The 72,089-nt window shown below is 43.6% G+C and overlaps 1 protein-coding gene across 1 annotated transcript; it reads left to right on the top strand.

The window, feature by feature from the left end:
• Positions 1-22,464: 22,464 nt before the first annotated feature.
• LOC136470555 (putative glycerol-3-phosphate transporter 5) lies at positions 22,465-51,987 on the top strand. The gene is made up of 4 exons (XM_066468361.1): positions 22,465-22,516; positions 47,420-48,679; positions 50,292-50,388; positions 51,826-51,987. Exons 1-3 carry the CDS (start codon positions 22,465-22,467, stop codon positions 50,303-50,305), a joined length of 1,326 nt encoding a protein of 441 aa, XP_066324458.1. The 3' UTR covers positions 50,306-50,388; positions 51,826-51,987.
• Positions 51,988-72,089: the final 20,102 nt, after the last annotated feature.

The raw sequence follows: 72,089 nt of genomic DNA, 5'->3' as shown, positions 1-72,089 counted from the left end.
ATATACTAGGTACAAAGAAATCTGTCGATTTTATTATGACTTCTAAACGCATCTAAGCAATAAACATCGGCCAACCACCAAGATTTATTAAATCGTACAAGTAGTAGGCTATAAAACCAAGCGCCTTACCCTAGCACTAGCCTCAGTCAGCGCATTATCATATCCCTACCCCCACAAGAGCACAAGGGAAGCCAAACCAACTAAGAGCCAGTACACTATAGAGCAAAGCAAGTGAACCATGGAAGCCGGAGTTTCCTTAAAAATGAGAGAGCAAAAGGTAATGTGCGAAGACTCATAAATCCAACAGCTCGCGAAGCCCGACGAAGGCCACGACGAGATTGTACACATCTTTCGCCTGGTGTCGTACAACCTCCATGGGGCGTTGTATGACCATAGTATGGCAGCAAGCAGTCAGTGTCAAAGGTTGTGGGAGGGTATCGCACGAAGGCTCGTAATATCCCCCTAGAACCAAAGACACCATCTGGTGCAACCTGGCATCAACCATGTTCGATAGGAGCGTAGCTGCTCCATCATAGCCGAAGGCAAAATCAAAACAATCTAGGCGCAAGCAGAGGTAATGTCCAAGAATTGCTTCTTCGACCTCCGTTGCTTGCTCAAATTGCACTGTGGCCTCTGGAGAAGCATCAAGAATAAAGACTAGCACCTCCGATGAATGCTCAAATTGTGCTAAAGCCTTCGTAATGCTAGCAAGATCAAATACGAGCACTTCAACTTCTACGCTGCGACATGCTAGAGCGTCACCATCAACATCAACCAGACAAAAAAGAAGCAGAGGCAAGAGAGAGAAAGTAAGCCACAGAAAATGTAACCCTTTGGCCTAGCTGTAACTCATAATAAGAATCTTTTATAAAACAAGCGCATAGCTAAACAATCCATGAAAAGTTCATTAGAAAAATAGACATGGTTACAACAACAACGCATTAGAAGCGCAATAATACAAAAGCCTGAAGGCAATAACAGAGCAATGCACAAAAGGCGTTAAGCCTTCTAAGCAGTAGCTACAAAGGCGCGAAGGCCAGTCAAATAAATCAACATGAAACTAAGGTTGAGGCCCTCACTAGGCCAGCGACCTAGTACACTCTGCTTGTTCATCATCAATATTGTACTTCACGAAAGCACACATGTCACAAACAGAATGCCGAGGAAAGGCCTCCCGCCAATATTGCCATAGTTCACCACTAACATAAATCCCATCTTGATACATAGTCACAGGGGATTCACTCCCAATCTCACAAAGATGATGAATCAATAATAGAGATGAGTGGGAGGGCTTTGGCTAAGCTCACAAGATTGCAATGTCAATGCAAATGGCTAAGAGAGTGAGCTTGAGCCGGCCATAGGGCTTAAATAGAAGCCCCCACGAAATAGAGTCGTTGGCTCCACTATCCACTAAAATTCAGGGTGACCGAACGCGCAGGTCCGACTGACTAGATGTAGCCATCCTAGCGTTCGGTCATGCGATCAACGCCATGTGCCCCTGCCTTCAAACCTCTATCACTGAACTCCAACGATCGAGTTCCCAAGCAGTTAATTACCGAACGGACGTGCCATAGTCCAAGACCGGACGCGCCGGTGCTCACAACCGCTCGCGCGCCCAAGCCTTCGCCCTACGACTGGACGCGCAGCTTACCACCACTGTGCAGCGTTAGGTCAACTCTAGTAAGCATCCAGAGCCAAGTTTTCTCGACCGGACGCATCAGGTCACGCATGACCGGATGCGTCGGTGAGTCCGGTCACCTCTGCCTCACTCTGATGCTTGCGTTAGTGAACGTCACAGCCTGACCGGACGTAGGCCCTACGTGTTTGGTCACAATCACTGTTCAGCATCCGATCGTTCAAAGAGACCAGTCCATCACTGTCCAACACTGACCGGACATAGGCACAGAGTCCGGTCACTACGAGAGCAGTGTCTGGTCACTATTTTCCAATGACAAACACCTCCTTCACTTCACCAACTTCAAATGTGCCAACCACCAAGTGTATCGCCTTGTGCATGTGTATCAGCATATTTTCACAAACATTTTCAAGGGTGTTAGCACTCCACTAGATTCTAAATGCATATGCAATGAGTTAGAGCATCTAGTGGCACTTTGATAACCGCATTTTGATATGAGTTTCACCTCTCTTAATAGTATGGCTATCGATACTAAATGTGATCACACTCGCTAAGTGTCTCGATCACCAAACCAAAAAGCTCCTATGGATATCACCTTTGCCTTGAGCTTTTTGTTTTTTTCTTTCTTCTTTTCCAAGCCAAGCACTTGACCACCATGGCCACCACACCATCATCATGATCTTCACCATTGCTCCACCACTTGGAATAGTGCTACCTATCTCATGATCACTTAGATAGACTAGGTTAGCACTTAGGGTTTCATCAATTCACCAAAACCAAACTAGAGCTTTTAATCTCCCCTTTTTGGTAATTGATGACAACCCTTTCACAAAGATATGAATTAAAATTCATTTGAATTCATGTTGCTTGCCCAAGTATATTTACCATGTGTAAAAGGATATGGACAAGTTTCATGAACCTCAAATGGTAGCATTAGCTCCCCCTATATATGTGCTAAGAGTTTGGATTGAAGCTTGCACATATGCATGGATTTGAGTTGTGGGAGAGTAATGTCTACCAAATGATGCTAAGGTATAAGAGATGGACCTTTGAAGCATGATACCAATTAGAGTGCACCAATATACTATCCTTAGCACCATTAGTAACTAGACATACACAAAAACTAGAAAACCCCATGAGATCAACATTAGAAGCAAGGGTCTAGTTTTCATCATATAGGTAAAAATCTAGTTACTCAACCTATACATGCTAGTTTTTCATTTCATGATTCAAACCTACAACTAGCATACACCACACAAGCATGGATATTGGAATTTAAAACTTGTACCATGCAGGCAACACATATAAAATGCACATTCAAATGCATCAATCAAGTTTACGAGCTTGCTCCCCATACTTATGTGCTCAAATTTTAATTGATCCCCTTCCTTGTCAAATCTCTCCCCCTATGTCAAAGTTCCCCCCTATCACTTATATCTTTGTTTCTCTCCCCTTTGTCATCAATGGCCATAAAGATTCAATTTTAAATAGGTTAAGATTATCAATGCCAATCAATGGGGTGAGGATCATTTTCCTAAATTTGGTCCAATCTAGAAGACTTGCTAAAGATAGTTAACTCGGTTTGATCCAAGGACAAGCTTCTTCATACCTCCAAATAAGGGTTATTTGTACCATGTTAAGTTAAACACTTATAGCTCATTTTCTAGATTAAACACTAGGTTCACAAGCCCACAAACATGTCATATGCTACCACTAGATTAAGTCAAGCATAGAAGCAATAGTGGTACCATACAAGCATCAAATTCATTTGATTTCCATTAATGAGCCTAAGACATGTGGGGAATGACTAGATGCACTAAACAAGTCCTTAGCAAAGGATGTATGCCATGCCAATCAACTTTTACCTTGGTTGCTCGAAGGAAAGGCATGTCATATAAGTGGGAGGGGCATCAACACATATTTGAGAAATTCAATATGTTCAACTCATTGTTTAGCTTGCAAAACCTTTTCTCATCCAATGGCTTGGTGAATATGTCAGCAAGTTGATCTTTGGTGCCCATACTCTCAATGCAAATGTCCCCTTTTTGTTGATGATCTCTTATGAAATGGTGGCGGACATCAATGTGCTTTGTTCTTGCATGTTGAACCGAATTGTTGGTGAGTTTGATTACACTCTCATTGTCACATAGCAATGACACTTTCTTGAACTTGATTCCAAAGTCATTCAAGGTGGCCTTCATCCAAAGTATTTGTGCACAACAACTACCGGCGGATATGTATTCGGCTTCGGCGGTTGATAATGTAATACTATTTTGCTTCTTTGATGACCATAAAATAAGTGATCTTCTCAGCAATTGACATATGCCTGAGGTGCTCTTCCTTTTAACCTTACATCCCGCATAATTCGAGTCGGAGTAGCCAACTAGCTCAAACTTTGCTCCTTTAGGATACCACAAACCAATATTTTGTGTATGCTTTAAGTACCTCAATATTCTCTTTGTAGCCTTAAAATAACTTTCTCTTGGTGAGGCTTAAAATCGTACACACATGCACACACTAAACATGACATCTGGTCTTGATGCGGTCACATAGAGTAGGCTTCCAATCATAGACCGATACAACTTTTGATCCACCATGTTGCCACTTGCATCACTATCCAAATTGTCATTTGTTCCCATTGGTGTACTAATTGGCTTTGCTTCATTCATGCCAAACTTCTTGAGCATGTCTTTGATGTACTTGCCTTGACTTACAAATGTGCTATTCTCCAATTGCTTGATTTGAAGACCAAGGAAGTAACTTAACTCTCCAATCATGGACATTTCAATCTCTTTTGCCATCATCTTTCCAAACTATTCACAAAAGTCTTGATTGGTTGATCCAAATATGATGTCATCAACATAGATTTATAACACAAACAATTCCTTTCCAATCTTCTTGGTGAAAAGTATAATGTCAACCTTGCCCATCATGAACCCCTTTGAGAGTAAGAAATTCCTCAACCTCTCATACCATGCTCTAGGTGCTTGTTTCAAGCCATATAATGCCTTCTTCAATTTGTACACATGGTTGAGCTTCTTGTCATCTTCAAAACCGGGAGGTTACTCAACATATACTTCTTCATTGATGTAGCCATTGAGAAATGCACTCTTGGCATCTATTTGATAGAGCTTGATGCTGTGGGCACAAGCATAGGCTAGCAAGATTCTAATTGCTTCTAATCTAGCAACCAGGGCATATATTTCTCCAAAGTCAAGACCTTCAACTTGTATATAGCCTTGTGCTACCAATCTTGCTTTGTTCCTTACTACTATCCCATCTTGATCTTGCTTGTTTCTATAGAACCATTTGGTTCTAATCACATTATGGTTCTTTGGTCTTTCAACTAACTCCCATACTTGATTTCTTGTAAAGTTGTTCAATTCTTCATGCATAGCATTCACCCAATCAATATACTTCAATGCTTCTTCTTTCTTCTTTGGTTCAATGGATGAGACAAATGAGAAGTGGTCACAAAATGATGCTAATCTTGATGTTGTTTGTACACCTCTAGAAATATCTCCAATTATGGTGTCCAATGGATGATCTCTTGCAATATTGGTTAGTTGGAGTATTAGAACTTGATTACTTGCATTTGCTTGCTCATTGGATTGAAATGATGTACTAGCCACTTGATCTTGTTCATTGTCATGAGAGCCACTTGTACTTGCTTGATTAGTATCAATTTGCATATTTGAGTTAGGGAGCACTTGCACTTGATCACCTGCATCATCATTCACTTGCCTAGGCCTCAATTCACCAACATCCATGTTGTTCATGACATTTGAAAGTTAAATGCCTATAGCATCTTCTAAGTTCTCATTCTTATCTTAGGAACCCCTGATTTCATTAAATTCAACATCATGAACTTCCTCAAGAGTACCACTTGCCAAATTCCAAACTCTATATACTTTGCTTGTAGTGGAGTATCCAAGTAAGAATCTTTCATCACACTTCTTGTCAAACTTACCCAATCTAGTGTCTTTCTTCAAGATATAGCATTTGCAACCAAAGACCCAAACAATGTTGGGCTTTCTGCCATTCAAGAGCTCATATGGTGTCTTCTCTTTCAATAGACGATAATACAAGCGATTGTTACAATAGCAAGCCATGTTGATAGCTTCGGCCCAAAAAGATTGACTCGTATTGTACTCACTCAACATTGATCTTGCCATGTCAATCAAGGTTCTATTCTTCCTCTCAACAAGACCTTTTGATTGTGGAGTGTACTTAACCGAGAATTGATGTCTAATTACAAAATCATCACACAACTCATCAATTCTTGTGTTCTTGAACTCACTACCATTGTCACTTCTAACTCTCTTAATAGTTGTTTCAAACTCATTGTGTATGCCCTTGATAAATGATTTGAATGTTACAAACACATCACTCCTGTCTACTAGAAAGAATACCCAAGTGTATCTTGTATAGTCATCCACTATCACAAAGCCATGTTTGTTTTCACCGATGCTAGTGTATTGTGTTGGCCTAAACAAATCCATGTGTAATAACTCAAATGCCTTGCTAGTACTCATTATGATCTCCTTAGGATGTGTGTTTCCAACTTGTTTGCCGGCTTGACAAGAGCTACAAAGCTTATCCTTCTCAAACACAACATCTTTCAAGCCTTTAACCAAGTAATGCTTAACCAATCTATTCAATTGTTTCATTCCAACATGACCAGGCCTTCTATGCCATAACCAACCCATACTAGACTTAGTGAACAAGCATGTTGACAATTGAGCTTCACTAGCATTGAAATTAACCAAGTTTAGATTCTCATATCTAAAGCCTTTGAAGATCAAGTTAGAGCCATCTACACTTATGATCTCTACATCATCTACCCCAAATATGCATTTGAAAACAAGATCACACAATTGAGCCACGGATAGCAAATTAAAGTCCAAGCTCTCAACTAGCAACACATTGGATATGCTCATGTCATTGGATATTACAATCTTACCAAGCCCTTTAACCTTGCCTTTTCCATTGTCACCAAATGTGATACTATCATAACCATCATTGGCATTGGTATTGATTGAGTTAAATATTCTTGCATCACCGGTCATGTGTTGAGTGCACCCACTATCAAGAACTCAATGCCTTCCTCTGACTTTGTAATTGAACTACAAAAGAAGATCAATTTTTTTATATACCCAAACTTGTTTGGGTCCTTGAAGGTTAGTTACTAAGCTCTTTGGCACCCAAATGGCTTTCTTCTTTGAGCTCATCCATGATGCACCAATGAACTTAGCCTTCACACCATTAGTACCCTTGGTAAGCACATAGAAAGAATCAAGCTTAATTGAGGATACATTGGCTTGAGACTTCTTTTTCATGCACTTTTGCTCTATATGACCAACTTGCTTGCAACTAGTATAAAACCGACCATTGTTCTTCATAAAACTAGTCTTGTGAGGAGCAAAGGCTGCCTAGCCTTTCTTAGGGGTATAGCCCAATCCCTCTTTGTAGAGAGAAGCTCTTTGGCTACCCAAGCACATAAGTAAGCGGTCCTCACTGAGGTAGAAGTAGATGTGCTACAATAAGGGTTAGTGGGAGCAACAATGATAGGCTTATAGAATGATTCATCAATTATATCACAAGTTAAGCCTTTATCACATGTTACAACATGCTCTTTCTCATTTTGCTTACTAAGTAGAGAGGAATGAGATTTCTCAAGCTTCTTGTGAGCCTTGCTAGGCTTCTCATGGGCTTCCTCTAGCCTCTCATGAGATGCATTGAGCTCATCAAAGGCTTGCTTAAGGGCTTTTAGTTCCTTTCACAAGTCTTTGCATTCCCTTCTCTTAATGTCAAAATGTTCTTTAGCATCTTCTAACATGTCAATTAGTTCATCTTTAGTTGGTTCATCATCATTGTCACTTTCACTTTCACTAACATGTTCCTCATCACATCCATCATCACAAGTTTGTACCTTAGTGGCCTTAGCCATGAAGCATGATGGAGTGTCTAAGAGAAAAGGCTTCTCATTAATAGCAATGCTTGCAAGAGCCTTCTTCTTGGCGGTCTTGTTATCATCACTATCATCATCATCACTTGAGGAAGCATCACTATTCCAAGTGACCACATATCAACCACCCTTGTTCTTCTTCTTGAAGGTTATCTTGTCCTTTTTCTCTTTCTTTTCCTTCTTGTCCTTCTTTTTGCTCTTCTTATTATCATCATCATTGTCGCTTTTGTATGGACATTGAGCAACAAGATTATCCTTGCTTCCATAATTGAAGCACCTTCTTTACTCTTCCTTGTTCTTGGATGAAAACTTCTTTTTATCTAGCACGGTAGCCCTTCTTCACCATGAACTTACCAAATCTCTTAACAAAGAGGGCCATCTTCTCATCATCTATCTCATCAAAGCTTAAGTCTTCATCTTCACTTGATGATTCTTGCCTTGCCTTGCCCTTGGATGATGTGGCCTTAAATGCCACACTCTTCTTCTTCTCATCCTTCTCATCTTTCTTCTCCTTCTTTTCTTCCTTCTCATCATCATCTCTATGTGTCATCGGTCATCACATCTCCCAACACTTGGTTTGGTGTCATGGTGTCCAAACCACTCCTCACTAGAATAGTGACCAATGTGCCAAATCTTGATGGTAAGCATCTTAGGAACTTGTGGGAGAAGTCCTTGTCCATCACCTCTTCTCCAAGTGCTTTGAGATCATTGACAATCACTTGAAGCCTATGGAACATCTCTGGCACACTCTCATCCTCCTTCATCTTGAAGCTTGCAAACTTCTCCTTGAGAATGTATGCCTTTGCACCCTGCACGGCTTGAGTGCCCTCAAATGACTCCTTCAACTTCTTCCATGCCTCATGAGCCATCTCAATATTCTTGATTTGCTCAAATGTTCTCTTATCCAATGCATCATTAATGACACTAAGAGCAATATCATTGTTTTGGAGTAGCACTTCTTCGACGGCGGTCAGAGCCTCCTCATTGGCAATCTCAATCTTGGTCTCCACCACCTTCCAAACCTTTCTATTGATTGACTTCATGTATGTTGTCATCTTCGCCTTCTAATAAGGATAGTTGGAGCCATCAAATTGGGGTGGTGAAAGCTCTAGTTTGGTTTTGGTGAATTGATGAAACCCTATGTGCTAACCAAGTCTATCAAAGTGATTATGAGATAGGTGGCACATTCCAAGTGGTGAAGCAAATGAAGATCATGACTTGATGATGGTGATGCCATGGTGATGATCAAGTGCTTGGACTTTGAAAATGAGAAAGAGAAAAACAAAAAGCTCAAGGCAAAGGTGAAATTGATAGGAGCATTTTGGCTTAGTGATCGAGACACTTAGCGAGTGTGATCACATTTAGGATCGATAGCCATACTATTAAGAGGGGTGAAACTTGTATCGAAATGCGGTTATCAAAGTGCCACTAGATGTTCTAACTCATTGCATATGCATTTAGGATCTAGTGGAGTGCTAACACCCTTAAAAACATTTGTGAAAATATGCTAACACATGTGCACAAGGTGATACACTTGGTGGTTGGCACATTTGAGCAAGGGTAAAGAAGATAGAGTTGAAAAGGAGTTGAATGCGCTGGTCACGGGGTGACTGGACATGTCCGACATGCGTACTAGACGCGTCTGATACTGTCTTAGCGGTAGTGTTCTTGACGTGACCGGATGCGTCTGATTTTGATATCGGATGCGTCCGGTATTCTAGCCAGGCTCGGGGAGTGTAACTGGTTGACTGGACTCAAAGAGGAAAAGTGACTGGACTCTGGCTGAACACTATTCAGAGTCTGGTCCTGCTGATGTGGTGGCGCACGAAAAATGGTCCAGAGAGAACCGGACATAGGGGCATGTCTGGTCGGCCATACCGGACACGTTCGGTTGTAGTTGAGTGGCCCTAGGAGCTCTCTGGACTCGATCGAACACTGCCCCTCCTGCATTCGGTGGCCACACCAGATGTGTTCGGTGTGAACCAGAAAGTCTTGGGTTTTAAGCGCAATAATTGATCGTACGCTAGGAGCGTCCGGTTCAGTGTGACCGGACATGTCTGGTCGGACCAGAGTGGCTCTAGGAGCTCTCTAGACTCGACCGGACACTATGTCTCCCGCATCCGATCTGGTGTGACCAGACACATCCAGTCAGCCCAGAGCGGCTCTGGGAGCTCTCTGGACTCAACCGGACGCTACGTCTCTCGCGTCCGGTCGTTTTCTAACAGCGCGTCTGATCATGTAGTATTAGCCATTGGGCGCGAATGGCTAAACAATTTGAATGGGACACGTGGCGAACAAGCAGTGACCAAACACAGCGATCGAACGCGTTCGGTGCACACGACTGGTGCGTCCGGTCGTCCCGTAGTCAGCCCAATAATTGAGCCAATGACTCTATTGTTTGGGGATGTCTATAAATATCGTTTGGCTGGCTCTAGCTCACTCTCTAGGCCATTTGCATTAACATAGCAATCTTGTGAGCTTAGCCAAAGCGCTCCCACTTATCTTCATCATTGATTCATCATCTTTGTGAGATTGGGAGTGAATCCAAGTGCATTGCTTGAGTGTTTGCATCTAGAGGCGCTTGGTGTTCGTGTTTCGCTGTAGGATTCTCTTGTTACTCTTGGTGGTTGCCGCCACCTAGATGTCTTGGAGCAGCAAGGATTGTTGAGCGGAGGTTGGTGATTATCTCCGACTCTGATCATGGTGATTGTGAGAGGTTCTTGACCTTTCCTCGGTGGAGAGCCAAAAGGTACTCTAGTAAATTGCTCATGGCTTGTGTGATCCTCATCTTGTGTTGGTTGTACGGCACCCTATTGAGGGTTTGACATGTGATGCCAATTAGCACGTGAACCTCTAAGTGAGTGAATCGTCACAACGAGGACTAGCTTACCGGCGAGCAAGTGAACCTTGGTAAATAATCATCGTGTCATCATTTGATTCTGAGGTGATTGGTCTTCATTGGTATTCATTCTTGTGATTGATTGGTTCATTCCTTGACTCGGCGGTATAACCATCTTGCTCTTTCTCTTTATATTACCACAAATTAGTTGTCAAGCTCTTTAGTATAGCTAGTTGTGAGAGCTTGTTAGTTTGATTAGTGTGGCTCTTTAGTTAGCCTTTGAGAGCACACTAACTTAGTGTAGTGACATAGCCATCGTGTAGATAGAGACTATAGAGACTAGAATTGTAGTAGGTGGCTTGTATTTTTAGTAGGCTAGCGCAACACTCGCTTTGCCTCATATTTGTCTAACCGGTTTGCTAAGTGTTGTTGTAGAAATTTTTAATAGGCTATTCACCCCCTTTAGCCATTGGGACCTTTTAGGTGGCTTCTTGGTGTTATTGATTTGAGCCATATTGACACCGAAGGTTGTTATGCCTCAAATCAAGGTGACCATGGCTCTGATACCATTTGAAAGGTCATAATGGCTAGAGAGGGGTGAATAGCCTATTGAAAATTTCTACAACAACCCTTAGCAAATATGTTAGATAATTAAACAGTGAAGTGAGTGTTGCACTAGCCTACTAAAAGAGCAAGCCACCTACCACAATTCTAGTGACTATGATCACTAAGCACAGAATTTGCTAAGTCACTACACTAAGTTAGTAAGCTCTCAAAGACTAACTAAAGAGCCTCACTAACCACTAGACTCAACACAAGGTAGCTCTCAAAACTAATTACCCTAAAGAGCTTAGCTACACTAAGAATGTAATACAAGCGAGGGGGTGATGTTTATACTGATGTGTCTAGGAGTGTGCCAATCACAAGATGATCACAATCAATCATAATGAATACCAAGAAATCCTCAAACAATGATGACACTTGATTTTTTTTACCAATGTTCACTTGCTTGCCGGCAAGCTAGTCCTTGTTGTGGTGATTCATTCACTTAGAGGTTCACACGCTAATTGGCATCACACGCCAAACCCTCAATAGGGTGCCACACAACCAACAAAAGATTAGGATCACACAAGCCACGAGCAATCCACCAGAGTACATTTTGACTCTCTGCCGGGGAAAGGTCAAGAACCCCTCACAATCACCACGATTAGAGCCGGAGACAATCACCAACCTCTACTCGATGATCCTCACTGCTTCAAGCCATCTAGGAGGCAGCAACCACCAAGATTAACAAGCGAATCCCATAGCAAAACACGAACACCAAGTGCCTCTAGATGCAATCACTCAAGCAATGCACTTGGATTCACTCTCAATCTCACAATGATGATGAATCAATAATGGAGATGAGTGGGAGGGCTTTGGCTAAGCTCACAAGGTTGCTATGTCAATGCAAATAGCTAAGAGAGTGAGCTTGAGCTGGCCATGGGGCTTAAATAGAAGCCCCCATGAAATAGAGTCATTGGCTCCACTGTCCACTGAAATTCGGGCAACCGGACGCATAGGTCTGACTGACCGAACGCAGCCATCCCAGCGTTCGGTCACACGATCAATGCCACATGTCCCCGCCTTCAAACCTCTCCCACTGATCTCCAATGGTCGAGTTCCCAAGCAATTAATTAACGAACGGACACACCACAATCCAAGACCGGACGCACCGACGCTCACAACCGCCCACCCGCATGCCCAAGCCTTCGCCCTATGTCTGGACACATAGCTCACCGCCATTGTGCAGCATCAGGTCAACTCTGATAAGCATCCAGAGCTGAGTTTTTTGATTGGACGCATCAGGTCATGCATGACCGGACGTGCCGGTGAGTCCGGTCACCTCTGCCTTGCTCTGATGCTTGCGTCTGCGAACGCCATAGCCTGACCGGATGTAGGCCCTACGTGTCCAGTCACAATCACTGTTCAGCGTTCGGTCGTTCACAAAGACCAGGCCATCACTGTCCAACACTGATCGTCCACAGGCACAGAGTCCACTCGCTGTGAGAGCAGCATCCAGTCACTGTTTTCCAGTGACAAACACCTCCTTCACTTCACCAACTTTTCCACCCTCACTCAAATGTGCCAACCACCAAGTGTATCACCTTGTGCACGTGTGTTAGCATATTTTCATAAATATTTTCAAGGGTGTTAGCACTCTACTAGATCCTAAATGCATATGCAATGAGTTAGAGCATCTAGTAGCACTTTGATAACCGCATTTCGATACGAGTTTCACTGTGACATCTGGCCCAGTTTGGAATTTAGCCCATAGTGGCCTATATGCAAGTTAATAAGATATTATGGTGAGTTTAGTCCCACCTTGGTTGTTAAAGGTAGGATATACCAACATATAAGGCTTCTAGAGTTCATCCCACCATCCCTAGGTTAATCCTTTTACACGAAGCGAGGACAAAAGCGTAAGTGGGATGGTGGTAGGTGTGGTTTGCTCAGCGTGCAGAGTGGATCTGGGCCATTTGGACTCTAGGGCATTACATTCACCCCACTTAATAGTACAGCTATCGATCCTAAATGTGATCTCACTCGCTAAGTGTCTCGATCACCAAACCAAAAAGCTCCTATGGATATCACCTTTGCCTTTAGCTTTTTGTTTTTCTCTTTCTTCTTTTCCAAGCCGAGCACTTAACCATCATGGTCACCACACCATCATCATGATCTTCACCATTGCTCCACCACTTGGAATAGTGCTACCTATCTCATGATCACTTAGATAAACTAGGTTGGCACTTAGGGTTTCATCAATTCACCAAAACCAAAACCAAACTAGTTTAGCACTTAGGGTCTCCTGCCTCCTCAGCAGTTATCAAATTAGCGATGGAAGCCTCAACTCTAGAAAGATCCTCCTCAAGCCCCAACGCCTCCGCGCTGACAATCATACGCTTCTCAAAGAGTGCTGACCACCCACTCGCTATAACACAGAGAAGACGGCGATATGGACCAAAGAAAGTAGCCTGGCGGGTGTCACACCCAGTTTTAAAGACAAAACTAGGTTCGCCATATGTGTGCCCAGGAAGTCCACACATACAACAACATAATGAATAATATTAGAAACAATGCTATTAAATAATGTATACATAACTATATTAACACTTACATCAGAGTATCGTGGAACGGTAACTAATCTTTAGACTCCGTTCTTCATAGGGACGACTGACTGAGGGTAACATACGCCTAGCACTCCTATCAATCTTCTAGGAACTCCTTTGTGTCCTCATCAATCTTTTGAGCAACTTTACTATAGACTGAGGTGTGGGAGAAATAGCAAGGGTGAGCACATGTTGTACTCAGCAAAAATAATATGGGGTTCATGAGGCTCAAAAGGTTGACACTGGTTTACTACGATTAGCTTTTAGTGAGTCATAATTTTAACAATTGAGTAGCATCAAATTTATCATAAGCCCATATAAACATATGATCAGATAAACATAAATAATGAATAGCATAAATAATTAATTATCCATTAATAATCATCTATTCCGTAAGAGTTCTAAGGCCCCTCGTGATCGTGAGCACGACTATTATAACTGTTTTACACACTACAGAGGTTGTACACTTTCACCATAAGCCGTGATTTACCCTTTCGCTCAAGGCGGCCAACCTCTTAACCTGCTACCAAGGAAGGTCGGCAGGGTTGAAGGGTCAAGATGGCGGACTAGAGGGGGGGTGAATAGTCTTTTCTAAAATTAATCGCGTCGGCTAACCGAAACAAGTGCGGAATTAAAACGATCGGTCTAGCCAAGACTACACCCCTCTATCTATGTTCTCTAGCACCTTGCAAAGATACTAATCAAGCAACAAAGGTGCCGGGCTAGCTAGAGCTCACCTAACCAATTCTAGGAGCAAGGTCACACAAACCTATGCCACTAGTACTTTAAGCAACAAGGGAGCTCCTACACATGCTAGTAAGCAAAAGCATAAAGCCAACTAAGCTCACTAGCAATGCTCAATAACAAGGCAACTAATGCCAAATTAGAGAGCGTAATTACTTAGCTACACAAACTAAGCAATGTGACTAATAAGGTTACACAAACCAAATTAGCCACGCAAGGGAGCTACTTCTATGCTACACAAGCAAGAAGGTAACTAGTAAGCTACACAAGCTAACTAATTACAAGAGCAACAACACAAGCTTAATGTATATGAAAATAAGCGCAAGCTTGTGTAACGGGGATGCAAACCAATGGGAAGAACAAGGTTGACATGATGATTTTTCTCCTGAGGTTCACGTGTTTGCCAACACGCTAGTCCTCATTGTGTCGACCGCTCACTTGGTGGTTCGGCGGCTAATTGGCATCACCCGCCAAGCCCGCACGTCGGGCGCCGCAAGAACCTACCCCGAAGGTGAGGGTAGCTCAATGACACGCTTTACTAAAGTTGCTCTTCGCGACTCCCGCAGGGCGGGCACAATGCCCCTCACAAGCTCTTCTCCGGAGTTCCACACAAACTTCTTGCGGGCTTCGACGGAGACCACCACCAAGCCATCTAGGAGGTGTCAACCTCCAAAAGTAACAAGCACCACTAGCTTGCAACTCGATCACCTAGTGCCACTCGATGCAACCTCACGATGTAATCGCACTAGAATCGCTCACTCACACAATCGGATGATCACTATCAAGTATATGTGAGACGGAGGGCTCCTAAGCACTCTCAAGCATGGACACAAAGTCCCCCAAGGTGCTCAGCTCTAGCCATGGCCGAGGCCACCTTCTATTTATAGCCCCACGGGTTAAACTAGCCGTTACCCCTTCACTGGGCAAAACTCGGGACGACCGGACGCTCCAGTCCGATCGACCGGACACTGGACCTTAGCGTCCGGTCATGCGAAGCACGCCACGTGTCCCCTTCTTCAAACGCTGTTCATTCGATCTCAACGGTCATCTGACGACCAGACGCTCTAGCTTGAACTGACCGAACGCAGCAACCCCAGCGTCTGGTCGTTTCTAGTAAGGTACTGGACATAACCGAACATGTCCGGTCGATCATGATCAGATGCAGCACCAGCGTCCAGTCACCTCCAACAACACTGCTCTGCCTGTGTCATCACACGTCACCTTGATCGGACACATACGACCAGCGTTCGGTTGATGACCGACGCTTGCACGCTGTCTGCCATCACTAACCGGACACTAGAACCCAGCGTCCGGTCACTGTGTGACCAGAGTCCGGTCCACTCTGTGGGACCTCTCTTTTCTATATAGGGCGCTGGTGGCACCGTCGGACTGTCCGCACTCTACGGGCGGACACTTCGCCGGTGGAGTTTTGAACCCTTCTCACCTCCGTTCCATCACCGAGTTGATCCACATCAACTCCAACTTCATCTCCTTTGTAAATATACCAACACCACCAAGTGTACACCACCATGTGTATGTGTATTAGCATTTTCACAATCATCTTCCAAAGGATTAGCCACTCAACTTGCCACGCCACTCAATCCTAGCGACGATGCAAAGTTAGATCACTCGAGTGGCACTAGATGACCGATATGCAAACAAATTTGCCCCTCTTGATAGTACGGCCATCTATCCTAAACCCGATCATAAACTTCTCTACACACCTATGACCGGTGAAATGAAATGCCCTAGGTTATACCTTTGCCTTGCGCATTCCATTCCATCTCCTCCAATGTCGATGCAACACATGCACCAACACGATCAACAATGATATGATCCACTTCATATCATCACGTGATCATATTGGTTTATCGATCTTGACTTCACTTGCTTTTCACCGTTGCCTTCATCCATCGGCGCCTAGTCTTGCTCAAGCTTCACCGTCACGCGGTCCATCGCTCCAAAGCCTTCGACTTGCCCTTCACGTTTGCAACCGGTCCATCAAGCCAAGTCTTGTCTTGATCTTCTCCACCTTTGATCACATGACTCAATGTCATGTCTCATGTGCAATGAGCTCCTTCATCTTCACATGTGTGAGCTTTGCAACATCTCCAAGCCATTTTCACCTTCATAGCATATGTTGCTCACACATATATATCTGTAGACTAATCACCTGTGTATCTCACATAAACACAATTAGTCTACCTAGGTTGTCACTCAATTACCAAAACCACACAAGGACATTTCTAGCCTGCCAGGTCATAAACAGTAAGGTGGTCGAACGCTGTGCAGCCTGTCAGGTCATGAACAGTAAGGTGGGCGATGGCGTGTCGTACCCGACGGCGTAAGCAACAAGACTATGTAGCACCCGTACACACACTCTCCCTTTTCGTCTTTGACTCGTAAAGCCATTCGCTTCATCTATAAAAGGAGATGCGCTCTCTCCTAATAGCGAGAGAGCTCGACAGCTATACAGTTTACACGCTCTCAACAGCTGATAAGCTCGGACACACAGAGCATACGCTCCAATAGTTAGCGCACATTTGAGCATCCGTCACTCTCTTCCACTCGGTTTAGAGTCCGACTGGGTCTCCAACACTTCCTTCTCATTCCTTACTCATTTGTAATCCCACAACAAACTTCGAGCACCTGGGTCCAGGAATAAAGTCATCGACCGACTAAAACTGGATGTAGGGCATGTTGCCTGAATCAATATAAATCATGTGTCATCGTGTGCTAGGTCACATCCGATCACAACGCACGGTAAAACTACAAATATTTACTTATTGATCACATTTCGCACGGACATATAATCTTCAAGATACATATTCTTTCGCCTCAGAATATTTCTTGTATTGAGCTTGTCTCTAAGAAGAAGCCAGAAGAAAAACTTGTGCTTGCCCAAGTTGCTTGAACCACAAAGCCATGAGAAAAGAGGGGATGTTGTACACCTATGTTGCAATTGCAAGCATCTGTCCTTAATGTTTCATCAGTTTTATAGACTTATGTTGTAAATGTGTTTATCTGGATGTTTCATATGTTGCACACATATGTTGCAAATGTTTTATCTGGATGTTATGTATGTTTGCAATGGATTTTCAAGTGTGTTTTTTTAAGTGCTTCAGACGCATGTTTCAAGTGTTTCATCTGCCATCTTTTGTATGTTACAAGTGTTGCATCTGGATGTTTCAAAAGTAGATCGGGATGTTGGACATATTGCAATGGTGTTTAAGTGTATGCCCCAAATATTTTATCTATTTTAAACTTATATTGCGTAAATATTTTTATCTAGATGTCGTAAAAGTAGATCTAGTGTTGCATATGTCGTAGTGGGACCTATCTGCCGCAACCACCTGCTTGCAACTATTGGGCCCATGTATGCGTGTGGAAGTGGAGGCGGCGCGTGCGACGAGCACCGGAAATGAAGCAGGCACAAATTGAGACGTGGCCCTGTGTAGGCGCACGCATGCACAGGAAATAGAGCGGCGCTGGCCTCCACGTGAAGCAGGCGCGACGCAGCAGCATGCACACGTGGGGACGCAGCAGGCGCGAGCTTCCGGACGCTCCCGGACGTCCGAACGCACGTACGGGCGCTGGCAACTCTGATCCAAAAGCCAGTAGTCGAGGAGCCAACTGGTGGACTCAATTCAATAAATAATTCACAAAAAAATAATCTAAGTTGATCTTTTCACCCAAGTAAACCTTCGGATAATCTCGTTACCCAATCCGCCTTCGGATAAGTATTCTTCGCAAGCCAAAGGTTGGACCTGGGCTCTCTATTTCCACGCATGCGGGATTTGCATCGCCAACCAGCGTCGAGCTCAAAGCCTCAAACCAGTAAAACGATGACTATTGGACTTCCGGTTTTTGCTCTACGCCAATCCAATAAACAACTCTGTAGTTGCGACACCAAACAAACGGCTAAGCTTTAATACAGTTATCTTATCTGCTATCAAAAAAAAGTTATCTTATCTGAATTTGTTCATTATCCACAAACGTGGTGAGATGTTTCTTGTGATTCTGTTCATGCATCGCGCAATTTTCTCATGGCTTTCATCACGAGCGGTCCCCAAGAAGCGATGGCCTGCTTTGATCAGCGATGGTTTTCATCACGAGCGGAATTTCAATCCGTGCTAAAACAGATAAGGACTTTTCAAAGGTTCACTATGAAGCCTTTCAAAGGTTCGTCTAACAAGTTAGGGCCGCTAGAATTCTAATTGGCAAACAAATGTAGAGCTCTCCTTCCAAATGGCACATTCCGTGCATGCTATACACATAAGGACAGAGGCCGCACTATACCCAATTTGTCAAGCCCCTCTTGTGCGATAAAGATAACCACTAATATGCTAGAAAAAGTCCTCATACTTGACTAAAGCTAGAGCCATGTGGCACTCATGGTTGTACTATAAGTCCCGGTTGACTACTTACAGATATGTCCTTAAGGAGAGAAATCTAGAGCACCATAATAACAGCCCAATGCTCTAGCCCTCTTGAGTCATGTTGCTAAAAAGCGTCTTTTAGTGTTTATTGCATATACCATTAGTCAAGTTACAAGATCATGGTTATTTAATTGAGTGCTAGCATCATACTACACAAATGCATAAACCCATGGGAAACAAGGTATAAGGTAACAAAATATTAGAAAATTCTTAGTGGTAGTCAAGGTAGACACATACAGTATGAATTAAATGATTAAAGGTGTATCGGACAACAAGGAAGATCCCATGCTATAGTTGTCTTTCACTTGCTTTACAACTAATGATTAACTCCTCGTAGAACCTTCAATCTTCTGTTCTTTCAGTCTCCAATGCTTTCGGATAGCTCTTCTTCTACTCGTAGATCGTAGCACACCAAGCACACATACAAGAAGATAACTAAGAGCATTACACCACATGAGAGAAAACAACATACTAAAAGAGAGCTAATGCTATGAGATAACAAGAAACGCCAGAACCGAAACTATCATAAAAACAAACTACTACCATGAGTTTATATTATATAAAAGAAAAAGCCTACAACTGCAAGCTTGATTTATTTTAGTTAAAAAACATGAAAGAGTCACTAATTCAGTTTAAACAAATCATATTTATACATAAAATCGAATTGAAGCTGACCATATTTTATCTTATAAATATTATCACGTAATTTATTAAGCAAGTTAAACTCTAACTTTGCAAAATAAATAAATATACGAGAACATCTAAACAAGCTGTACAGGATGCTTGTTTAAGCTAATAAAATTTATAATTGAAAATCATATTTATATTAGCAATTAATAATCATATTAATATTTGTATATAAAACAACATAGTAGAAAACCTATATTGATTTTAATTATAGAACTAGTTGCATTGACATTAAATCATTTTAATATTTAACTATATATGGAAAAACAAGTGACATAAAAAACATTAGCATTTCTGCGTAGAGCGCATCAACACGAATCTTACGCAACTTGAACAAACCGAATCAGAATTAAAACAAAGAAACGGCGGAGATAATACGAACCAATGGCAAACTCGTAATTGTAACAACCCAAAAATCCACACACCAAAAATACCAACTACAAAATTTTTCTCAAAACCTCCATGTGATGATGAGTGTCATGTAAAGTAACCCAACCAGGAGTTGCATTAGATGTAACCCAACCTAAGTCAATACATAAACATAGCATGTCATATGTTGATTATGATTATTAATTTCTATTAAACAGATGTTGCATACATGATTAACTTAAATTGTGATTTGGATTCTCATTGCTTTATGTTATGACTAAAAATTCTATAAAGTTTATTACTAAACAAAATTCCCTAAACTCCAATGAACAAGTTACCTCAGTTTTAAATTCGAAATCTAAACCAAATTTGAATTTAAACAATGGAAAGGAAATGAAAAAAAAAACAAAAGAGAAAAGAGAAAAGAAGAAAGGGAGAAGAAGGCCTCGCAGCCCAGCCGCTCGGCCCAGCCAGCCCCAGCACGCGCGCGGCCCAACTTGCATCCCAGCAACGCCCGCGCGTCTCCCTGCCTCCGCTTGCAGCCGCTGCCGCTGGACCCCACGTGTCAGCCACACGACGCCCACGCCCGCGCGTCTCCCCGCCTTTGCTCGCTGCCGTAGCCGCTGGACCCCGCAAGTCAGCCCTACTATTCCTCTTCTCCACGCCGCGCACGACCACCACGCGACAGAGCCCCGACAGCAATGGCAGGGCGGGCCAGGGGGTCACGCCTGAGCCATGGCCTTGCCCCCCCCTTGGCGCAGCGCCCACGCCAACGCCATGCAACCACCCATGCCTCGCAAGCCGCTCGATGCGCTCGGCGCGATCCTTAGCCGTCCGCCGTGGAGCCCGAAGCTCCGGCTATAAGAGCCCCAGCCCTAGAGCCCTAGCGATTGTCCATCACCCGCCGCCATTTGGCGGCCATACGCTGCGCACCGGAACCAAGAGAGAGGAGGGAGAAGGGGAAGGAAGGAGAGGAAGAAAGCGCCGAAGCCGCCGTGGAGGAGGAGGTCGTCGGAGCCGAAGACGGCGCCGGCGCTTCGTCACTGACGCGGCTCGACACGGCACTGCACGGCCACACCGGAGCTGCATGGCCTCGCATCGACACGGCATCGCCATCCAGTCTTCCACGCCATCCACGGTGAGCTTTTCCCCCTCTTCCGGTCTCTCTCTGCCGCCGGACCTCATCGTCGGCCATGGCGCTCCACGCCTGGAGCACGTAGGCCAGTGCCTTGCCTCAGCCACTTGGAACACATGCACCCACGCGCACACCGAGACCACCGTGACACCCCACCGGAGCCCGTAGTGCACCAGCGTGCGCATCGCCGTCGACACCGCGTCGCCATGGCCGCTGGAGCCCCAAACGGCCACCTAGGAGTCTGAAGCCCCGCTTGAGCCCTGGACGCCTTCGTCGTGCACCCACAGGACAACCGTAGAAGCCCTATCTGCCCAGCACTAGCCACCGGAGAGCCGGCATGCGCGACCTCGCCATCGGCGAGCCCTGCCGAGCCGTCGCTCGCCATGGCCAGCACCTTGGGGAGCTCTGGTCACCACCTTGACCCCGCAGACGCAGTCGCCGTGGCCCGAGGAAACTTTTCCCCACACCAATCAGACACCAGCCTCGCCATAGAGGCTCATCAGTGAAGATCACCGCCGGCAGGAGCACCGCCGCGGGAAAAATAGGGGAACACCCCCCCCTCTCGCCGGCCACCTACGCGTGCACCTGGGGTACCTGGACCACGCCTGGAGGCGACGGGTGGACTCGGTCCACCATAGCCCAGTCTGTGGTCCATGGACCAGCACCACTTAGTCCACCATAGACCGCAGCCATAGACCACGGCCCAGTAAGAGCCCATGGCCGTGATGTGGCCGCGTCACAGTGTGCCACGTGTTCGGCCCGGCCCGGCCCAGACCGGCCCAACCCGAAGCACAACCGGCCCAGTTCGGACCCGGCCTGTATTGACCGTTGACTGGTCAACGCTGACCATTGACCAGGCCCCACCTGTCAGTGACACAGACACCTTGGACCCACACGTCAGATGCTGACGTCATGATGACGTCACGTGGGACCCACATGTCAGAAGCCAGCACAGCCGAGGTGACGTCATGCTGACGTCACACTGACATCAGCTGCTGACGTCAGCAGACCAGGCCCACATGTCAGTGACCGTGATGGTTGACCATTGACTCGTCGTTGACTGACGTTGACTTTGATCGGACCCACCTGTCAGTGACCCAATAGCCTTTGGCCCCACCTATCGGTGTGGACGACGTTGATGACGTCATGCTGATGTCAGCTGGGACCCACCCGTCAGCTCAGAACCGTGATGCTGATGTCATGCTAACGTCAGCAAGCCACGTGGGCCAACCATAGCATGACACGTGTCAGCCTAGGATTAATTCAGCCTTTATCTAATTTCAGAAATGATTTAAACTTCGGAAATTCATAACTAATTCATACGACCTCGGAAAAATATGAAACCAGGACCAAACTTCATCTAAAATCAAGCTCTACGCAATGAACCCATGTTTGAGTGCATTTGGCTCTTTTGAATTTCCTTTGCTTCTTTGTGCTATTCTATAGACGTCGCTAACACGACTATAATGCGAACGATGCAGACTCAGAGGAGAACCTGATGGACGAGGACCGTGAGTACCGTGACGAGAATGAAGATGACTACACTGAAGGTGCCACATCCCACCCAATCTCGTAGCACCTATTACGCATGGCTAATATAGAACTGCTATTGCTTTACTTTACTGCTACAATTATATTACGCTAGGACTTGCATGGTAGTATGCTTGCTTGAAAGCCTTTACCTTGAAGCAACCTTACCCCTGCATACCCTGCTATTAGGCTAGACATATGCTTACTGCTATATATTTCATTACTTATATTTCTACTATGCTTCTACTACGTGCGTGGTGGAAACTGGTGTTACCTGGACTATGGGGAGAGTGCTGCGTGTGTGACTTGGGTGTGTGGAGGGGAGGGTTGTGTCGACCAAGTTAGAGTACACGATGAGCTTAGGGCAAGTCTTGCTATGGGATGCTACCTGGGCACCCCTGGAAATGGATACCTATGGTGGGTAAATGGTATATGAGGTGGACCTAGGTGTGAACCTGTGACGGGTGGAGCCCGGGATGGAGGTGCTGTGGTGGCACGGTAAATGGAAACCCTGATGGAGACATTCTGGCTTAATCACCCCTAAGGACTTACTAGTATTCAGATTCACCGGGAAGCCTTACGTACCACTCGCCCTATATGGTACGGGACGGCTGGACTACTTGGTAGAATACTGCCACTACTGCTAGGTTGATAGCGGACAGTGTAAGGAGGTACGGGGCGCGGAGGGTTTCCCCCCCCCCCCCCACACCCTTTCGAGACTTCATGGAGACCTTGTGGACCCGGCTCATGACTCACAGTTTTAGCCACCCCAGACTAGACTTGGGGTGAACCAGGGCTGAATGGTAGAGTGGCATTATCCTAGGCTAGCAAGCAGCCGGAATCAGCCTAGTTGACGACGGTCAGCAAGGAAGGCAGATCTTGTGGTTATGTAAAACCTCTGCAAAGTGTATGGTTGATCGATCAATACATGTGCCGACTTGTCGGCTATGGACCTTTCCTAGGTTTCGCTTAAACTAGATAGTGAGATGACGAGCTTGTCAAGGTCACCTGCACTGGGAAGCCAGCTAAGGAAGGAGGAATCGAAGGACCGATTGTCACCCCAGTGGAGTTCCCAGCTAGCACTACCTTACCTTCTGTCCCAGCTTTCACTGAGTTGACTATAGAGGACACAGTCGAGGAGGGACTGTGAGCTATCTCACACAAGGCACTTCGCAGGGTGATGAGGGACCACTACGAGCACCTGAAGACGACAGAGTTCCGTCTACTCCCCTAGGCCCTCGACCTCAGCCTTACCCCCAGTGAGCAGAGTTTTGCAGCAGGCAAAGTTATCCTTGCCAAGGAGGATAGATGCCTCCGCATCTCAGCTATTCACCTACTGGAGCAGGACAGGTACGTGACTCAGCTAGAGCAGAGGAGATGTTAGGACCAGGCCCTCCGGTGGGAGTACCAGGAGTGAGACTCACAGGGAGCACAGGAGCGAGTTAGTCTACTGGAGACAGTTGCCAAGCTACAGGACGAGCTCAACCATCGTGAGGAGGACCATAGAGCCAAGGTCGCTGACTTACAGGACAAAGCAGCCGACCTAGGCAACAGGAACTGCTACCTCGACAGCAAGGTCTTGGAGTTGTAGAGTGAGTTGGACGACAAGAAGGCTGAGTTCAACCGTAGAGGAGACAGAGAGAGATCCAAGGGGATTGATATGCTGAAGATCCAATCTCGGAACAAGACCCTGACTCAGGAGCTGGAGGAGTTCAGGAAGAAGGCTGTTCGCAACCAGGGTCACCTGATCGAGGCACTTAGGCAGACCGAGTACCTATAGGACAAGTGTGAGAGGACCTGGTAGGCTTGGCAGAAGTCTGACAGGAAGCGTCTCAAGGAGATGAAAGGTATGTGGGATCAGCTACCCAAGGAGGTTCGCAGCAAGACGAAGCCTAGGATAGAGGAGTTTGAGTTAGCCCCGACTCGCCTCAACCTAGACACCTACCCTACCCTACCTAGAGCCAAGCCTACTGAGGAGCTCGCCGAGGCCTTGAAGTATGTGTCCCGACTTCAAGATCGAGAACAGTCATATCCCAGCTACGGTGTACGAGTTAGAGTAGATGACCCTACGTGGTCATGAGATATGTCAGTAGCTTCCATGAGTTGTACCCCATGATGTACCCCTTATGAGATGTATTATGTGACGCTATGCGTAGTATGATTCTCGCACATCTTCAAGTGTAGCTACTAGAGATGATGCTATGTAATAAAATCCATGTAATAAATGTTTTGGATCTTATTGCATCTTATGGATCTTATTGCTTCTTTGTAATGAGTGTTGGATAGTTTAAATGTTTTCTTTAAATCATCGAAATCATGTAATCATATTGAATTATAAGCACTTTTGACACAAGCACTAAATTCTCTATGATCCGTGTTGCAGATGCCGAACCACTGATCAAATCGCCTAATGAACCGTGGACGTGCGCCCACCCCTGAACCAGTTGAACCAAATGGGGGATGTGGTGGCAACAACCGTGGCCATGGCCGTGGCCGTGGACGTGGAGGGATACCCTTCCACCTAGAGAATACCCCGCCGCTTGAGGAGAACATTCCACCACCACCACCACCAAACTTGGCAGAAGTGATGGCACAACAGACCCAGCTTCTTGTAGCTCTTGTTGAAGGAGCAAACCGTTGCCAGGGAGGTCAGCAGAACAACTTCCAAAGGAAGCTAGAGGGATTTCTGAAGCTAAGGCCACCTACCTATGATGGCACCGACCCTGACCCGCTTGTGGCCGATGACTGGCTCAAGGAAATGGAGAAGAAGCTTGACCTCACTGCTTTCACCGATGATGAGTGTGTTGGAGCTGCCACACACCAGCTCACGGGTGCAGCACGTGCCTGGTGGGACAGTTTCAGTGACTCCCATGAGGACCCTGCCCACATCTCGTGGGATGAGTTCGCTGAAGCATTCACTGAGTATCACATTCCCAAGGGTATCATGGAGGCCAAAGCCGAGGAGTTTCGCAACATCAAGATGGGAAAAGACAGGGTGACTGAGTACACTACTTGTTTCACCATCCTTCTATGCTATGCACCTTCTTATGTTGTGAACTATGAGAAGGAGAAGCTGTACTATTATCGCAAGGGACTTAACCCGCACATCAAGCTAAAGTTTGGCGGTATTGAGAGCAACACATTGCGTGCTCTGGTGGATCGCTGCATCCAGATTGAGAAGGACCGTGCTGAAGCTGGAGAAGAGTATAGGGATAGGAAACGTAAGCCTGAGGAGTCTCTCCGTGGTCGTGATCGCAAGAGGTTCCGCAGAGATGCACCATCTAGGGAACGCTCTCGCCAAAATAGGGATGACAACCCAGGATCGAGTAGGGGAAGTGGAGGCTACATCACCAAATACTCCCACCCTGCTCAGGACCATTACACCCGGGACCATTATGCTCGGGACCGCAACAGTCAGGACTGTTTCAACCGTCCCTGCACAGCGAATGAACGCCCAGCATAGAACCGCTCTGCACCAAGCACTGGAAACTGGAAGGCACCCGCGCCAACCCCTATAAGCGGTACACCTTTCACCTGCTTTGCTTGTGGCCAACCAGGTCACAAAGCCGCTGAGTGCCCGCAGAACTCAGCTACACAGAAGTCTCAGTTCAAGGGATCAGCTACTCGTGGACGTCTCAACCATCTGGATGCCGAGGAAGCACAAGTTGCCCCTGACGTTGTGTACTGTTTGTTTTTGGTTAATGGCAATACTGCATCAGTTCTATTTGACTCTGGAGCAACTTGTTCTTACATATCATCCAAGTTTGCACAAGAACATGACCTATCTGTAACCCCACATGAAGATCCTATCATCACCAGCTCACCTTTAGGAGACCTAGAGTGTACCCACATCTATAAGGGAGTGAGTCTTACCATTGAGGGTCTTATCTTCAAAGCCAACCTAACCCTGTTACCTTCCATGAACCTAGATGTCATCTTAGGTATGGATTGGTTAACCATTCACCGTGGTATCATATCATGTTCACCTAGATATGTCCAAGCAACCCACCCATCAGGCCAAGTCGTTAGATGTGAACCCCAGTCTGGAAAGTCCACCTCTATCCTATGTGCCCTTAAAGCAAGTTTAGAATCACGAAAAGAGGAGAAGACAGTTCATGATGTGCCAGTAGTCAGAGACTATCCCGATGTATTCCCTGAAGAATTACCGGGTATGCCACCAGACCATGATGTCAAGTTCATCATTGATCTGTTACTGGGAACGGGACCCATTGCCAAGAGACCCTATCGCATGTCAGTTGATGAACTGACTGAGCTCAAGAAACAGCTTGATGAGCTCATCTCGAAGGGATATATTAGGCCCAGTGCTTCACCCTGGGGATCCCCGTTCTGTTTGTCAAGAAGAAGGATAGCTCAATGAGAATGTGCATTGATTACCAAAACTTGAACGTAGTCACCATCAAGAACAAGTACCCCCTACCAAGGATTGATGATCTGCTTGATCAGCTTCGAGGTACCAAGTATTTCTCCAAGATAGATCTCAGATCTGGCTATCATCAGATGAAGATTCGAGAAAGTGATATCCCGAAGACCGCTTTTGTGACCAGGTATGGGCAGTTTGAGTTCACTGTGGTGTCCTTTGGACTCACGAATGCTCCCGCATACTTCATGAACATTATGAATAAGGTTTTCATGGAAGAACTGGATAAGTTCATGGTGGTATTCATCGACGACATCCTTGTCTATTCACCCACCGCTGAAGAACATGAACATCATATGAGAACTGTGCTCGAGAAATTAGCCCAACATCAGCTCTACGCAAAGTTCAGCAAATGTGAGTTTTGGCTATAGGAAGTTGCCTTCCTAGGCCATGTACTATCAGCTAAAGGTGTCGCAGTTGACCCAGCCAAGATTGAAGCTGTAAAAGAGTGGGATCAACCCCGTAATGTGACAGAAGTCAGAAGTTTCTTGGGATTGGCTGGATATTATCGCCGATTCATTGAGAACTTCTCCAAGATAGCCCGTCCAATGACCAATCTTCTGAAGAAGACCAAGGAGTTTGAATGGACGCCTGAGTGTGAACAAAGCTTCCAGGAATTGAAACAGAAGCTTACCACAACTCCTGTGCTAGTATTGCCTGATATCAGCAAAGATTTTGTGGTCTATTGTGATGCATCCCGTCAAGGACTTGGCTGTGTATTGATACAGGATGGAAAAGTAATAGCTTATGCTTCTCGACAGTTGAAAGAACACGAGAACCGATACCCTACTCATGATCTTGAGTTAGCAGCAGTGGTGCATGCCTTGAAGATCTGGAGGCACTACTTGATAGGCAACAAGTGTGATATCTACACCAACTACAAGAGCTTGAAGTACTTTTTCACTCAAGAAGATTTGAATATGAGGCAATGCCGATGGCTTGAGTTGATCAAGGACTATGACCTAGAAATTCACTATCATCCGGGAAAAGCTAATGTAGTCGCAGATGCTCTTAGTCGTAAGAATTACTGTCACACCTTGATCACTGAGTCAGTACCACCAGAGCTCAAGGGAGAGATTGATGATTTCCAACTAGAGATACTATCGCATGGCTTGTTGAATGAGCTCCGCATACAGTATGATCTCACAGATCGCATCCGTCAAGCTCAGAAAAATTGTGAAGAGATCGAATATCTCCGTGGTCTGATGAAACTAGGCTACAAGACCAACCACCATGAAGATGAACAAGGAACCATTTGGTTCAAGGACAGAATCTATGTACCTTCTGATCCAGCCTTACGAGGGGAAATTCTGTCAGAAGCTCATGATTCCAAATACTGTATTCACCCTAGAGGGTCAAAGATGTACCAAGACCTGAAGAAACACTTCTGGTGGAAAGGCATGAAGATAGACATTGCAGGACATGTGGCACGTTGTGACACCTGCAACAGAGTCAAAGCTGAACATCAAAGACCTGCAGGATTGCTAAAGCCTCTTGACGTACCCGAGTGGAAATGGGAGAACATATCCATGGATTTCATAGTTGGATTGCCTCATTCACAGAAAGGCAATGATTCCATCTGGGTGATTGTTGATCGCTTGACCAAGATTGCTCACTTTGTACCAGTAAAGACCAAGACCAACGCTGAGAAATTAGCAGATCTATACATTGAACATATTCTCAGATTGCATGGAGCTCCCTCTAGTATTGTATCCGATCATGGCCCTCAGTTTGTGTCTCAATTTTGGGAAGCCCTACACAGGTCCATTGGAACAAAACTTGACTTCAGTATCGCTTATCATCCATAGATAGATGGACAAACTGAACGAGTAAATCAGATCTTAGAAGACATGCTTCGTGCAAGTGTATTGAATTACGGCTCTGATTGGGATAAATGCCTACCCTATGCAGAGTTCTCTTACAACAACAGCTACCAAGCTAGTATCAAGATGTCGCCATTTGAAGCTCTGTATGGCAGACCTTGTAAGACACCCTTGATGTGGTACCAACCGGGAGAAAGATCATTCTTTGACTCCGCTAAGATTCAAGATGCAGAAGGAGTTGCTCAGGTAAGAGAGAATTTGAGAATTGCTCAAAGTCGATACAAGAGCTACGCTGACAAAAGGAGAAGAGAACTTGAGTTCAGTGTGGGAGACTTCGTCTATCTCAAGGTATCCCCGCTACGTGGAACGGTCAGATTCCATGTGAAAGGCAAGCTTGCCCCTAGATTTGTTGGCCCATACAAGATTTGCAAGAGAATTGGAAAGCTCGCCTACAAATTTGAGTTACCTGAGGAATTGACGTGTGTACATCCCGTATTTCATGTATCCCAGCTACGCAAATGTTTAAGAGTACCCTATGAAGCAGTCCCAACTGGTACACTTGACATTCAAGATACACTTGAGTATAGAGAACATCCTATCAGAATTCTAGGCAGAGATACCAAAGAGACCCGAAGCAAGACTATTCCTATGTGCAAGGTCCAATGGAGTAATCATACCGAGAGAGAAGCAACATGGGAGAAAGAGTGTGACCTCTGGCTATGATATCCTTACCTCTTCGAAGAGTACGTTACGCTTTAATCTCGGGGACGAGATTCTATTGAGGGGGTAGGACTGTAACAACCCAAAAATCCACACACCAAAAATACCAACTACAAATTTTTTCTCAAAACCTCCATGTGATGATGAGTGTCATGTAAAGTAACCCAACCAGGAGTTGCATTAGAAGTAACCCAACCTAAGTCAATACATAAGCATAGCATGTCATATGTTGATTATGATTATTAATTTCTATTAAATAGATGTTGCATACATGATTAACTTAAATTGTGATTTGGATTCTCATTGCTTTATGTTATGACTAAAAATTCTATAAAGTTTATTACTAAACAAAATTCCCTAAACTCCAATGAACAAGTTACCTCAGTTTTAAATTCGAAATCTAAACCAAATTTGAATTTAAACAATGGAAAGGAAATGAAAAAAAACAAAAGAGAAAAGAGAAAAGAAGAAAGGGAGAAGAAGGCCTCGCAGCCCAGCCGCTCGGCCCAGCCAGCCCCAGCGCGCGCGCGGCCTAGCTTGCGGCCCAGCAACGCCCGCACGTCTCCCTGCCTCCGCTTGCAGCCGCTGCCGCTGGACCCCGCGTGTCAGCCGCACGACGCCCACGCCCGCGTGTCTCCCTGCCTTTGCTCGCTGCCACAGCCGCTGGACCCCGCAAGTCAGTCCTACTATTCCTCTTCTCCATGCTGCGCATGACCACCGCGCGACAGAGCCCCAATAGTAATGGCAGGGCAGGCCAGGGGGCCACGCCCGAGCCATGGCCTTGCCCCCCCTTGGCGCAGCGCCCATGCCAACGCCATGCCAACCACCCACGCCCCGCAAGCCGCTCGATGCGCTCGGCGCGATCCTTAGCCATCCGCCGTGGAGCCCGAAGCTCCGGCTATAAGAGCCCCAGCCCCAGAGCCCTAGCGATCGTCCATCACCCGCCGCCATTTGGTGGCCATACACTGCGCACCGGAACCAAGAGAGAGGAGGGAGAAGGGGAAGGAAGGAGAGGAAGAAAGCGCCGAAGGCACCACGGAGGAGGAGGTCGTCGGAGCCGAAGACGGCACTGACGCTTCGTCACTGACGCGGCTCGGCACGGCACTGCACGGCCACACCGGAGCTGCACGGCCTCGCATCGACATGGCATCGCCATCCAGTCTTCCACGCCACCCACAGTGAGCTTTTTCCCCTCTTCCGATCTCTCTCTGCCGCCGGACCTCACCGTCGGCCATGGCGCTCCACGCCTGGAGCACGTAGGCCAGTGCCTTGCCTCAGCCACTTGGAACACATGCACCCACGCGCACACCGAGACCACCGTGACACCCCACCGGAGCCCGTAGCGCACCAGCGTGCGCATTGCCGTTGACACCACGTCGCCATGGCCGTTGGAGCCCCAAACGGCCACCTAGGAGTTCGAAGCCCCGCTTGAGCCCTGGACGCCTTCGTTGTGCACCCACGGGACAACCGTATAAGAACCATCTGCCCAGCACTAGCCACCGGAGAGCCGGCATGCACGACCTCACCATCGGCGAGCCCTACCGAGCCGCCGCTCACCATGGCCAGCACCTTGGGGAGCTCTGGTCGCCACCTTGACCCCGTAGACACAGTCGCCGTGGCCTAGGGAAACTTTTCCCCACACCAATCAAACACCGGCCTCGCCACAGTGGCTCATCAGTGAAGATCGCCGCCGGCAGGAGCACCGCCGCGAGAAAAACAGGGGAACACCCCCCCTCTCGCCGACCACCTGCGCGTGCACCCAGGGTACTTGGACCACGCCTAGAAGGCGACGGGTGGACTCGGTCCACCATAGCCTAGTCTGTGGTCCATGGACCAGCACCACTTAGTCCACCGTAGACCGCAGCCATGGACCACGGCCCAGTAAGAGCCCACGGCCATGACATGGCCGCGTCACAGCGTGCCACGTGTTCGGCCTGGCCCAGCCCAGACAGGCCAAACCCGAAGCCCAACTGGCCCAGTTCGGACCCGGCCCGTATTGACCGTTGGCTGGTCAACGTTGACCGTTGACTAGGCCCCACCTGTCAGTGACACAGACACCTTGGACCCACACGTCAGATGCTGACATCATGATGCTGTCACGTGGGACCCACATGTCAGAAGCCAGCACAGCCGAGGTGACGTCATGCTGACGTCACGCTGACATCAGCTGCTGATGTCAGCAAACCAGGCCCACATGTCAGTGACCGTGACGGTTGACCATTGACCTTTGACTCGTCGTTGACTGACGTTGACTTTGACCGGACCCACCTGTTAGTGACCCAATAGCCTTTGGCCCCACCTGTTGGTGTGGACGACGTTGATGACGTCATGCTGACGTCAGCTGGGACCCACCCGTCAGCTCAGAACCGTGATGCTGATGCCATGCTGACATCAGCAAGCCATGTGGGCTAACCACAGCATGACACGTGTCAGCCCAGGATTAATTCAGCCTTTATCCAATTTCAGAAATGATTTAAACTTCGGAAATTCATAACTAATTCATACGACCTCAGAAAAATATGAAACTAGGACCAAAATTCATCTAAAATCAAGCTCTACGCAATGAACCCATGTTTGAGTGTATTTGGCTCTTTTGAATTTCCCTTGCTTCTTTGTGCTATTCTATAGACGTCGCTAACGCAACTATAATGCGAACGATGCAGACTCAGAGGAGAACCTGATGGACGAGGACCGTGAGTACCATGAGGAGAACGGAGATGACTACACTGAAGGTGCCACATCCCACCCAATCTCGTAGCACCTATTACGCCTGGCTAATATAGAACTGCTATCGCTTTACTTTACTGCTACAATTATATTATGCTAGGACTTGCATGGTAGTATGCTTGCTTGAAAGCCTTTACCTTGATGCAACCTTACCCCTACATACCCTGCTATTAGGCTAGACACATGCTTACTGCTATATATTTCATTACTTATACTTCTACTACGCTTCTACTACGTGCATGGTGGAAACTGGTGTTACCTGGACTATAGGGAGAGTGCTGCGTGTGTGACTTGGGTGTATGGAGGGTGAGGGTTGTGTCGACCAAGTTGGAGTACACGACGAGCCTAGGGCAAGTCTTGCTATGGGATGCTACCTGGACACCCCTAGAAATGGATACCTGTGGTGGGTAAATGGTATATGAGGTGGACCTGGGTATGAACCTGTGACGGGTGGAGCCCGGGATGGAGGTGCTGTGGTGGCACGGTAAATGGAAACCCTGATAGAGACATTCTGGCTTGGTCACCCCTAAGGACTTACTAGTACTCAGATTCACCGGGAAGCCTTACGTACCACTCGCCCTATATGGTGCGGGACGGCTGGACTACTTGGTAGAATACTGCCACTACTGCTAGGTTGATAGCGGACAGTGTAAGGAGGTACGGGGCGCAGAGGGTTTCCCCCCCCACCCTTCTGAGACTTCATGGAGACCTTGTGGACCCGGCTCATGACTCACAGTTTTAGCCACCCCAGACTAGACTTGGGGTGAACCAGGGCTGAATGGTAGAGTGGCATTATCCTAGGCTAGCAAGCAGCCAGAATCAGCCTAGTTGATGACGGTCAGTAAGGAAGGCGGATCTTGTGGTTATGTAAAACCTCTGCAGAGTGTATGGTTGATCGATCGATACATGTGCCGACTTGTCGGCTATGGAGCTTTCCTAGGTTTCGCTTAAACTAGATAGTGAGATGAGTCCTTCTCTTCTTCCCCCGTGAGAGAGTGTCGGTCGTAGCCAGGGGCTACGAGCCTTGAGACAGTGCCGAGAGGGAGTTGGCCTATCGACTGAGCGATGGTATGGTATGGAGATGGTGGTATGTCGATCCCAGGATCGAAACCTGGCTCAGAAAAGGGGATGGAGTGGAATGTGTGTGGAAATGGTGTTAAAACTTGACAAACTATTACTATTTACTTGATATGCTATTGTATAGGAAACCCCAGCTTTATAGGTTCCTTTGACTATGTCCCACTTGCATCCAATTTTCACAAAGCAATGCTCATAGGGATGGGAGTGGCCAGTACAAATCGTACTGATAAATTTTGGCACACAGGTTCTACTGAGGAGTATAGCTCCGAGGAGTTTGACGGATGAGGGGTTCGTGCCTACGCTCGAGTTTGGCGATCTTATCTTAAAGCTGTTCTGAATGAATGCTACTTTCGATTCCGCCAATGCGGTGATGTAATAAATTATGTAATTTTGCACTATTTGTACTCTGATATTATCATTGTATGGATGTGATATTCGACTGGAATTTGGGTAATATGATCTACAACGATCTTATTACACTTCGACGCTGTGGATTTCCCTTCGCGGAAATTGGGTCGTTTCAGTAATTACCTGGTCTTCAACCTTGTGCATGACGTAATGAAACATGAGGGCCTCCATGCCATGGCCGATCAGCAGGTTAGGGCCCTGGCTGGCAGGAGGGGAACATGCCGGGAAGGCGGCGGACCGGCGGACAGCGGCAAGAGAAGGATGAGAAAAATCTAATTTACTACACGAGGGATTTTCCAAACTAGGGGCTACCTTTACGGTAGTTTTGGTGTGCTTCTAAGGGATTGGTACATATATATAGGGACGAGAACTCCCCACATCTACATCAATTAGCAGTATGGCACTAATTGATGTTGCATCCTCTCTTTAATAATAGGCCTAATTAATTATTAAAGTTCATTAGTAAATTGACATGTGCCTTTAGGATTTATTAGGATTATTGCACATGGGCTTTGGGCGTTGGGAAAATGAGAGATTTATTATCTTCAAAATTAATTAATTTCGTGGATAAAATAATTTCAGAAAAGTATAGAATTATTATTTAAGCCGCGAAAAATACTCCGAAAGCTCTGAAAATTCAGAAAAAATTCTCAAAGACATTATGGAATATGAGAAACCCCAATAAAGTATTTGAAGCTCATGATAAGATAATTTGGAGCATCTAAAAATTAAATTGTGCTCATAGACAAGTAGGAACAAATTCCAAAAAAAGCTGGAACAAATTTCGAGAAGTTTGTAGAGATTGATTGACGGACGAGAAATTGAAAGAAGTGATTTGCATTATAAAGAAAAGATTTTAAGAAGCTCCCAACAAAAACTTGAGCTGAGAAACAAAATATTTGATTGTAGAAAAGGATAAAGGTGTGTCGGAGAAGGAAAATCGACCTACTAAACGTATTTTAAAAACTTTGCTCACTCTCAACATACAAAGAAGCAACAAGCAAACATCACATCAAGCAGTAGCCCGTCTAATTAGTTTAGAAAAGTCTGAAGATTCACATTTGTGCTATAACTAATTGACGCTATCCTAAACTAAACTTGGAAAATTTTATCGAAATATCAAAACATTTATTTTAATTAGTGTTTTCTATGCACAACCCAAAATCAAAAATTTTGGGGTGTGACAGCGGGGAGGAGGACTAATAGGCGAAGCCACTTCCAGGATTTAGCAACGGCAATAGGAAGCTAAGGGAAAGCAACAGCTAAGCGAAGGTTAAGCAAAGAAGAAAAAACTTAGAAAGCGACTGTAGCGAAAGCGATGGCTCAGATGGAGATGGCGAAGCCTTCACCTACCGCCCCCTTATATAGCCCCCGCCCCGCCATTTCAACTTCCGGGTCCAACGGTCGCATCCATTCGAAAACGCATCGGTTCTAGAGCCGCCGCGACGAATCAGGTGGTGACACGTCACCAACGTAATGATCTGATCCAGGCAATCCAGGGGGAAAAGGGGGGAAGCCTCCGCATGAGCAAAAGCCTCCACGCCTCAGAACCTGAGAGCCAGATTTTGAGGACAAGACCCACCAGCATCAGACCATGCCCTCAAGGGGGAACTGTTGGGACACGGTTACGAGCCGCGGAGGCTCCAAGGATCGCAATGGCGCTAAGAACTGATGATTAACCATGACTCAGCGAGCATTGTGCAGGGAAAAGGACAGAACCTCCGCCTGGTCGGGCGCCATGAACGAAGGTCCGGGAACTGCGGTGAAGGCGCCCGAATAGGGCCGAAGGCGAAGGCTCGGGCGATACCTGTGGAGGCTACAGGAGTCGGCGCGAAGGCTCGGGCGAAGGTCATTCCGAGCGGAGGTTCCAGGAGCCGGAGGCCTTCCCGCGGGGCAGCGATGCCGGGCCGTGGGCCGCAAACGGACTCACGACAGCGGCCCATCAAGCAAAGGCGGTTCAAAAAAAGGCACCCAAAGTACCTCTAGCGGGTTGTATTAGTATATGAATATTCCGAGGATGTACGGTAATCGACGATGGGTAGAATTGTAAAGAGTAGCCTTAGCAAGCAATACTCTATTAAAGGGGGACCAAAACTCTGTAAAGGGTGTGTGTGGTTAGATAAATTTATGAAACCCTATTCAGACTTTGGCCCACCATCTGCTTCTCATACCTTCGTCTAGGGCCTTCAACTGGACGAAGGCCTTTCTTGTCCCACCTGCTGGAAATCCCTCTTATTGAGCCTGTTTAAGCTGAATATATATATATATATATATATATATATTAGCTAAACACTAAGTAACTGACTATTTACCGTGTAGCGTTTAGGATAAGCTTTTGGTGAAGGATAGATGGTACATACTTGACCAGCCAGACCCTGTCACTTTCACCTGAGACCCTGATTTTCACCGTCAAAGTTGCATGCCGCACAAGCTATTGTAGAAAGATTCAGCAACAAAGACTGGCCAACTGTCGTGAATTTCTTTCTGTGAGTACAAGTGTATAATGATATATCAAGTGTCGACTAGACTATCAGAGTCCGAGACACCTAAACATTTTGTACTGTCAATCAATCAATATTCAGTAGTGTGACTTGTCCTGTTAATTCTTGCATCATGGTTGTCAATCGTCATCGATCGATTAGAACAAAAAGAAAGGTTGAAGAAGGAGACCTGACCTGGAGTCCTGGACGAGGAGACGGACGGATGGATCCTCACGGTGCCGATGGAACCGACGCAGGCGCCGGCCGTGTCCTGTGCGTCGCGCGGCCGCGCCGGAGCTGCCGTAAATATACTAGACGACAGGGTGAATATATATGGAACATAGGCGTCTGGTACGGTTGCTTATGCCATCCCTACTTGCAAAACTCAAAACGGCAAACTCATTGGACCGTTGACTGGTACAGCTGCAACACGGTTGACCGGCACTTGCAAGTCGGAGTCAGCGGTCAACCAACCTGTATAAGAGTACTACATTGGGCTGGCAGCTGAAATTTCAGCCCAACACAAAGCCCGCTATGGTGCTTTCGTTTGGACTTTGGAGTAGCTATAGGACAGTACACTTCTAAAAAAAAAAGGAGCTTTAGGACAGCACAGATACGGCAATGCCCCCCATGCACAGAAATACTTCCTGATACTGAATCGTCGGGTGATCTACATCAATTCATTATCCGTTAAAAAAAACTAATTCATTATCGATAATGATACGTCACGGGCGTCCGTTCCGTGACTCTCGTCGGGACATGGCTCCCAGACCTGCACAGGACCGGCCCCCATCTCTCTCTAAAAAATAAATCCCCGCTCCGCGCCCCCTTCCCCCACCGCGCGACTGCCTCGCAGCGATGTTATCCACCACGTTCACCCGACCGACGGCCTCCATCCTCTATCTCCACGGAATCCGAGCGTCAGTAGCTGCCTTCCTCCATCTCCACCATATCCTCCATCTCCACTTGTAGGCGCTGGCCGCTGTGTGTGGCCAGGTGGCCAGGAGATGGGGCCGTCGATGGCTAGGCCCAAGCTAGGCGTAGGCGTGGCTGGCTGCTGCCAGGCCATGCCACCATCCTCGGCCGCCGGCTGGCCAGAATCGACCGTTCCCCGCTCTGCTTTGCGTCGTCCGGAAGAAGGGGTGAAAAATGTATGTTGCAGGAGTATGTTTTAAGTGTTTCAGATGTTTCATTGGTATGTTACAAGTGTTTTATATGGATGTTACAAAAGTAGATCGGGATGTTGCATATGTTGCAATCGTTGTACACGGATGTTGCAAGCTCTGTTCCCAATGTTTCATTTTTTTCAGACGCATGTTGCAAGTGTGTTTATCTGGATGTTACATATGCTTCACACATATGTTACAAGTGTTTTATCTGGATGTTGCATATGTTTGCAATGGTTTCAAGTGTTTTATGTGTTTTTGCAAGTGTTTTAGACGCATGTTTCAAATGTTTCATCTGTCTTCATATGTGTGTTTGCAAGTGTTGCATCCGAATGTTTCAAAAATAGATTGGGTGTTGCACATGTTGCAATGCGTGTGAGAAGCGGAGGGGGTGCGAGCAGTCCCCTCGCGCGATCTGGCGGCGCAGGCAGTGTCCGAGCGGCGTGGGCGGGGGCATGCTAGCGTGAGCGTGGGCGTGGAGTGCAGGGGCACGGGAAACTGAGTGCAGCGCGGACGTTCGAGCGCTAGCACTTCCGATTCATTATTCCATACACATATTATAGGCCAACAATTAAACAACTCAATATACATGGAAGACAACCAATATAATATTCCAAAAAATTAGATGCTTTTAGGCCTTGTTTGGATGCTCATACATTGACCTCAATCAATATGTGTTAGAGTGGTTTGTGTGAATTTTAAGCTATGTGTTGGAGTGATTTACTTAGATTGAGGTTAATATATGGGGTATCCAAACAAGCCTTCAAGGGGATGCCCTGGCGTCAAGAAACATGCATATGCTAGGGCGGCCTATGTGCAACTCATTGAGATCATTAGTTCAAGCAATTTTTTGAAGTATCCATTATCGGTACTAGTAAATAGGATAGAGAAGCTCTAGCAAAGATTTCTATGGTGTACGGTATGTATTTTTTAGTAGGGGTTTTTGTACCTAGTGCAAAGAGCTCCCGCTCTGTGTGGGGTCTGGGGAATAGTGTATTTTTTACTAAACATTACATATGACTCTTTTCCTTATTTATGATTTGTCCCGAGCAATCCTCATATAGATCTAGTGCATATTGCAAATGAGCTGCATTCCATCAACTTTCCACGAGTATGATTCTAAAAAAAAACTTTCCACGAGTAGCGGTGAGTCTCTCAATTTTTCAATGCCTCTAAATTTTTTAATAAAACTCAACCAGAGATTTGATGAGTAAATTTATTAGGAGAAAAGGGCATGGAGTGTCTAAAAACATACGAACAGGAACGACGCCACCAAACAAAAAAAAGGAACAGATGAAAAGGGGCAGCTAGCCAGCTACTAAGAATGTGTTTGTACCTGTGTAGCGCAGTCAAAGTCTGGAGGAGTAACGGTCAGTTTTCAAACAAAGAAAAAAGTTATATGTTCACAATCACAAAGACTGACTAGAGACTAGAGGACGCGTGATTGTCTCTCGTGGTTGCTCCTAATGCAAACAACAAGACCTTTTATCGAAGATTTCTGGACGTTCTGGTTTCACTGTCAGTATCTGGACATTGCTCGCTAAGTTGCAAATCACGCGTGCACACTTACCAGTTCAACTAAAAAACTTAAACTGATGAAAAAAAAACTAGATAATTTACTTTATATTTCAGTTGCTGAGCGCACTAAAAGTTCCATACAGTTACCTAATGAAGGGCAATGCTACGGTACCCTCCTCATTCACATTACAGGTCGATCAGGTAACATTGTACAACTAAAGATGACATCATGACAGAAGGACTACCACTTTATTTAGAAAATAAGTTACCACTCCGTATTATTTAAGGAGACTTATAACGACAAAGAAACCAAACAGAGAGTTATTACATTATGGTCATATCAACTATCAAGATGTGTCTCCGATCAGCTTCGATGATCATAGCGTTTAGCACCTCCATGTCAACGACCAATAGCTTCGGCGAGATGGGATCACCCTAGCGAAGCCCACAGGCATGCGCGACCCGCTTGCCCGACCTCCCATTTACAAGCACCTTAGTGCTAGCGGCAGATAGGAGGATTGAAATCCAGTTCTCGTCCAGCGCATGGAGAAACCACGTGCCAAGGAACCTCCAGGAGAAATGGCTAGGTGACGGAGTTGAATGCCTTAGTGATGTCCACTTTTAGTAGGACACTGGACATCCGCCTGCAACCATTTGCAGGCTAGCTGCACTGCCTGGAAATTATAGTGGATGCAATACCCTTTGATGAAGGCGCTTTGGTTTGCATTGACGATTTTCCTTCAGCCTTGGGGCGAGACGACGAGCCAAGAATTTGGCGAACAATTTACTGAAACTGTGCATCAAGCTAATTGGTCGATAGTTCTTGAGGCACGACGACGCCGTGGTCTTGCACGGCATACATCTCTTAGGGCGAGGAATTGGTTAGTAGCTTTAATTGTTAGTCTTATTTCACTGTCAGGTCAAGCCATGACTCGGTAGTGAACTATCACTGCTGGATGGTAAATTGAATCGAGAGTGGTATATATGCTAACTATCGCTATCGATTAAAGTTATGTCATTGCCGGTTAGTGGTTTTAACCAACAATGATGTGGCTCATCACTGTCGGCCTATAAGGATTCCAAATCATTGACTGAATTTTAGACTTATGACCTGACATTAATTGTCTATTCTAATATAGGTAAATGTCTGGCAAATTCGAGCCATAAAGGTAAATGTCTCCCAAAGAGTGTACCGGCCATAGCACACAAACAATCCTCCAAATCACACAACCGGATTTGGGGGCTGTTTGGATGCAACCCTGGCCAAAATTGCCTGGACTGGCGGCCCCTTACCTGTACGTTGCCTGAATGTCATTTGGTTGGAGCCCTGAGTTTCTTTGCCTGGTGTAAATGCCTGTGCTGGTTGCCTGTGGCCAGGCGCATGAAATTGATTGCCTGGGAGGCCGCCGAGCTGCCTGGTTTTTTAATCACCGTAAAACACTGTTGTCTTATCTCCAGGCAACCAACGAACCAAACGGTTGCCCCGTTCTTCTATCCACTTTGACAAATATTTAGGACTTCAACCAAACGGTACAACAGTTTCTTTATCTGCCTGACCAGGCATTTTTATAACCGGTGGCAGGCAGCTCACAGGCAGGTGGAATTCCCAGGCAAATAGCTCAGGGTTGCATCCAAACATGCCCCTGGAGCATGACATAATGAAATGAACATTGCCCTGCACAAACAAGCCGAATGCTGAAAGCTGAGAGCATGATACTTAATAATACGTAGACTGTGAGCACAATAAGCTAGGCATAAAGTCCAGACAAATGGCCGTGGTCAACACGCGCCTGCTTCTCCGAAGATTGGAACTTTAACTAGACAAGAAAACTAGAGAAGACAACAAGAACAGAGGTAGACGTAATTCCTCCCTCAACGCGGCGTCGAACGAGCAAGTATAATAGGTGGCTGTTAGTAGGCTGAATGTTAAGGTCGTGGGGAAAAGGGAAGAGAGAGAAGAAGGTGAGCTGTAAACATAGGAATCAACAAACTCTATGAGAGAAAGAGATAAGCTATAAGTAAACCAACTATTAAATCAAAAAAATATATAAGTAAACCAACTACTATATGAGTTTGCTAATAAGTGGACTGTAAGGATCCATACAGCCAGCTGAAGGCTATATCATTAGCCTTGCTCTTGCCGTTTAAACTCGAGTCGTGGGTAGGCCTGTAGCTTGCTTTCAGTTTTTTTGGCATCATAACATATGCACACATTATTACTCAATCTTCCAATCAATTCCTATGCAGGAGTAATTCTTCATTGCTCCTAATATTTATTATGAGTCTTGAAATGTATTTATTTTAACTAGATATATGTCCGTGCGTTGCACCAGGGTCATTTTTTGAATTGAACCTCACTAATCACATGCGGACACGTGAGCTTTGACGACTTCGTATCGGACACAGACACGTGGATCTGGTCTTCGCATCGTAGCCGGATATAGGACGCAGACGTGTGAGCTACGAGTAGAGTATGATTTGCATCGTACGTGGATGTGTGAGCAAGGATCAAGATTTGGTATATCACCGAGTAGATTATTACTTTAGAGTTGGTATATCACCGTGTAGATGATTATTTTAGAGTCTTTTTAGGTATAGAGATAGAGATTAAAAAAAGGTTAAACTAAGTCCAGTTAAATTCATAAGAGATAGTTAGCTCGTTATTATTACTGGATTGATCTAACAAGCTATGCGCCGAACGAATATGTCTACCAGTTTTAGATTAAGATTTGAACTTATTTGGTCTGGTACGGTTCATCAGTCTGTTCGCTTGGTCGTAAACGATCATAAATTTTCAGTCAGAACAGTATTTTTCTCTCACACCAAACCAGCCAACAGTAATAATCTATGATGGTAGCACCAGCTAAACAGGCTGCATATGCGCCGCACTGCTTTTAAGTGGGTGCATATGCATTTAAAAAAAGTCCGTGCACATGCAAAACGCAAAACAGCAAACTCATGGGACCATGACTGGTACATCCGCGTCATGCGTCCAACTGATGTGGACCTCTGCTACCCGCCTACTCCGTATCAGAGTTAGCGGTCACCAACTATCAGTGTATCAGTGGTGGACCCAGGATTTGAAACGAGGGCAGTCATAATCAAATTTTTTCAACACAATACAATAAAATCTAAAAAAAATCGCTGACCAGAAAAATTGCAATAAAATCTAAAAAAGTTCACTCACTAAAAAAGTTGCAATAAAATCTAAAAAAGTTCAGTGACTATAGATCCAATCAGCCCAAGCCCTTCTCTCGCTCAGTCACTGTCCAGCGGGCCTACCTGTCAGGCTCTTCCCCTACCTCTCGCTGTCGCCTCTGCCATCGTCGGCGCCCGTGCGACGAGGCCGCCCCACGCGACCAAGTCCGCGGACCGAGCACCGCGCGGAGCCAGCCCCCTCCCGCTACCGCGTCCAGCCGTCCACCGCACTACGCCCAACGCAGTCGCTCGCGCCCTGACCCACTCTCCCGCGCAACCGAATCGCGGCCGCCATTGACAGCGAGCTCCACGACCTGGCCCTTCCTCCTCCCCTCGCCTCCGCGTCCATAAATCCCGCCCCCTCAGCACCGCAACCACACGCCGCAACCGCTCCGCCCATCCCCGAACCCTCTCCTCTCCCCAGTGCCTCCATCCACTGCCGCCACCGCATGGACGAACTCCATCTCGAGCTCCTGATCTCCCAACTCCGAACCCCTCCGGCGCAGGCACAGCGGTTGCGGCCACCCCGGCTCGTCCATCGGCTCCGACTCCCTTCCCATTGCCGCGGCCGCAGCCTCGTCCCCGGCCGAAGGGGGTGGAAGGAGGTCGGCCACGGGCGGCCCTGGAGTCCTTGGCGAGCTGCCCGGCGGCGGGTAGTCCCGAGCCTACCTGGACTACCCGCTGGGTCCGCCACTACCAACTATATTCTCTTAAAACTCTTTATTAGTCAGATTTATTAAACAGCATGCCTTTTAAAATTTTAGCTCGTATGAAAGCACAGATTGATAGACTAGTTCAGTTAAGCGGAGTGCACGTTCCATGCAATGCGATCCATATTATCTCTGTTCCAAGTGAAGGGCCCAGGGGGTGTTTGATTCCCATAACTAAATTTTAGTCTATGTTCCATCGAATGTTTAGACACATGCATGAAGTATTAAATATAGATGAAAAAAATAACTAATTGCACAGATTGCGACTAATTTATGTGACGAATTTTTTAAGCCTAATTAGTCCATGATTTGACAATGTGGCGCTACAGTAAATATGTGCTAATGGTGGGTTAATTAGCCTTAATAAATTCGTCTCGTAAATTAGTCTCCATCTATGTAATTAGTTTTATAATTAACTCATATTTAGTCCTCCTAAATAACATCCAAACGTTCAATGTGACATAAACTAAAATTTAGTCCGTGGAACCAAACATCCCCTGTCCTGACAACTTCTTTGCCTTCATGCACGGTGTCAGTGGAGAAGCAATACCCGTACCGCGGCATGGATGGCTGAGCCCGACGTGACCTTGAGAATCAAGAGGGTATTTGGTTACCGGTCGCGCACGGCTAAAAAACGTTTGTAGTAATAGAATATTTTTTTTTAGAGACGGCCGATAATATGAGCCGTCTCTATAAATAGGTTGATTTGTAGGGATGGCTCACTCACCAGCCGTCTTCTGTATTGCGATTTGTAGGGGCGGCTCAATCACCAGCCGCCCCTACAAATCACGCTTGTTCATCATTGATCATCATGAATAGTTGTGATTTTTTTAATCTCTGGGTGAAATTTGTAACTAGTCTTTCTTCCTCGTACTAACTCCAAATGTGATAATTTTTTTCTAAAATTTTATAAAATCATGCCCTATCAAGTACCATGTTGATGTGGTCATTCTTTTCGTTTAACAAAGTTTGAGCAATTTAAAATTTAAAATTTAAAAAAATTATAAGTTCTAACAAGATTTTGAAACATCAAATGATTTTAGCTGAAAAAGTGATGAATACCAAAGATATATAACTCATTAAGATCTATAATTTTTATTTTGGTTATTTCTTCATCTGATAAAGTGATAGTAAACATTGTTTACAAAATCAACATGTCTCGCATATAGTTAATGAAACTATAAGTGATATGTGAATTTGTGAACAATGTTTACTAACACTTTGTCAAATGAAGAAGTGATCAAAATAAAAGTTGTATATAGTGATGAGCTCAACAACTTTTATATTTACGACTTTTGTAGTTGAAATCATTTAAGGTTTCAAAATCTTGTTTGAAGTTGCTATTTATTGAAATTCAAAATTTAAACTGTTCGAATTTTGTCAAATGAACAGATGACCAAAATAAAAGTTGTAGATAGTGATGTGTTCAACAACTTTTATATCATTACCTTTACAACTAAAATCATTTAGAGGTTGAAAATCAGGTTTGAAGTTGTCATTTTCTGAAATTTAAAATTTAAATTATTCAAAATTAGTGACAAAGATAGATGGCTAGACTAAAATAATAGAGTATGATTTTAGAAAATTTTAGAAAAAAAACCCATCATATTTGGAGTTAGTATGAGAGAAAAAAAACTAGTTATAAGTTTCAGCCACAGATTAAAAAGAGAAATCACACTTGTTCATCATTGATCATCATAAACAGTTGTGATTTTTCTTTTTAATATCTGGGTAAAATTTGTAACTAGTATTTCTCTCTCATACTAACTCTAAATATGATGATTTTTCCTAAAATTTTCTAAAATCATGCTCTATCAAGTATCATGTTGATTTGGTCATTCTTTTCGTTTGACAAAGTTTAAGCAATTCAAATTTTCAAATTTTTTTAAAAATAATAAGTTCTAATAAGATTTTGAAACACTAAATGATTTCAGCTAAAAAAGTTATGAATATCAAAGATGTATAACTCATCAAGATCTACAACTTTTATCTTGGTTATTTTTTTATCTGACAAAGTGATAGTAAACATTGTTTACAAATCAACATGTCTCGCATATAGTTCATCAAACTATGAGTGATATATCAATTTGTGAATAATATTTACTAACACTTTGTCAAATGAAGAAGAGACCAAAATAAAAGTTGTAGATAGTGATGAGTTCAACAACTTTTATGTTCACGGCGTTTGTAGTTGAAATCATTTAAGGTTTTAAAATCTTGATTGAAGTTGTCATTTATTGAAATTCAAAATTTAAACTGTTAAATTTTTGTCAAATAAAAAGATGATAAAAATAAAAGTTATAGATAGTGATGTGTTCAATAACTTTTATATTCATCACCTTTACAGCTAAAATCATTTAGTGGTTGAAAATCATATTTGAAGTTGTCATTTTCTGAAATTCAAAATTTAAATTGTCCAAAATTAGTGATAAAGATAGATGACAAGACTAAAATGATAGAGCATGATTTTAAAAAAAAAATTAGGAAAAAAACCATGACATTTGGAGTTAGTATGAGAGAGAAAAACTAGTTACATGTTTCAGCCATAGATTAAAAAGAGAAATCACACTTGTTCATTATTGATCACCATGAACCGTTGTGATTTTTCTTTTTAATCTTTGGCTAAAATTTGTAACTAGTTTTTCTTCCTCATACAAACATCAAATGTGATGATTTTTTTTCTTAAAATTTTCTAAAATCATGCCCTATCAGGTTACTATGTTGATTTGGTCATTCTTTTCGTTTGACAAAGTTTGAGAAATTTAAAATTTCAAAATTAACAAAATTACAAGTTTTAACAAGTTTTTGAAACAACAAATGATTTCAGCTGAAAAAGTGATGAATACCAAAGATGTATAACTCATTAAGATGTATAACTTTTATTTTGGTTATTTCTTTATCTGACAAAGTAATAGTAAACATGGTTCATAAATCAACATGTTTCTCATATAGCTCATGAAACTATGAGTGATATATGAATTTATGAACAATGTTTACTAATAGTTTGTTAAATGAAGAAGTAACCAAAATAAAAGTTATAGATAGTGATGAGTTCAACAACTTTTATGTTCACGACTTTTGTAGTTGAAATCATTTAAGGTTTCAAAATCTTGTTTGAAGTTGCTATTTATTGAAATTCAAAATTTGAACTGTTCAAATTTTATCAAATAAAAAGATGACTAAAATAAAATTTGTAGGTAGTGATGTGTTCAACAACTTTTATATTCATCACCTTTACAGATAAAATCATTTAGTGGTTGAAAATCAAGTTTAAAGTTGTCATTTTTCTGAAATTCAAAATTTAAATTGTCCAAAATTAATGAAAAAGATAGATGACCAGACTAAACTGATAGAGCATGATTTTAGAAAAATTTTAGGAAAAACCATCACATTTGAAGTTAGTATGAGAGAGAAAAACTAGTTACAAATTTTAGCCACAGATTAAAAAGTGAAATCACACCTGTTCATCATTGATCATCATGAACAGTATGATTTTTCTTTTTAATCCCTGGGTAAAATTTGTAACTAGTCTTTCTCCCTCATACCAACTACAAATATGATGATTTTTTTCTTAATTTTTTTTAAAATCATGCCCTATCAAGTTACTGTTTTGATTTAGTCATTCTTTTCGTTTGACAAAGTTTGAGCAATTCAAATTTTCAAATTTAAAAAAATTACAAGTTCTAACAAGATTTTAAAACACCAAATGATTTCAGCTGAAAAGTGATGAATACTAAATATTTATAACTCATTAAGATCTATAACTTTTATTTTGGTTATTTCTTCATTTGATAAAGTGATAATAAACATTGTTCACAAATCAACATGTCTCTCATATAGTTCATGATATGTGAATTTATAAATAATGTTTACTAACATTTTATCAAATGAAGAAGTAACCAAAATAAACGTTGTAGATAATGATGAGTTCAACAACTTTTATGTTCATGACTTTTGTAGTTGAAATTATTTAAGGTTTTAAAATCTTGTTTGAAGTTGTCATTTATTGAAATTTAAAATTTAAACTACTTAAATTTTGTCAAATGAAAAGATGACTCAAATAAAAGTTGTAGATAGTGATGTGTTCAACAACTTTTATGTTCATGACTTTCTTATTTGAAATCATTTAGGGTTTCAAAATCTTGTTTGAAGTTGCTATTTATTGAATTTCAAAATTTAAAATGTTCAAATTTTGTAAAATGAAAAGATGATTAAAATAAAAGTTGTAGATAATGATGTGTTCAACAACTTTTATGTTCATGACTTTCTTATTTGAAATCATTAAGTTTTCAAAATCTTATTTGAAGTTGCCATATATTGAAATTCAAAATTTTAACTTTTCAAAATTTGTCAAATAAAAAGATAACCAAAATATAAGTTGTACATCTTGATAAGTTCTACACTTTTCATTTTAAATTATATTTTGTCTTAAAATTCAATTAAAAGTTTATAAATTCAAATTTTAAAATTTTTAAATATTTTTTCTTTTAAATCTATATATATAAGCAAGTAATTTTTTATATGTACAGAAAAATATAGCAAATTATTTTTATTACATTTATACATTTATATATACATTTACATATTTTAAAAAATATGTAGAAATAATATTTAAAAATATAAAAAAATATTTGTGGACTCTGAATATAGCACAGTCGGCCCACTCATCCCCTCCTCTCTCTCTTGCGCTCCCGAGTCACGACGCGAGAGAGGCCACGGCTCAGGGCGACCTCGGCGGTGGCCGGCCCTCCGCGTGGCGGCAGCCACCCTTGTCCTCCTCCTCTTCCTTCTCCTCCTCCTGGTCCTCCACCACTCCCCTTCCTCCTCGCGACGCAAGGCAGCGGGTCGCAGCGGCGCAAACGGTAGCCTAGGGTTTGGCCCCTCCGTCGCCGGTCGTCCCCACAGACGTGCACCACCACGGCGACATCGCAGGTCGTTCCCACGGATTGTCCCCAGCGGTGGTGCCCCAGGGACGGCCGATCCCGGCGCAGCGGCCCTTGGCGGCGGCGGCCTGCCATCGGAGCCGCGCGGTGTCCTCCTCGCCGGTCGCCGCCCTCCACCTCCGCCTGGCGCGCCGTACACCTCCTCGCTCACCTTCGCATCCTACGCGTCGTTCCACGCCTCCCGCAAGCCGCCGAGCATCGTCAAGGCCGTGCTCTCCGCGGACTGGCCCCCCTTCTCGGGCGCCTGGGGCCCGCACAGCCTCGGCGAGCTCGACGTCACCTTCCTCTCCTCCTACGCGCTCGCCATGTTCGCCGCGGGCCACCTCGCTGACCGCGCCGACCTCCGCCGCCTCCTCGGCACGGCCATGCTCGCGTCCGGCGCCGCGTGCGCCGCTCTCGGCGCCGCCTACTTCCTCGATGTCCATGCGCTCGCCTTCTTTGTGGCCGTGCAGGTTGCCAGCGGCGTCGTTCAGTCCGCCGGGTGGCCCTGTGTGGTCGCCGTCGTCGGGAACTGGTTCGGCCACGCCTCCAAGCGCGGCACCATCATGGGGGTGTGGAACTCGCACACCTCCATCGGGAACATCGCCAGCTCGGTCCTCGCCGCGGCCGTGCTCGAGTTCGGATGGGGCTGGTCCTTCTTGGTTCCTGCGGTCGTCATCGCCGCGCTCGGAATTGTCATGCTGGTGTTCTTGGTCGCGCACCCGAGCGAGGCTGGCTTGGAGGTGGAGGTAATGGAGGTTGAGATGAATGGGGATGGTGGGGAGGAGGTAGGGCTGCTTGGGGAGGATAAGAAAGAGGTTCAAGGGAATGAGGATGACGAGTTCGAGCTGGAAATGGGATCACAATTGCCGAGAGCAATCGGGTTCGTGGAGGCACTGCCTGGCATGGCGCCATATGCATTCTGCCTATTTTTCTCCAAGCTCGTTGCCTACACCTTCCTCTACTGGTTGCCATTCTATATCAGAAATAATGGTATGTGCTCATTTGTTCATACATTTATTTTTGTATTTATCACATTAACAATGGTAGTATATGTGCTTGTTACTTGATCATAGTTCGCACTCAAATCTGTTGGTACTGTATTTCCAAGGATTGGGCTGTGAAAATATCAGTCAATGAATTCTGTTCTTGCCAGCAATTGCAGTTTCATGTTTCAGACCAGATAGATGATTCTTATAGTTTCAATCAGTTGAATTGGTAGATACTGTTATGATCCTTAGATCATTGGGGGATAACCATTGCCAGGAAGCATGGTACAGATCTAGCTCTAGATGTACCTGCCTTGGTATTACCACCTGAGAATTTACAAATAGATAGATAATACATTGAAGTGCTGACACATATATTTTCAGCCACAAACTGTACGTATGACTGCCAGATTATTAGTACTTGACGTTTTCCTAGCCTAGGTTAGTATATAGATTGAAATACATTTGATTCACCAATCACTACGGGTTTATATTTTGTTTTATTCTCAGTTGAATCCCGCAAGGAAGTGTTTATACCCCAACATAGAAACACCAATCCAATATAACATATCAGCTTAAGCATTTCTTAGTCATGATGCCTTCCTATCTTGGATTAGTAGATTGTAATACATCTGGTTCATCATGTGTTCATAATTTGGTTAAGGTCAGGCAGAATCTCAAAAAAAAAATGTTGACCAAATTATTTTAATCTAAATCTTTAGTGTTTGCAATAAGAATAAATGTTGCTCCTTATAGATCTTCAGGTAAGAATATGAGTGTGCAGACTACGGAGTCAGGAAATTTTTATAGCTTTGCATAATCTGTGTCTTGACTAGGACCTATTAGAGTTAGGAAATTGGAAGTATGCAGTTGATAAACAATATGTGTGGAGAATCTTGGTGTCTGTACATGTTCTATATTTAATGCAATGAGTGAGGTATTGAGGTTGGAATAACACCATCCAAATTTCCTGACTTACTTCATATTAATGTTCAGTCTTGGGATCCTGAATAATTTCTCTGTACATCATACTTGATCTTTTTGTGGGTCACTTGATTTCATGGAATCATAATTGTAGCTGGTTATCTTGGTTACAGCAATGAAGAAAATCACAAGTATTTTCCAATGACAATCCTGTGTTTCATTTTATCACCATGGCTCATAATAGTCTGTATGTACTCTGTAAATTGGCAGCTTTGTAGATGTACTTCTAGAGATCTGTATGAGTAATTCATATGTTTTACCCAGATTAGTTCAAGGTCTTCAGATAGGTTAGTGCTGCTAGTTAGTTTATGAACATTGTATATTTTTTTTGAAGCTTAAGTACCTAACCATACAGTTTAAGTATTCCTGGAAAAGCAGATTAGCACTGCTACTAGTTGGTTTATGAACATTGTTGTGATTTTAGCAATCCTAATTGCCTAATGCCCTAAACATACGACATAAGTGTTCCTGCAAAAGCAGCCTTTTTGTATACCTGTATGGTAGCTTGTCGTTTTGTTGTAAAAAATATATGTTATATCATGCTTTTTTTCGTTAAAAAAAAGTCATGGATGTTTGACAGTTTTATTTACAGAATTTCGTTTAGTTTGATCTAAAGATGGACTTGTCTTCAGATAATAAACGATGAAGATGGGGGCAAAATTGGAGGTTGCACACGCCAGGCTTTCTTCAGCTAATAGCAGATGTTGCCTAGTAACCGACTGTCCAAAGGTTAATTTTCTTTACTGTTTTTTTATTTACTTTAGTATATATGTCTTTGGTTGTAAAATTTGAGGTCTTTTATTTGCTTGCATACCTCATAATTCTGATCACTATTTCTTATTCCTATCCAAAAATGATGTAGATCAAGGAATTTAGGGGTACATGATCCAGAGCTGAATTTTACAGTTCCATAACTAGGCCATTTGTTGTCTCAATTAGCGCTCAGCCCCATATTTTTTTAGATGCAGCAGTAGACGGTTTTCAATTAGCACACACCGAGGGCTTTCGTTATATACCCTCATTTTATTTACTTCTGTTTCTTCTTAATTGCGGCTTCAAATAACTTTCATTAACAAGTTTTTGTGAATTTGGGAACAACACTTTAGCTCCATAGGTTACTATCTTATTTATTTTTTTTAAGATTTTGTTTAGGCTCTCTTTAGTTATATACCCATAGTTTACGGAAAAGTCTACTTAACCCCCTACCTATCAACCATGGTCTACTTCACCCCTCAAACTATAAAATCATCTATTTTACCCCCTGAACTTTTCAAAACCGTCTATTTTACCCCCCCGGCGGTTTTCGACGGTGGTTTTGCCACAGTAACGGTGGTTTGCTATAGTAACGGTGGTTTCACCTTTTTCTTTTTTTATTTATTTTCGCTGAATCTTTGAAAAATCATAGTAAATCATAGAAAAATCATAAAATGGAAAATCCAATTTTGTTGGACTCCACATGAGTAGATCTACATAGTTAACATATAATGTGGTTTGCTTTAGTACAAAGGTTTTGCTGTACCTTTAGATTAATTGAAAAATCTAATTTTGTCTGTAATTAATTGGAATTTATCTATAACTAAGTTATACATGGTCCAATGAGTACGAAATTTTTACTATAGTTCAAACATACAATAATTAGCCTACCATAAAAATTTCACCATAATTGGACCACAGAAGCTGCAGCTATGAATTGTTCCAATTAATTACAGACAAAATTGGATTTTCCAATTAATCTAAAACTACAGCAAAAATTTTGTACTAAAGCATATCATATTATATGTTCATTATGTAGATCTACTCATGTGGAGTCCAACAAAATTAGATTTTCCATTTTATAAATTTTCTGTGATTTACTATGATTTTTTAAAGATTCATCAGAAATAAATAAAAAAGAAAAAGACAAAACCACCATCACTATAGCAAAACCACTGTTACTGTAGCAAAACCACTGTCGAAAACCGCCAGGGGGTAAAATAGACGGTTTTAAAAAGTTCAGGGGGTAAAATAGACGGTTTCATAGTTTGAGATATGAAGTAGACCATGGTTAATAGGTGGGGGGTTAAGTAGACTTTCTCCCATAGTTTACTAACTTGTGTTACGAGTCTAGTTACTTTGGAGGTGTGCTTACTGACAAGTAAAGTTAATCAGTTAATTATATTTTTGCAGGTGTGCATGAGCTGTCCAGTGTGCATGAGCCCAGGTACTTCATATTGATTCTCAAGACGTATACATATCGATAATCCTTATTAGCTTATATGTTTGTATACATACTTGTAACGTTCATTTAGGTAGAAATTCTTAGGACCAACACCTTTGCTCTTGTGCTTGTGGTCAAATTTGAATTATATATATATATATATATATATATATATATATATATATATATATATATATATATATATATATATATATATATATATATTCGGGTTGAATTTAAATTATAAATTTGAATTTTTTTGACGAAAAAATATACTGTATTGACGATTCTAGACTGAACCGCTCCTACAAACAGGTATTATAGGAGCGGCTGGTACTACAGTCGTCCCTACAAATCTATTTTGTAGAGGCGGTTGGTGTTACCAGCCGCCTCTACAAATCTTGTAGGGGCGGCTGATAACACCAGTCGCCTCTACAAATCGATTTGTAAGGGTAGTCTGAGAATCGTCTCGACAAATACATGATTTGTACAGACGGTATGGTAGGGGCGGCTAGCCAAACCGTCCCTATAAATCATCTAAAGCCACCCCTACAAAAGGTTTATGTAGTAGCTGTGGCTGCGCCAAAGGTAAGGCATGAAAATCGGACACTGCGGTTGTGGCGAGATTCACTACACCTAGCCAAAATTGTGGTGGGCCTAAACTTAGGCCCCGTTCGCTTGGCTGAATTTGATTGAAAAACACTGTTTTGGCTGAATTGTTGTGAGAAAAAAAAACATTGTTCCGGTTGAAAAAAAAAGCCGAATAAGCTAGATTATAAGGTAAGCCGAAGGGCCGTGTTCAACCAAACCGTGTGAATGTGGCAGCCTTATATACCTCTGCTATGGCACGGAGTAGCAGGCAACCGACTGTGTTCAGATGCGAGGACTAAAGTTTAGTCGTGTTATATTGTATGTTCGGATGTTAATTATGAGGACTAAACATGAGCTAATTATAAAACTAATTACATAAGAGTAGACTAATTAGCGAGATGAATTTATTAAGCCTAATTAATTTATAATTAGCAAAATATTTACTTTAAGGCGCGTTTAGTTTGAGTCCAAAGGATGCCATGCCATGCCGCAACTTCAGCGCTGCAATTGCGACATGCGTTTGCTTCACTGCCCCATTTATGGTTGCCGCGGTCTTGCCATGGTCCTCTAGTGCATTTTGGGTGCCAAAACGTGCCGCAGTGCGGCGGTCAATTTCAGCATCGCACTTGCGGCGTGCGTGGCCACACGTCCGACGCGGTAGCTTCTGGACACCGTCCAAACGTGCCCTTAGTTAGGCCAGGGCCTAGCAAGTGGGTATGCTGGGCCTTTGTGCTGTGTATCATGTCGGCCCACAGTCATGTTGGCCACGTCTTCATTATATTCTACCTCCCTAAACTATTGTTTTAGTCTGTTTCTCATACTTGAACTTTAAAACTAGAATCGTACCCTCTGAGCTCTTACAACTGTTCAAATTAACTTTGTTCAGTTGGTTTTCGAGTGGTTTTGAGGGTAGCTTTGTCTTTTTTAGTTAAAATAAAAAAATACTCTCGCTATTCTAAATTGTAATAAGTCATTTTAGTTTTTCTAGGTAGTACATAGTAAGATAATAAAAATAATGTATCTAGAAACGTCAAAACGATTTATAATTTGGAACAATAAAGTTTGAATTCTCGAAATCCATTCTCACCTCCAGCCCTAACTATGCTCCGCCCTGCAGAAGACAACCTTTTTCTTGTGATGAGCAAGAGGATCTCAAAGTGTTCGGAAGTAAAACAAAATGGAGTTTGCAAGTGGAGAAAAACGATTTACTAATGTGAGATGTGCTACCAGCGGTAGAAAGGCCGTTTACATAAAGAAACTTCATAGTAATTTCGACGGAAAATACTACTGCATTTATTGTCATTTTTACGCCTAATTTGTAAAAGACCCTAATATTTCTTGAGCATTAGTTGAGTATTTGTCCTTTTCATCTTTTCCCCAACGATGAGGTCATCTTATGAAGTGACGGAATGTTTTCTTGGGAAGTAGCCGCGGGTTTGTCTAAGTAGGCCGCCAGTCAAAATATCTTGTTCAGTACTCTAAAAATAAAATCCATATTCAAGTCAAAAGTCTAGCAGTCACAGTCAGTCTTCCATCAAAACAAAACAAAAAAGTCAGTCACACATTCGCAATCAGATACACATGGACTCAACTTTACAAGACACGCGTCACACGATGCCGGTGGCTCGATCGGTGCTCGCCAACAACAATACTGTTCAGTGGAAGCATTCAGTGGTCAGATGACAGTTGGTTTCATCCACCACGCGGCAGGACCATAGTACCCTGTTAATAGGGTACCTACCTGGCTTCAGTGACCAATATCAAGGACTTTACTAAAAAGTATGCCACACAAAATTTCTATATATAATTCGATTAAATTATTTATCAATTTGATAAATAATTATAATTTTTTTACAATATAATTCAGTATATAGCCAATAAATAAAATGATAAGTTTTATGACCTGTTAGGTCAGCTACGACTAGTTATTAGCTGCGGATAAAAAATATCTCAAATTAGTTGGGGTGGACCAGCTAGTTGGCTAAGAGCAACTCCAAAAGACTCTATACCTCCTTCCCAATATGAAGGAATAGAGATTTTGGTCGAAAAAACCCCCCTCATTGTATCTTCAATTGGATCTCTAAATATAGACGTCCTCTATTCCAATTTTTTTGCTAGCTAAAGATGGCGAGCGAGGATGACTCTCTAGAGTGAGCACTAAGATATAGAAATGTTGTTAGAGGGTACAGAGATATAGAAAACGTCACCCAAACAAGTTATTAAATAATAATGATTTAGATAGTAAATTTTAGAAACACTCTTAAAGATGCAATAATAACTAGTTAAAAACTTGGCTAAAATATTAGCTTCATATTAGCCCCGTGTTTAGATGGGTTAGGACTAAAGTTAGCTCACTAACAATTAGCCATGCATCCAAACAGGATCATAATTTCGAAGATGAAGTTGAAAACTTCTATAAATTACAATAAAACTAGTTCAAATGATGTATTGATAGTTTGAAATATAGACTACAATATAATTATTTGTATTTTTTAGCTGACGGTTAAATATATAAGTTTTTTATTTTTTTTATTTTTTACAATATATAAATATATATATATACACACACTAGGAGCCACACACTAGTAGAGAAACGACTTTTGATCCACTTCAAAATTTAGCTTTAGTCCTGGTATTTTTCGTGCCCAGGACTAGAGAAACCTTTAGTCCCAGTTGGTAGCTTCAACCGGGACTAAAGGTCCCTGCCCAACGGCTAGTGCGGTAGGCTTTTGCTGTAGGAGACCTTTAGTCCCAGTTGGATCTACCAACCGGGACTAAATGTTAACTTTTACTTCCGATTGGTCCCTCCAACCGGGAGTAAGAGTCTACTCCCGGCTGAAGGCTCCGTCCGGGACTAGAAAGGGATCTTTAATCCCGGTTGCTGTCTCCAACCGGGACTAAAGATCCCTCCAATGGGGCCGTTCGCTGGTCTGGAAGTTCTAGATCAGCCAGCTGCTCCCCCTCACATTTTACTGTCCACCAAACCAGCCGAACAGTGTTTCTCTCTCACACAACCAGCCAGTTTTAGCCAAGTTTCAGACCAGCGAACGGGGCCAATATACCCCTTCTTCCTCCCCGAGCTCGAGCCACTTCGAGCTCAGTGTTCTTGCTTCATCGTCGACCTCTCTTCTTTCTCATCGCCAGTAATCACAAGATTTCTTCGATTTCTCCATCGATTCTTCGGTTCTAAAGGTTACCAACTTTATACTCTCATATTTCATCAGTAGCATATCTCATTTTATGGACTAGATATATGTGGTTTTTTATGGTGGATTTTTTTGTAAGCCATTTAAGCTCAAAATCATTTTAAAGTTTGCATATTTGGATGAAGGAAGGTTAAAGTAGTTATTTAAAACTAGTATTCAGCTTTCATTTCTAGCATGCATAGCACACTTCATGGTTTAGAGATATAGAGAATTTTAGAGGTTTTTTAATTTTATTTGTTTATAAAATGAGAAATTTATATTATATTAAAAATGAGTATAGAGGGTAGATGGCAACTGCTTCCGGGTCCTCGGCCTCTCATCGGGTTCCAAAGCGACTGAGGCCGGACCTCCCTCTCATTGCATGCGGCAAGTGTGAGGAGAAGATTGTGATGGAGTACCGGGTGAGGAAGGAGTGTCCCAACAAGGGTCGTATCTTCTACAAGTGTCCGGATCGCAATGTGAGTTATTTTGTCGTATTTGATGATTATGGTTAATTTATACTTATTTTCATGATGATTGTGATTAAAGTTCTAATTTTTTATTATAATTTCAGTGGGATGGCACTGGATGTTCAGGCTGGTACTGGGAGGAAGAGTATGTTGAACACGTGCAAAACTCTCTTGCACAGGCGGCTACGGCGGCTGATGAGGCAGTGATCTATAGAAGATGCCCATAGATGTTGAACAAACGCATGATCTGTCTGTTTTAGTTGGGATTGGTCGTGAAATTCTTATGCTGCTGAAGTGCGTTTTAGCTTTAGTTTTTTAGTGGTAGTTGGGACTGTCTACATTGTAGCGAGACTTTCATAAATTAATACCTTGTATGGTGGCATGCATGTCGTATAATTAACTAATTATGTTTTAGGTTTTAATATGGTATGTATATTATGTAATGCAGATGAGCCGGCATTGGATGTACAATGCTGATTGCCGCTCCCAAGAGTTCATTGAGGGCGTGCATTCTTTCTTACGTGTGGCCGACGTAAACAAACGCGATGGTTTCATATGCTGCCCATGAGCCATATGTAAAAATTTGAAGGAATATGCTAGCTCAAGGAGTCTTCATTCACACTTATTGAAGTCGGGTTTCATGCTAAACTATATTTGTTGGACGAAGCACGGAGAAACTAGAGTTGTAATGGAAGAAGGTGAAGAAGAACAATGGGACGATGATGACATTATTGCTTAATATGGTGCCTTCAATGATACTACAATGGAGGAAGCTGAAGAAGAGGTATGGGCAGAATATGAGCCCGTTGATGATCTTGGTCAGGCCATTTGTGACGTACAAAGAGAATGCGAAAGTGAAAAGGAGAAGATCAAGTTTGAGCGCATGCTAGAGGATCACAAGAAATTACTATACCCAACTTGTGATGCGGGGTAGAAAAAGTTGGGTATCACACTGGAATTGCTGCAATGGAAGGCAAAGAATGGTGTATTTGACAAGGGATTTGGGGAGTTACTGAAAATCCAAAAGAAGATGCTTCCGAAGGATAACGAATTGTCCGTCACTACGTACGAAGCAAAATAGGTAGTCTGCCCTTTGGGATTAGAAATCCAGAAGATACATGCATGTCCTAATGACTACATCCTCTACCGTGGCGAGGAGTATGAGAAGTTAGATGCATGCCCGGTATGTCATGCATCGCGGTATAAGATCAGACGAGATGACCCTGGTGATGTTGAGGGCGAACGTCCCACGAGGAAAATCCCTACCAAGATTATATGGTATGCTCCTATAATACCACGCTTGAAACGTCTGTTCAGAAACAAAGACCATGCAAAGTTATTGCGATGGCACAAAGAAGACCGTAAGATAGATAATATGTTGAGACACCCTGTTGGTGGGTCCTAGTGGAGAGCAATCGATAGAGAATTCCTGGAGTTTGCAAATGACGCAAGAATCTTAAGGTTTGCTTTAAGTACGGATGGTATGAATCCTTTTGGGGAGCAGAGCAGTAGTCATAGCACTTGACCTATTACTCTATGTATCTACAACATTTCTCCCTGATTATGCATGAAGCGTAAGTTTATTATGATGCCAGTAATCATCCAAGGCCCAAGGCAACCTGGCAACGACATCGATGTGTACCTGAGGCCACTAGTTGAAGAACTTCTACTTTTGTGGAACAGACCAGGTGTACATATGTGGGATGAGCACAAACAGAAGCACTTTGACCTACGAGCATTGTTGTTCGTAATAATCAATGATTGGCCTGCTCTAAGTAATCTTTCAGGACAATCAAACAAGGGATATAATGCGTGCACGCACTGTTTCGATGACATTAAAGGTATATTCTTAAAAAAATGTCGAAAGGTCGTGTACCTTGGTCATCGTCGATTTCTTCCTGCGAATCACCCCCTAAGAAAGAAAGTCAAGCATTTTAAAGGTAAGGCAGACCACTAGACCAAGTCGAGCAACCAAACTAGTGAGGATGTACTTAATATGGTCAAGGATGTGAAAGTAGTATTTAGAAAAGCACATGGCAGCGAACCTATTCCGAACGACGCTGATGGTCACGCACCCATGTGGAAGAAGAAGTTCATATTTTGGGAGCTACCCTATTGGCAAGTCCTAGAAGTCCGTAGCGCGATCGATGTGATGCACCTGACAAAGAATCTTTGTGTGAACCTGCTAGGCTTCAATGGTGTGTATGGGAAGCCTAAGGACACACTTGAAGCATGACAGGACCTGCAGTGTTTGAAAGAACGAGACAACATGCATCCAGAGAAGACAGATGATGGACGTCATTACTTAAGTCCTACCAGCTACACTCTTAACAAAGAAGAGAAGGAAAGCATGTTTGAATGCCTAGCAAGCATCAAGGTACCATCTAGATTCTCCTCGAATATAAAGGGTATAATAAATGTGCCAGAGAAGAAATTTCTAAACTTAAAGTCCCATAACTGCCACATGCTCATGACGCAATTACTTCTTGTCAGCTTTGAGTTGGTGTTCCCTCCTTCCTTCTTTAATATCATGACACCCCTCTGAGTTCATCTGGTCAAGGAGATTAGCATTCTCGGTTTTGTGTTCTTGCACAACATGTTCCCATTTGAGAGGTTCATGGGAGTCCTAAAGAAATATGTTCACAACCATGCTCGGCCAGAAGGAAGCATCGCCAAGGGCTATGAAACAGAGGAGGTAATTGAGTTTTGTGTTGACTTTATTCCCGACCTTGACTCGATTGGTGTTCCTGAATCGCGACACGAGGGGAGACTAAGTGGAAAGGGGACACTAGGGAAGAAACCATATATTGGTACGCAGGACAATTATTTTAATAAAGCACACTACACAGTTCTGCAAAACTCGTCCTTGGTGGATCCGTATATCGAGACACATAAAGAGTTGCTCCGATCCGAGTTTCCAAGGAAGTCTGAAGCTTGGATTATGCGTCAGCACATGAAAACTTTTAGTGACTGGTTGCGAAAAGAATGTTAGGGTGATGAGAGTATTAATAAGCAACTGTATTTATTGGCTAGGCAGCCATCGTGGCATATCCTCACATACAAAGGGTACAAGATAAATGGAAATACATTTTACACAGTAGCCCAAGATAAAAGGAGCACTAACCAAAACAGTGGTATCCGCATAGATGCCACCGACCCTAATGGAAATAAGCAAACATATTATGGCCGCATAGAGGAGATATGGGAACTAAACTATGCACCTACTTTTAAGGTACCTTTGTTCAAGTGCCAATGGGTAAAGGCGACTGGAGGCAGGGTAGCAGTCGACAACCAGTATAGAATGACAATCGTGGACCTCAACAATATTAGGTACAAAGATGAACCGTTCGTCCTTGCCAAGGATGTGAATCAGGTGTTCTATGTCAAGGACATGTCTACAAAACCGAAGAAAGAGAAAAACAACAACGACCCAATCAATGAGCCAAAGCGCCACATAGTTCTTTCAGGAAAAAGAAACATCGTCGGAATTGAAGACAAGTCAGACATATCAGAAGATTATGAAAAGGATGACCGAATTCCACCCTTCACAGCGAACAAAGACACAAGCATCCAGCTAAATGATGAGGACACTCCATGGTTACGGCGCGATCATAACCAAGGGATATACATTAAGAAGAAGTTCACTACTGTGCCCGCTTGATATATATAGTGATGTTTAATAGTGTGTATTAGAGGTATTATGTAATAACTATGAATTCAGAGATGTTTATTAGGTGTTTCCTTTTTTCTATGTTCAGATTAAATTTGTGTTTGATGGTAGGATTTCCATGTCGCTTTTGGACAATGAGTGATGAAAAAATGAAAAGATTTACGTTAAAATGATGCGAAAACAAATTTTCAATCGAAAACAAAAGTTTTAATGATTTAAATTAAACACTACATTTTTGCATTAACGAAATAGTAATTATTAATGACATTATGTTCCAACATTTATAAGAAAAAACAAAAAACTTTAGGTCACACAATTTTCTTGTGTGCAATAAAACAAAAGTAAATCCATATTCTTTTAAAACAATTTTATGCCGTGTATTTAATTTACTGTGCAATTAACAAGACTTTGACATTTTATAGAAAGAAATATATAAAAAACAAATGGAGCTTGAACGGGCGGCAAGTGAAACTGCAGCCCAACTTTAGTCCCGGGTAGATCTACCACCCGGGAGTAAAGGTGGGCTGCATTCTTTGCTGCCCGCCAAAATACGCCTTTAGTCCCGGCTCGTAATACCAGCCAGGACTAAAGGTCTTTTCGTCCCAGACGTTTACAGGACCCGGGACTAAAGGTCCCTCCCCTATATAAGGCGGTCGTTTCTTCTTCCTCCTCACTCTTCGTCTTCGTCGCCCATCGCCACTGCCGTCGCCGCCGTCCTCATCACCGTCGCCCGTGGCTGTGCGCCTCTTCCATGTGCCTCTTCCACGAGCCGCCGCCACCGCAGAACGTACTTCCAGTATGTTTTACACATGGTTCATCTGTTTTACACATGGTTCATCTGTTTTACACAAGGTTCCGCAAGTAGGCCCGACGAGGACGACTGACTAGCTTCGTCCTTGCACATGGTTCGTCTGTTTTACACCTTAATGCTATTACTTGTACTTCCAGTCTGTTGATGTGTTGTGTATCGGTATAAGAAAAATTAGCAGAAATTGGTTAAAAAAAGTTAGTCTAGAAGAGTTTAGTCTATTTTGTTGTCATCGGAGAAGTTTTCTTTCATCGGTCTAGATAGATTATATATATATATATATATATATATATATATATATATATATATATATATATATATATATATATATATATATATATATATATATATATATATATATATATATATATGTTTATTTTCATGTCTCAAAAAACCCCAAAAAAATTGAAACACTGCATTGTAAATTTACATGCCAATGTCGTTAGTTCCAATGTCTTGTACTCTTATTTTTGTCTTCACGTCTGTCAAATTTGACTATCGATGCACTGCTTTGTACTGTAGGTATGAAAATCATATTTAAAATATAGCGTTGCTTCAGTTTGTAGGTATGAAATTAGCCGCTGATTCAGTTTATGGTATTGATGTCTTGTTGAAATCGCTGTGTTTGGATGTTTTTATGTGATGTTTGATTGAAAAGCCAAGTGCTGACAAGATTTTGAAGGCAACTCCAAAGGCCCATGGTCAATGCGTTTGTTGTTTTAATTTGTTGCAAGTCATATTTTTCTATTTTAAAATTAACTAAGTTTATGAAATATCTCAATAACAACTATAATATTGAATAAGTGCACCATCAACTGCAATACTAGATAAGTGCACCATCCGCTACAATTTTAAACTAGTGTACTGTCAATAATTTTTTGGTACATATTTTAAGATATATTTTTTAAACTTAGTCAAAATTAAGAGACTTTCACAAAACTAAAACAACCTATTATGCTACATAATATAGATGGTCCCATCGCATTGAATGGGCACTGTCGAAAGATGGTCTCATCACTTTGAATTAGTAGTCTTGAAAAAAATTATGTCTGTGTCATTGCGTCAGACTTAAAATACGACGAAATGAAGACTTGCCAATAAATTTCGAGTGTAGTTATACATATTAGAGAGTTTTATATTTATATTGTTATATATATAAATTTGTTATATATATCACTAGCCAATAAATATTTCTAAAAAATAAGAAATCAAAGTTATGCTTTGGAGACTTGAATTTCGAGTGTAGTTATTTAATTAATTTTAAACACATGACTCGATCCATTTTATAGATATATGGTTTTTATTTTTTATAGATATATCTAGTGGTGTAAAAGTTAGATGGCTGCCCTGAGAGACAACATGGATGAAGAAATGATGGATATTATCAACACCGACACTCAATTTACCGATGGTGACCAGCAAGATGTAGATGACGGGGGTCAATACCTGGCTCTTGAAAATGAGCAAGAAAATATTGTGCAAGAAAATACTGGAGAGGTATATATATTTATATATATATTTGAATATTATATATATATATTTGAATATCTATCATCTATTATGTATACACATGATATTTATTTATTCTTTTTTTATACGTAGCCCTCTAGATTGACGACCACAACGGTGAAAAACAAAAATATTCGAGCCTCGAAAAAGCCATTGGAGAGCGCTACATAATATTGAAATTCAATATCGAGACAGGCGAACCACTTGGTCCATATGCAAGGAAATTCATGCAACACTGTGGGTACCTTGTAGGGGACAGACTTCCGATCAGTGCCCGTGAATGGAAGCAAAAGATCAATGAGCCTCATGTTAGTTTTGTCTCCGATCTTGATAAGAATTTAATTTGGGATGATATCATTCAACATTTCACATTGCAAGCGGATGATTATGATAATATCAACGATGATGAATTGAAGGAGCTAGTTCGAAAGTGGGCTATAAAGAAGATGGCCACATAATTCCAGATTTGGAAGAAATCCATATACATGAAATACGTTAAGAAGAACCTAACGCCCAATTTCAATACTAGGGGTCCGCTCGCGAAGTTAAGGCCATACTGGAATGATTTTGTACGGTACAAGACATAAAAAAAGGGTGAGGAACGAGTGAGAAGGAACCAAGAGAATGCCCGACATAAGGTATACCACTATGGCATGGGATAAGGTGGCTACGCGACTGCCATTTCCAAGTGGGGGAAAATGGAAGCGGACATTCTCGCCAAAGGTATCACACAAAAATCACTCAATTGGCCCAAACACGCGAAGAATTTATTTTTCGTTCATGAGGGAAGACTGGACCTAGAGACCGAGAAGCTGGTTCATGGCCCAAAACTCGAAAGAGCAACACAAAGATTTTCTTATGCTCTACAAGCTAAAGCTATTGGTGCGTTTAGGCCCAATAGAGAGAAGGATGAACTGATATATGCCATCGGGACTGCTGAACACAGTGGCTGAATGAGAGGTTTAGGACGGAACATTTCTTGGAAGCATGGTTTCCCTAATGAAAGAGATACCTATAGAAGCCGGCAGAGAAGGACGGATGAGGAAGCAGCGCGGATCAGCAGGTTGGAGGAATATGTTCGTGAGTCACGGGAGGCATTGCTTCAAGCATAGGAGCGTGAAAAGACATGCAAGCTAGAATGTAGTAGGAAATCATAAAGCAAGTGCAAATAGCAAAGAGTGCCCAAAGGCAGGCATCAAATCTAGGAATTAATATTAATATTAATATTAGCCCTCCTGATTAGTTGAAAAGCAGCTGCGCTTCCACAGAGTTACCAAATCAAGATGATGCAATGCTACGTTTCCCCGTTGATGACATCACTGCACCGTTTACATCATGTGAGCTACATATTCCAAAAGGGAATGCCACAATCATGGTGGCTCTCGGTTTTTTTTCTCCTCTAGATCCTACCAAGACACCAAGAATCCATGAGGTAATAATACCACCTGGATATGTTAGCGTATTAGTGGATAGAGTTAACAAAGGTTTTAGTGATCTGTCTCTTGACATTCTAGGAGGTGATGGGGAGAAGACTCTAGGAGAAGCAGAGAAGACATTCATACTATGGCGCAAGCGCTACATCATTATTCCTGGGGTCTCTAGTCCACCGTCGCTTCCTCAACTGTCAGACAATAGGTGCGGACAAAAGTGAACGAAACAAATTTTTCATTAATTTTCTATTGACATGCATGATTAATAATAATAATTTTTTATACCTAATTATTCTTTTTTGTACTCACACAACAGGGCCTCCGCCAACCTAAGTCCAATTATTCAATCTTCAGATCATTATAGTGCTCTAGGCAATGATTATGCAACGTCGCCACTGCCGCCACCTCCAAGGAGGTCTTCAACGCCTCCAAGGAGGTCTCCAACGGCTGCCCCGCCTCCCTTGATGACCAAGAAGCAGCCAGCTCCTAAGAGGTCCGTCCCGCAAATGAAGCTGTTGGCCCACCAGCCGGTAAAGAAGAAAGCCTCCTCTAATCCAATTATTCCACAAAAACTGTCTTATGAGAAAAGTGAAAAGGAATTAAATGTTACAGTACAAAAAGATATGAACAGTTCTTCAAAAAAGTAAGAAAGCAACGATAAGAGAGGGAGAACCCAGAGAAATCGTACTTCTACCTACCTCTAGATCTTCTAAGAAAGAAGGTAGACCAGAAAAAGCGGGAATCTCAAAAGACCCTGCCAAAATCGGACTACGACCGCTCTCTCACCAAGTCATTTGAGGCGGCGCAGAAAAAGACTAGAGCAAGGAAAGGTGTTGCACAACTCGGACAACAATCGCAACAATCAATCCCCCCTCTTGTCATTCGTAATGAATATGGCTCAAACTTAGACTTACTTGACGTCGATTTTGAGGACCTGGTTTGGTTTTACGAGGATACTGGTTTGGACCTTGCCCAAGTGCTCGCTGAAGGACCATCTGCTCCGAAAGTAGATCCTTGAAAGAAATTTGAATATGGAAAGAGTCTATACAACCCTGAGGCCTTAGGTGAACCGGGTATGCAAATGTACCTGCTAAACAAGTGGTATATGGCGGCGTGTGAACGGGGAGGGACGACCTTTGTTTCTATCAGAGTTAGAAACCAACAGTACTTCCGTGACGATGACGTTATATATGTTGAGTTTTTAGAATTACACCAACTATGCCACCTGGACTCTCTCGACAAAAGTCTCATTAGCTGGTATTGTCTATAAGTGTGATTATTTTCTACTATTAAAGTGTGTATATATATAAAGCTACATGTATATATATAAATTATATATCCTCATACTATATTTTTATATATGCAGATATGAGATGACAGAACTTAGAAAGAGAAAGGATAATGATGTTGGTTTTGTTGATCCAAATGTTGTATCCAAACATCATAATCCCCCGTCTAAATGGAAAGCTGAACTTGAGAAAAATCTCATGAGGTTCTTAGTGAACCAACAAAACAAGGACATACGCTTTCCCTACAACTTCAAGTGAGTGTTAAATTATTAATGTCGATCATATGAACATTTATTCAATTATTTGCTTACTAGCTAAGCTACATCCTATATATATATATGTTGACTCTAGTTAATGTCGATCATATTTGTGTATAAAAACATATGCAGCAATCACTAGATATTGATGGTCATCGATATGGCCAATAGTCGGTTGAGCATCTTAGACTCGTTAAGAAAAGAGCAAACAGAGTACCAAGACATGATAGATATTATTCAAGGGTAATTTAGTCTCTCTAGCAACTATATATACCCGATCTCTTAACAGCAACAATTATTAAAGGCCAAATTAATTTTTTATTTTATTGGGTGTAGTGTTTGGAAAAGTTTCATTGAGGAACACCACATGAAATATTACAAAGCGCCACTGGATGTAATCGCACACAAAGTAAGTATTAGCTACATTTATTTATATATAATTCAATTAACACCATGAATGCTTTCAATTCACCGGATCTTTTTTCTCGTAAAAGTGGGTTCTGAGGCAAGAACATGGGACCAACTACTGCGGATACTATGTTTACGAGTTCATTATGGCGTACTAAAAAAGAACTCCTGAAGAGATCCTCAAAGTACGTTATATAAATATATTTATATATTCACAATTTCTTTTATTGCTCATATATATAAGTAATCACGTGACCAACACACACACATATATATATATATATTAATACTTTTTCTTTAACTTTTATTGAAGACTCTATGGTTGAAGGAAAAAGTCATACGACGTGACCAACTGAAAGCAATTCAAGAGACCATAGTAGGATTTCTTAATGACCAGGTCTTAAACCCCGCCGACGAGTTCTACAATGACATGAACGAAATATAAAAGCCAAACCAGATGGAGTGAATTTGTTATCCCAAGGATATGATAGAATATACGATGCAAGCTTTATTTGTAATATATATATACATATTATATGTACATAAAATAACGTACAATATATGTATATGCGTGTAATATATACGTTAGTTTCATACTTTAGTTTGTACAAAATGTTCGAACATTATAAGTGCGTAGAATACGTATATTATTAGAAGCGTAGAATGCGTATTCGAAAACCTATTCAAAAACCAAAACGAATCATCAATTGAAAATAGAAACAAAAAAGAAAAAGAAAAAACCCTTTAGTCCCGGTTGGTAATACCAACCGGGACTAAAGGGCCGACCCACGTGGCCAGGCCGGGAGGCCTCTTTAGCCCCGGTTGGTATTACCAATCGGGTCTAAAGTTGGACCTTTAGTCCCGGGCGAGAAACCGGGACTAAAGGAGGGGTCTTTAGTTCTGAATCCGTGCTCTCGATTGGGAAACCAGGACTGAAGGGGTTTTCCAACCAGGAGTAAAGCTTGTTTCTGTACTAGTGATAGTATGCCGAGGCATACCTGGCATACCACCTGTAACAACCCAAAAATCCATACACCAAAAATCACAACTACAAAATTTTTGTTGTTACCCTATGCAATGTTGAGTGATATCTGTAGGAGCCAACCCTAGGTGTTGCATTAGATGTAACCCAACTAGACAATTTCATGAGCATGGCATGTCATTTGTTAATTATGTTTATTTAGATACTGACAAATAAAACATAGCATACATTGTTAACTCAAATGGTGATTTGGATTTTCATTTGTTTTATGTAATGCCTAACAACTCCTTTAAAGAAATAAACCATAAAGTAATTATTAATCAAACCAAAGAATAGATGCTTAAAGAGAAAACTATTTTTATTTTTGTATAACAAAACTACACCTATTTTTGTTATACAAAATAGCTAAACAAAATTCCTAATATATATAAAAGAATGTTGTGGGCCTCATATCTAAAACTCCAATGAATAAGGTACACTAATTTTGAATTCAAATTCCAAATCAATTCGAATTTAAACAAAGGAGAAGAAAAATAAAATAGAAAAAGGAAAAGAAATGGAGAAGGCCAGCAGCTAGCTTGGCCTGCTCGGCCCGCTAGCGCGCAGCAGCAGCCGGCCCAACCAGCCAGCCCAGCTTGCGCGCACAGCAGCACCCGGCCCAGCAAGCAGCCCTGCTTCGCGCGCAGGCCAGCCCAACTCGCGTAGCCGGCCTAGCCAGCCAGCCCAGCGCGCAGCGCACGCCCGCGCGCCTTCTGCTTCGCCCGCTGTCACTGCCAACCTGGCCCCACGCGTCAGCCACACCCCGACACAGTGTCGTCTTCCTCCCCACGCCAGCACCGCCTCCGACCGAGACCCAACCAAAGTGACAGGCGCGGGCCCGGGATCACGCGAATCACCTGGCCCTGTCCCCTTGGCGCCACGCCCACGCAACCTCCACGCCAACCACCCACGCCTGCGATGCCGTTCGATGCCCTCGATGCATCGCCAGCCGTCCGCCCCGTTCACCATGGAAGGAGCTCGGACCCCGGGGCTATAAAGCAACGCCTAGAGCCCTAGGGATTCCATAGCCACCGTCGCCGCTTGGTGGCCAACAGCCCGCACCGCACCGAGAGAAGAGGGTCGAGAAGGAGTTCGGAAGAGGGGGAGACGAACAGAGAGAGCTCGGAGGCGCCGATCACCAAAGCCGGAGCGCTGCCCCACGTGCCTACCCTGACAACGCACCTCGCCACCGCGCCACCACCGGACGCCGCCAGCACCGCTCGGTGAGTCTTTTGGCTGAGACCTCCTCCCAGCCCTTGGACGCCGTAGCAGAGCACGCGCACGCCATGCTCCCACCGTCACCGTCATGGCGCGGCCACCACTGGTGCACCCGGCCGCCTCGCTAGACTAGGAGGTAGTCGTAGCACCACCGTGACGCCCGGAGGGTAGCCGCGTAGACCGAGACCCCGTTAGTCGGCCACAACGTCCTGGCCACGAGCATCGGACCTCGGTCGGAGTTCCGCCGTGCACCATCACCGCGCGCGGACTCCGCCACGCCCAAAGGTCGTCGTCGGCACTTTACCATGTCGCCCGCTAGCCGTATGAAAGGGAACGGGGCACCAGGACCCCTAGAACAGCCCCTAGCTGCCCCGTCGGCGAGCACCGCCACGACCAAGCCGCCGACCACTGTGGCCAACGCCCTGGGAAGCCCTGGCCACCACCTAGACCCCACCATCGTGTTCGCCGTGGCCTGGTGAAGCTTTTCCCCACCTTAATTGGACGCCAGCGCCGCCGTAGGAGCTCACCGGTGAGCACACCACCGGCGGGAGCACGCCGGGGATGGAAGCAGAGGACTCCTCTCGCCGACCGCACGCGCCTGCACTCGGTGCACATGGATCAGGCCAGAGGGAAGAAGGGTGGACTCGGTCCTCCGAAGACCAGCCAACGGTCCATGGACCGTGAACATGAGTCCACCGTGAACCACGCAGTATGGGCTGAGCTGTGAACGAAGCCCAGTGGGGGCCCTCGGCTACGACGTGGCAGCGCCACAGCATGCCACGTGTCCGGGCCGGCCCGGCCCAAATCCAGCCCCGTCCAGGCCCAACCGGCCTAGTTCGAACCCGGTCCGTGTTGACCGTTGACCGGTCAACATTGACCGATTGACTGGACCCACCTGTCAGCGTCACTGAGACTCTGGACCCACATGTTAGTAAGTGATGTCATGCTGACGTCATGACAATGTCACGCGGGTCCCACCTATCAGCAACAACACAGCCGAGGTGACGTCACGCTGACGTCACGATGACGTCAGCAGTCCTGGCCCCACACGTCAGTGACTAGGAACCGTTGACTCGCCCGTTGACTTGACGTTGACTTTGACCGAACCCACAAGTCAAGTGACCCAAGAGCCTCTGGCCCCACCTGTCGGAAACGATGACGTTGATGACGTCATGCTGACGTCAAGATAACATCAGCAGGACCCCACTTGTCAGCTCAGAGTCAAGCCGATGACGTGACGTCAGCATGCCACATGGACCAGTCACAGCGTGACACGTGCCAGCCCAGGATTAATTCAGCCTTTTCCATTTTCAGAGATGAATTAAACTTCAGAAATTTATAACTAATTCATATGACCTCAGAAAAATACAAAACCAGGACCAAAATTCATCTAAAATCGAGCTTTACGCAATGAACCCATGTTTGAGTGTATTTGACTATTTTGAATTTTTATTGCTTCTTTGTGCTATTCTATAAACGTCGCTAACGCGACTATAATGCGATCGTTGCAGACTCGGAGGAGAACTAGACGGACGAGGATCGTGAGTACCGTGAGGAGAACGAAGACAACTACACTGAAGATGCCACATCCCACCCAATCTCGTAGCACCTATTACGCATGGCTAATATAGAACTGCTATTGCTTACTTACTGTTATAATCATACAATGATAGGACTTACATGGTAGTATGCTTACTTGATGGCCTTTACCTTGACGCAACCTTACCCCTGCATACCCTGCTATTAGGCTAGACACACACTTACTGCTATATATCATTGCTTACACTTCTACTACGCTTATACTACATTAATGCGTGGTGGAAACTGGTGTTATGTGGACTACGGGGAAAGTGCTGCGTGTGTGACTTGGGTGTGTGGAGGGTGAGGGTTGTGTCGACCAAATTGGAGTATACGACGAGCCTGGGGCAAGTCTTGCCATGGGGTGCTACCTGGGCACCCCTGGAATGGATACATGTGGTGGGTAAATGGTATATGAGGTGGTCCTGGGTGTGAACCTGTGATGGGAGGAGCTCGGGATGGAGGTGCTGTGGTGGCACAGTAAATGGAAACCCTGATGAAGACATTCTAGCTTGGTCATCCCTAAGGACTTACTAGTACTCAGATTCACCAGGAAGCCTTACGTACTACTCGCCCTATATGGTGTGGGACGGCCGGACTACTTGGTAGGATATTGCCACTACTGCTAGGTTGATAGCGGACAGTGTAAGGAGGTACGGGGCGCGGAGGATTTCTCCCACACCCTTCTGAGACTTCATGGAGACCTTGTGGACCCGCCTCATAACTCACAGTTTCAGCCACCCCAGACTAGACTTGGGGTGTACCAGGGCTGAATGGTAGAGTGGCACTATCCTAGGCTAGCAAGCGGCCGGAATCAGCCCAGTTGACGACGGTCAGCGAGGAAGGCGGATCTTGTGGTTATGTAAAACCTCTGCAGAGTGTATGGTTGATCGATCGATATATGTGCCGACTTGTCGGCTATGGACCTTTTCTGGGTTTCGCTTAAACTAGATAGTGAGATGAGTCCTTCTCTTCTTCCTCCGTGAGAGAGAGTCGGTCATAACCAGGGGCTACGGGCCTTGAGGCAGTGCCGAGAGGGAGTCGGCCTATCGACTGAGCGATGGTATGGTGATGGTGGTATATCAATCCCAGGATCGAAACCTGGCTTTGGATGGGAATGGGGTGCAATGTGTGTGGAAATGGTGTTAAAACTTGACCAATTATTATTATTTACTTGATATGCTAAAACATAGGAAGCCCCAGCCTTATAAGTTCCTTCTAATTATATCCAACTTGCATCCAATTTCCACAAAGCAATGCTCATAGGGTGGGAGTGGCCAGTACAAATCGTACTGATAAATTTTGGCACACAGGTTCTGCTGAGGAGTATAGGTCCGAGGAGTTTGACGGTTGAGGGGTTCGTGCCTACGCTCGAGTTTGGCGATCTTATCTTCAAGCTGTTCTAAATGAATGCTACTTTTGATTCTGCCAATGCGGCGATGTAATAAATTATGTAATTCCGCACTATTTGTACTTTGATATTATCGTTGTATGGATGTGGTATTCGACTGAAAATTTGGGTAATATGATCTACAACGATCTTATTACACTTTGACTCTGTGGATTTCCCTTCGCGAAAATCAGGCCATTTCACTCCCTAGATCCGTCCATGCTTGGCTTGAGTGAGATTCATCACCCCCCTTATTTCTCATATTTTTGTTTGGCCCCTCCATGTAACGGGAGGTTCAACATGTTAGGCTTAATGTTGAGGAATGTGCTAATAATCTCATTAAAATTCAGGGTAGACTTAACAATAACCACTATTACATATGTAAGAAACACCGTTTTTGGGAGAGATGGCTCCACCTCGATTTGGGATAATGTTTTTATTAATTTATGATAAAGTGAATACATATTTATGATACATGTGCTACTATAAAAGTGAGGATCCATCACATTGTACACATAACACGTACATATCCAATTTACAAACAAGCCTGACAAAGACAATTCACCAACAGTAAACTTAATTATCAAATACAAAACTTATTAGACCCATCACATTGTCGTTCTACCTGAGTTCCGAATATCATCGTCACGATGACATAGAGAGGGAGAAGTATGAAAGCTGACGTATATTTATGCATGATCAGCCCATTTCTTGATTTGCCGTGGTTGGTGTGTGCACCGTCGAATTGTCTAGGGGTTTGGGGGGCAGTTTGGCGGCTTTGGGGTGTTTTTGTCGTAGGTACTGCAGGATGGCCCTGCTTCTGTCGTCAGTTGCTGCAGGTACAGGCGTTTCATGATCTGTATGATAGGACGGCCAACGCCGAAGGCGGACTCGCCGCCGGTGGATGTGGATCGATCGTCGCCGCCGTCCAGGTCCAGCTGCCGCGCCGTCGACCCTGACACCGCCAACAGCATCAGCACCGCGATCAGCAGTGGCAAAACGAATGACGACCTACTGATCGACGTGGCCATCCTTACAAAACAAAAGGCATAGGGGCATGCAGTGGCAATCAAATAGATGCTACTCTCTCTATTTCAAATCACAAGTTTATTCAGTTCATATATATCTTTTTCTATACATCTCAATATACATTATATATATCTAAATACATAACTTTTACTCCAATGCTAGAGAGCTAGACCTACATGGGTACATGCATGCAGGCATTATTCACGTAATGGGAGCGTAGGTTCCAATGCAATCACCATATCTCTGTTCATCTCTATTCTCTAGCGAGGAGGAGGGCATCCGATGTTTTTATCATGAGTTCCACACGAAGGACCTAGTCCTGATGACTTATTCTCATCCACCGGTAGCAGCCTGTGCAGACCTCGCCCATGCACTGACGA

The sequence above is a fragment of the Miscanthus floridulus genome, chromosome 8 (genome assembly GCF_019320115.1).
Source record: "Miscanthus floridulus cultivar M001 chromosome 8, ASM1932011v1, whole genome shotgun sequence".
Taxonomy (NCBI): domain Eukaryota; kingdom Viridiplantae; phylum Streptophyta; class Magnoliopsida; order Poales; family Poaceae; genus Miscanthus; species Miscanthus floridulus.
The sequence above is the reverse complement of the archived record's forward strand: the minus strand, read 5'-3'. Positions and strand labels throughout refer to the sequence as shown.

Excerpts from the sequence above, each read along its gene's own strand:
- LOC136470555 (XM_066468361.1), top strand. The coding sequence starts at position 22,465 with ATGGACGAGGACCGTGAGTACCGTGACGAGAATGAAGATGACTACACT. Across the intron at positions 22,517-47,419 it reads TGAAGATGACTACACTGAAG|TCGGCCCACTCATCCCCTCC; the intron begins GTGCCACATCCC and ends AATATAGCACAG.